Source organism: Microcebus murinus, chromosome 6 (assembly GCF_040939455.1).
Source record: "Microcebus murinus isolate Inina chromosome 6, M.murinus_Inina_mat1.0, whole genome shotgun sequence".
Classification (NCBI taxonomy): Eukaryota; Metazoa; Chordata; class Mammalia; order Primates; family Cheirogaleidae; genus Microcebus; species Microcebus murinus.
This window is the reverse complement of record NC_134109.1, coordinates 41,549,227-41,606,678: the sequence shown is the minus strand read 5'-3', so window position 1 is coordinate 41,606,678 and position 57,452 is coordinate 41,549,227. Positions and strand designations below refer to the sequence as shown.

At 39.3% G+C, this 57,452-nt stretch overlaps 1 protein-coding gene across 3 annotated transcripts; it reads right to left on the bottom strand.

Moving 5' to 3' along the window:
• Nucleotides 1-21,507: 21,507 nt before the first annotated feature.
• CCDC198 (coiled-coil domain containing 198) lies at nt 21,508-50,601 on the bottom strand. Of its 3 annotated transcripts, none has more exons than XM_012785618.3 (6): nt 50,202-50,601; nt 47,794-47,876; nt 39,006-39,092; nt 37,490-37,588; nt 36,555-36,714; nt 21,508-22,442 (listed from the first exon to the last, which is right to left on the bottom strand). In XM_012785618.3, the coding sequence occupies exons 1-6, from the start codon at nt 50,482-50,484 to the stop codon at nt 22,207-22,209; spliced, it is 948 nt and encodes a 315-aa protein (XP_012641072.1). In that variant the 5' UTR covers nt 50,485-50,601; the 3' UTR covers nt 21,508-22,206. The 3 variants fall into 3 exon arrangements, with proteins under 3 accessions (XP_012641072.1, XP_012641074.1, XP_012641075.1); XM_012785620.2 differs by lacking the exon at nt 50,202-50,601 and adding an exon at nt 47,975-48,032; XM_012785621.3 differs by lacking the exon at nt 50,202-50,601 and having other exon boundaries at nt 47,747-47,874.
• Nucleotides 50,602-57,452: the final 6,851 nt, after the last annotated feature.

The following is a 57,452-nucleotide window of genomic DNA, read 5'->3' as shown; positions in this document are numbered from 1 at the left end:
GCTGTGACATAATTAAGTATTCAGATTTATCTTCATTATCATTATTATTTGATGCAAGTGTGTTTAGAGCCTGTTTCACACAGGGCAGAGCTTGCAGAAGGCATCAACCTGTTCAGCTCTCTGGGATCTGAGAATACAAGGGTAGAACCCAAATATAAGAATATATGAGTAGTGGCTCCCATCCTGGGATCCTGTTAGACTTTGACTCCTATTCTGTCTCCTTGGAATTAAATGTGGCTACTAAAGCCAGATCACCATGGCCTGGATGAAAATGTCCTACAACTGGGAAGAGTCCTTTGTGTGGGAATGTGTCACTGGGAGGTAAGCCCAGGAGAATATGGGCCTGCAAACCTGCTTTCAAGTTGAAAAAGGTTTTTGTGTTTTTTTTTGTGAGTTTTTTTGGCATCATCATAACTTATTGCAATCTCCAGCTCCTGGGCTTCAGCTACCTCCTGCCTCAGCCTCCTATGTAGCTGGGACTATGGATGTATGCCACCACACCTGGCAAATTTTTGTATTTTTTGTAGAGAAGGGATCTTGCTATTGCTCAGGCTGGTCTTAAACTCCTGACCTCAAGCGCTCCTCCTGCCTCAGCCTCCCAAAGTGCTAGGATTATAGGAGTGAGCCACTGCACCTAGCCTTAAAGAACTATTTCTTCATTGTCATCGTAAGCAAGAGTGGAGACTTTGTGGGGTCTGAAAGGTTTCTAAAACAGGAGAGCTGAGCAGAGGATCCTAGAGACGGAGCTTCTGCTGTGCTTGACAGGTCTGGAGGGCAGGCTGAGGGAGTCCATGACCTTTGTATCAAAAATCAAGAAACCTTGTGGAAAAGAATGTCTCAGGAGATTAGAGAGTAGTCAGTTAAGAAATCTGGTCCAAGGACCAGTAATGGAAGGTCAGCTGATTTCAACAGAGCATTATCATGTGGTGCTTCTCAGACTTTTCCAAGGATAGGTTCATGATCTACGGAGGAGAGGAAATAGAAGGAAACCACATCAAGCATATAATTTCTTCTGTTTCCTTTATTAAACAGCCATCATCTATGTGATTTTTACATTCTTCTCTATATGTCTTAATCACTTACTGTTTAAATGGTTTACCTCTTTCAACTTGCCTTCAAATCTAGTAAAATTGAGGCCCCAGAAAGTTTTGCCATCTATACCTCCTGGTCTCTCCTCAACACATCATCTTGGATCCTTAGGGGAGCAAATGCCCCAGTTGGAAGTGCACAGACTTAGTTCATGCCCTTACTCCCTGTTCTAATTTTAGTTCCTGTGAACTTATGTTCAAGTTAGGGAAATGGGACTCATTAGTCATATAAAAGAGCTGTTTCATCAAAGTGTCCATTTCTTAAACTGAATTCATGAGAGCTGGAGGGCCAATAGCCCTGCCATATTGGTGCAAGTGAAGTGTCATATTGGCACGAGAAGTTCTACACCACAGGATAGAGAGACGGCAGAAAGTGGTGATGGCAATGCAGAATGTCTGGAAGCACATATAAGACACTCTGGGAAACTCCCCTTTTATAAGGAGTAATTCAGAAGGGATTTGGAGCTAGAATTTACATTATTCTATATATAATGAGGGTGAACCAGAGACAATGTTTTGTTAGCTATTATGGTGACGCTGATGTGCCTGTCTCCTCCCCAGGATATTATGGCTTAAGCACAAAGCATCCTCAAGTTCTTGGATGCCCCCAATTTGTTGCAGTGGAAACTGTTTAGGATTCTCTATTTGACATATTCACAAATTCAATTTAGGAAGAAAGTTTGCTGACCAGTCAAAAATCTCAATGTGAATGTCTTTAAAATCAATTTTTCCATTCTTAGGTAAGCCCACTATACATAGCAGCAACTAAATATTGAGATATTCAAGGGCAGTAACAGGCCAGTGTAATGGCATGGTTTCTACTTGCTGTTTTGGGGGATTCTGAGAGCAGGGAAGGGATCTTAAAGAGGGTGGCTTCCCAAGCCCTTCTCCCCACATCCTAGTTCTCACCATCCTTGTCTCACAGCTGACAGTGAGAGGGCCAGACTTTATAAGTGTAAATTCTTGGGCTTTTACAGACTTTTTTGCCTCTATCACCCTTCTCTCAGATCAGCTATGGTAGGGATCTAGTTACAATGAAATAATTGCAAAAGAAGAGGGGGAAAATGGCAATATTCCTAAAAGAATGCAACAGTCAAATTTGACCTAGAATATATACAAATAATATATACCATATCCAGAGCTACTTGTGACTTATTACTATTAATAATCGACACATGAAAATTTGCAAATGTTTCATAAATTAGAGTCAATGGCATCCCTATAATAATGTCACTTGAGCTCACGTGATTGTGATATTCTTTTCTATGCAAAAGAGAAATGAATAAGGTTCCAGCCCATCCTCCAGGAAATGAACAAAGGGTATGAGACACCATATCCATCATCCATTGATTATTGAGCAGAAAAATGTTTGAGAACTCCTAGGACTGAATGAGGAGGTGGGCATCATGATTTTCTTCTAGTTTGGTCCTGGGTCTTGGATGATCCAATTTTATTTTTGCAGATACTGTTCAGGAATTTGACATATTTAAAAAATCAATCGAGGAAGAAAGAATAAGAACCCCTAATTAAAAACATAAGGGAAAATTAATTAAAATCATTCACAAGAATTTTTCAGGGTCTTTCCTAAACAACCTCTCCCTTCTGCCTTTGACCAAACGGACTGAAGACAACTAAATGCCTAACCAGTTTGTGACAGCAGTGAAGCAATCAAGGGCCTTAAGCAGTATGATGTGAGTCAGAACCATGACCCAGGTATTTCTTATTTGGAAAGCAGTTCTCCTCTTTCTTGGGTTTGTATTTACATGGGTGCCTAAAATTGTTTTCCATTTGGGAACCTCAGAGATTTGTTTTAACTGAGATGGTGCATTTGTCACAGCAATTTGACTCTAAATTATTACTATAAGCTGGCATCTAGAGGTGACTACAGAATGTTGTTGAATAGCACAGCATCTTATATGGTGGTTAATTACACAGGCTTTGGCATTAGAAAGCCTGGGTCAAACTCTGATGGCAGCCACTTATCAGCTCCATGACCTTGGAGAGTTTAATCACTCAGAGCATCCAGTTTTCTTATCTATAAAATTATAATATAATAATTATTCTTACTTCATAGGAAACTGGAGATGATTAAATAAAACAATGCTGGTACCATACTTAGGCAAGGACCTGTCTGACCCAAAGTAAGTATTTAATACATGTGAGTTGCTTGTATTCTTATTATTATTAGTGGAAGATATCAGCACTTTTATTTTACAAAATAAAAAAAGGACCTATTGTTTTAACTTTAAGGTCTGAACATTATGTTAATTTCTAAGATCAGAATTTGGGCCGGAAAATTGATCTATGGATATAAGGTCACTCTGCAATGGGTTATAACTCAGAAAGCCATCAGCAGAGCTCCAGCTGACACTCAGCCTGAGATCTGTTGTTTGACAGGAAGCACTGCATTTCTTCTTGAAGAGCTCTAAGGATCCTGGATAAGACCCTTGCTCCACCTTGATGGAGTGACTAATTGTTCCTTACAAGGCTCTCTTCCACAAGTTTGATGCTTATTGCTCACTTATTTATGGAAATTAAATCTTTTCTTTTATATTTAATTCATGCTTCAGAGTTAGCAACTCTTGAATAAAGCAAATGGCTGGGGCAATATTTTTAAACTTAAATTTCCAATTTATGAAGGTGGAGTGTACATACTTTTTAAAACATTTTATTTTGAAATAATTTAAAATTTATGGAAAATTTACCAAAAATGGTATAAAGAAGTTTATATCTTTCACCAAGATTTCTCTATTGTTAATATTTTACCAGTTTTACTTTATCATTCTTTTTCTCTATTATATATTTATATTTTTCCTGAACCATTTGAGAGTTATAGACCTAATACCCCATTACCCCTAGTACTTCAATGTAAAAATAAACACTCTCTGCTACATAGCCACATGAAATTAATGTTGAACAATACTATCACCTTCCTAATCCATAGAAGCCATTAAAATTTTGCCAGTTGTCCTAATAATATCTTTGTAGTTCCAAAATCCAATCTAGGGTCATTTAGTTGTCATTTCTTTTTACCTTCAGTCTTACTATTATTACTTACTAGCCTCTTTGAGCTAGGTCCTATGTCCTTTTGATATGTCCTTATCATATTTTGAGTACTTACTTTCTGATATAACAAGATATTCTAGGCTTATCTGCCATTTTCCTGTCTCAGCCCTGGAATCAGTCATTTCTTTAAAGAGTTCTGGTTCCTGTTAGTGGAGAATGTTCTTTAGAAACCATGATCTCGGTGCTCATTGCTATTGGGGTGTCATTGCTTTCAGTCCCTCTCAGAAGACTAGGGAATATGTTGTATATGCACATACACACTCACATGTATATACACATACACATCTATCTATGTTAAAAACAATGAATTCACACTGATACCTTCAGTCCCAGTCTAACACCATAAGGTTTATCTTAGCCACTTTTACCTGTTTGTAACTTCCTTCTCCAACACTGAAAAATATGGCTACTATTAGCCTCAATGTTTGCTTAGGTAGTTAATACTCTTGTGTGTAAACAATGTCCTGACCACACAGGCTGTCTCTTTGGCCTTAGCCCCACTGACCATGCTAGCTATACCAGCCAAATTCTTGGCCCTGACTAAGGGAAATGGAAGGGGAAGAGATGGAATATGTGTTTTTCTTTAATTGAGCCTGAAATAGAAGTTCTGCTACTCAGTATAATATAAAGTGTTTTTTCTACTTAATTCTAATTCAAAGTTCAAAACAGACAAGTAAAACACCAAAGTGAGAGGTTCATACTCAATTGTTACAACTAGTGATTGACTTGGCAAGTGATTATCTACTGTGCTTATTCTTATTTTCAGAGACTGATATAATACCCTATGTAAGCCATGAAAGTCAATCATTTTATTGCATAATGGACAGATCTACTCATTTTAGTACAATCAATGTGCTTTATTAATGTGGGTGGAGATCCAAAGATCAGATTTTGAGATCTTTTGCCACCAGCTTACATTTCTCAGATTGCACTCACTTTTGATCAGAACTGATATTTGGGAATTCAGCATTTTAATATACTTAAACATTATCCTGGCTGGAAGTATATTGTATATAGTCCTTGAAGACTCAGTAGTTTGGATGATAACCTTGAGTTTGCTTAACTTGTCCTCAGACTTTTGTGATCATCAAAAATCCTATGGTGCTTGTTAACAGTGCTGATCTCTGGGCCCACCTCAGAGATTCTGTTTCAGTAGCTCTGGGGAATGTTTGTCTGCATTTTAATGAGATCTCCAGGAGATTCAGGAGCAGGTGGGCAAGGGACCACAGTGAGAAACACTGGATTAGTGTCTTTTATTCAAGCCCAGAAGAGTTCTAAAACTGCGGTCAATCATTCCTGGTCATACGCAAGGTTGAATTGGCCATTAGGACCAACAACACTTTCATAATTAAACAAATCAGTGTGTTGACACTTGGCTGCCAACACCAGCAATTATAGGATAAATCTGTCAGTTTGTTCATCAGCATTCATGTGTCAAAGTCATGCTAGTGTGTTCGGAAGGGGTGGCACCAAAGCCAGAACACTGGTAGACCAAGCAGAGCTGCAGCAAGCTGCCTGCCCATGGTGCCAGTCTGATGGACAAGGCTTTCAGGCAGATCAGTATTGGGGTTTGGCTGGCTAATGTTCTTATTAAGACTGGGAAATGACTAGGGGCAGACTGAGGACATGTGATCCATAATACTTGGTTAAAGTCTCTTTCCTTTCTTTAGTTTTCCTCATAGAACAAGGACAGATGACTGAATAAATTATACTCTTCAGCAGAAAGAAGTCAAATGATCAGCCAGCACTTATTTAATCAGTTACAGCGAGTGCTTTCCCAAAGAATATTGCATCATAAATCACCTGGTGGTTAGGTGACTTTATCATCACATTCCACAGATGAAGACAGGGAGACGACGTTTCACATAATCACACAGCTAGTAAGTGGTCAAGAAAAGTTATGACCCTTGGTCTTTTGTCTTTAAATTCAGTGCTTTGTGCAGAGAACACTCTATTAGGCAACATTTTGTATTTTGACTTTGTTTTTCCTTCTAGGAGGTTGCTATTCAGGAAAACAGAGACCCTGTCATATATGAAAGTGTAGAATCAGTCCTGGGAGGAGGTGGAGTAAGATGACCTAATGGAAACCTCCAGTGATTGTCCCTCCACATGAACACCAAATTCAACAACTATCTATGTAAGCAAGCACCTTCAGAAGAACCAAAAATTGGATGAGTGATTATACTACTTGGTTTTAACACTATATCAAGGAAAGAGGCACTGAAGACTCCAGAAAAGACAATCTTGCATTACTATACCACCCCTTCCCCATCCGCCAGCAATGCCATGCCATTACACCTAGGGGAGAAGGAATCTGTGTGCCTAGGGGAGGGAGAGGGACTGTGGGGTTTGCATTGAAATTAATGGCCACTTTGACACAGGTGAACATAGCATTAGGCAGAATTCTGCTGGTGCCTGTGGAGGGAGCATTTATACCAGCCCTGAAACTGGAGTTCCAGCTAGCCCACCAGTGGCTGCCAAAAAGTGGCCTGGGGCCTGGACTGAATTTGTAAGGCAGTCAGGCCACAAAGGCTGCAGTCCTTGGGCAATTCCTGCAGCTGTACTGGCTTGGAACCTGTTGACTGGGGGTGCATCTGACTCTAGGGGTGCATCAGACACCAGCTGTGGTGGCTAAGCCTGTGTCACCCTCCCTCTGCCTCCAGGCAGTGCAGCGCAGGGAGAGTCTTCTTCCACTTTGGAAAAGGAAAAGGAAGAGTTCAGAGGACTTTGGTTTGCAACTTGGGTACCAGCTCAGCCACAGTAAAATAAAGTACCAAGTAGACTTCTGAAACCCCTGAGTTCAGGGCTTAGTTCCTAGACAGCATTTCTGGACCCACCCTGGGACAGAAGGAAACATGCTGCCCTGAAGGAAAATATCCAGTCCTGGCAGAATTTACCACCTGCTGACTAAAGAGCCCTTAGGCTTTGACTAAACATCAGAGGTAGCCAGGCAACAATCACTGTGGACTTTGGGTGAGACTGGGTCAGCTTCAGGTGTGACCTGATGCTAGTGGCCATGAGTGAGTGCCCACATCACGCCTCTCCCAACTCCAGCAGCCCAGCACAGAGAGTGAGGAAAGGGAGTGAAAACCTTTGCCTGATAATCCAGGGAATTCTCCTGTATCTTACCCAAGTCCACCAAAGTGGCACCACCAGAAGTCTGCAAGAGTCACAGCATTACTGGTCTTGGGACACCCTCAGAGCTGATATGGCTGCAGTGACCAAAGACTTAGATCAAAACACTCGGTTCCCTTTGAATATCTGGAAAGCCTTCTCAAGAGGGATAGTTTCAAACAAGCCCAGACTGTGAAGATTAAAATAAATACCTAACTCTTCAATGCCCAGACATTGATAGACATCCCTAAGCGTTAGGAACATCCAGGAAAACATGACCTCACCAAACAAACTACATAAATTACCAGTGACCAAAGTGAGCGTGATGGAGATATGTGACCTTTCAGACAAAGGATTCAACAGAGCTGTCCTGAAGAAGCTCAGTGAACTTCAGGAAAACACAGAGAAGGAATTCGGAAGCATATCAGGGAGATTTAACAAAGAGATCAAAATAATAATTTAAAAAAAAGCAGAAATTCTGGAGGTAAAGAATTTGCAGAACTGAGAAATGCATCAGAGTCTCTCAACAGCAGAATTAACCAAGCCAAAGAAAGAATTTGTGGGATTGAAGACAGGATATTTGAAAATACACAGAAAAGAAAAAAGAATGAAGCGTGCCTACAGGATCTAGAAAATAGCTTCAAAAGGGCAAATCTAAGAGTCATTGGCCTTAAAGAGGAGGTAGAGAGAGAGGTTGGGGTAGAAAGTTTATTCAAAGAAATAACAATGGAGAACTTTCCAAACCTAAAGAAAGATGTCAATATTTAGGTAGGAGAAATTCATAGACCACCAACCACATTTAACCCAAACAAGACTACCTCAGGGCATTAATAATCAAGCTTCCAAAGGTCATGGGTAAAGAAAAAGTCCAAAGGGAAGCAAGAAAAAAGAAAAAAATAACATGTATAAAGGAGCTCTAATATGCCTGGCAGTAGACTTCTCAGTGGAAACCTTACAGGCCAGAAGAGAGTGGCATGACATATTCAAAGTGCTGAAGGAAAAAAAAACTTTAACACTAGAATATTTATATTCTGTAAAACTATGCTTCAAACATGAAGGAGAAATACTTTCCCAGACAAACAAAAGCTGAGAGATTTCATCAACACCAGACCTATCCTATAAGAAATGATAAAAGGAGTTCTTTAATAGGAAAGAAAAGGGTATTGATGAACAATAAGAAATCACTTACTGGTAACAGTAAGTACACAAATACAGAATGCTCTATTGCTGTAATTGCAATAAATAAACCACTTATATCTTGAGTAGGAAAAATAAAAGACAAACCTATCAAAAATAACCACAATGATTTTTGATGGGTAGATAGTATAAAAAGATATGGATGAAAACAAGTGAAAAAGCAGAGGGGAATGAAGTTAAAGTGTAGAATTTCTGTTAGATTTCTCTTTGCATGTTTGTTTATAAGCGGAGTTGTCATATGTTTAAAATAATTGGTTATACAATCTTTTTTGCAAGCCTCATGGTAACCTCAAATCAAGAAGCCCACAGCAGATACACAAAAAATAAAAAGCAAGAAATTAAAACACACTACAAGAAAAAAATCACTTTTAAATGAGGAAGACAGGAAGGAAGGATGGAAGGAAGAAAGAAATGACCACAACACAACCAGAAATCAAATAACAACATGGCAGTAATAAGTCTTTACCTATCAATAATAACATTGCATGTAAATGGACTAAATTCTCCAGTCGAAAGACAGAGGGGCTGAATGGATAAAAAAACGAGCCAAGCATATGTTGTCTGCAAGAAACTCATTTACCTATAAAAACACACATAGGCTGAAAATAAAGGGATGGAAAAAGATATTCTGTGCAAATGGAAACCAAAAAGAGCCTCTAAGCGGAGGCAGGAAGATCGCTTGAGGAAGATCAGGAGTTAGAGACCAGCCTCAGCAAGAGTGAGACCATGTCTCTACTAAAAAAAAAAAAAAAAAAAAAAATAGAAATTAGCTGGGCGACTAAAAATAGAAAAAATTAGCCGGGCATGGTGGCACATGCCTGTAGACCCAGCTACTTGGGAGGCTGAGGCAGGAGGACTGCTTGAGCCCAGGAGTTTGAGGTTGCTGTGAGCTAGGCTGATGCCATGGCACTCTAGCCCCAGCGACAGAGCGAGACTCTCTCTCTAAATAAATAAATAAATAAATAAATGTGAAAATAAATTTAAAAAAGATCCTCTTCTGAAATAAAAATTATTTCATAGAGGTTTCTTTACATTTGTACAATAACAAGGACCATTTGGTTGACTTCACAAGAAGGGACTAACTAGGCTGCCCCAGAGGATTGCTGTAGGGCTCATCACTTCCAGTCTAAACTGCTACTTTAATATATACCCTCCAAGCTCCTTCCAGCTTCTCCCCCCCCCCCCCCAGATTTCAGCCCCTTTAGAGTCAAGGGTCCTTTTTGTTCATGGACTTTGATAGCAGCACTTGTGTTCCCTGCCTCAGAAACTTGAAATGACCAATGTCTATCAGCTTGTAAGAACCAGAACCAGAAGGCAAACCAGATCTCCTGACTTCAGGTTTCCTCTTTCCTCAGAGCCTGGGCAGTGGGTTTGAATGCACATGTGAGTGTATCGATAGAAGTGGTGAGACGCTAGACAGCAGCTGCACTTCTCCTAACAGTCTTCCCAGGATCCGTGTGAAATACTTAACTCAGTCTATTGGGACCAGCTCATGGTCACCTTTCCTGGTGCCCTGCAACTCAATTCATCCAGTCGTACACTGGCACAGCAGCTCCCAAAAGTCAGCGCTTTAGGTGGATATTGCAGAACTAATACTAAGAGTACAATAGGAAACATGCATACTCATCATTATATCTAACCCATTGCCAAATCAGGTCAGTTTTACTCCCTGAATGTCTCCATCTCTCCATCTCCATTGCCATCATTCTAGTGTAAGGCATCTAGTGTATTGCCATCACTGTTTCTTCAGGCTACACGTCTCCTAAATAGTCTCCTTCCTTCGTGTGCTCTGGTGCCCCCTTCCGTGCATTTTCCTCTCTGCATGCTGAGCTCTAGGCCTTCATTCTCGACTGTCTTACAACTGCTCTCTCCAGCCCCTGTACTTTGTTAACATCCACTTACATTTTAGATCTAAGCCCCGATGGGGGTCATTTTCTTTGGGAAATTGTCTTTGCCTCCCCAGGTTGTGTTATTTGCTTTTATTGAGATTTCTTCTTTTACTACACAGCATTTATCTCAGTTGATAACCAAACACTCATCTGTGTGACTACTGGATTAATGGATGTCTCCTCCACTAGACTATGAAATCCACAGGAGAAGGGGATACAGCTGTTTTTGCTCATTGTTCTCTGTACCTTGCACAATGCCCGATGGGTAAGAATTTGTTGAAAGAATAGTGATAAGAGGAATCTAAAAGGACACAGGAAGAAAATTGGTAGTAAAATTTTGCTTCAAATAGATTGAGTTAGACCTTGCAGAAAATTCCAAGGCAAATGCTCTCTAATTATTGCTTTTTTTTTTTTAAACAGAAAAACTCAGCTTCTCTCTTTCTTTTTCTCTTCTCTTCCTTTCACAGTTCTCTCCTCCCATTTCTTCCTTCTATTTCTCCATAATTTCCTACCTCTCCTTTTTCATTTTCATAGAAACTTTATTATCTCAATGAACAAAGGCTATAAAAGAAAATAGAAGTTATTCTCTTTCGAAGGGCAGACTTCAGAAGATCTGAGATGCTCCACTAAAGTCTGAATTAAAGCAACTCCACCAGGGCCCCTAGGATCTCTATGTTTGTAATTACTCTCACTGTTCTTTGGTTCTTTAAAAAAATTCTTCCATAGGTTTATTTATTTATAAAACCTTTTAATAGAAATTTTCAAAATTACATAGAAGAAAATAGTGTTATAAACTTTTATGTACTCATCACACAGTTTCAATGATTAATAACATTTTTCAAATCTTGTTTCACCTTTTTCCTTCCAACTTTTGTTGTTGGTATTGAAGTAATTTAATGCAAATACCAATATATTTTACTCATAAATAGTTTGGTAACTAACTAACACATAAAGATTTTTAAAAATGTAACCTCAGTGTCATTATAACTCCTAACAATAATAATGCTTTCATATGATTTTTCATATAATATTTCCTAGCTCCTAGCCTATGCTGAAATCTTCTCTGTTGTCTAAAAATTGTCCTAAAATCTGTTTGTTTAGGCTAGGAGCAAACAAGGACTATGTATTGCATTGTTTCCCAAGTCTCTTTTAATTCATAACTATTCTTTCTCCTCCTACCTTTTAACTGTCATTTATTTTTTGGAGAAACTAAGTCATTTATCCCATACAATTTTCCATCTTCTATATTTGGCTGATTGCCTCCTTGCCCAACTTGTGCTTTATCCCCTGAATTTCCTACTAATGGTAGCTAGATGTCTAGACTTGATTAGATTTCTGATTCACCCTCATTGGCAAGAATAACTCCTAGTGGGCCTGTGGATTTCTTATTAATCATATCAGGAGTTGCCTCATTTTTAATGATTTTAAGATTGGTCAGCTGATTAGATTGTTAGGAGACAATTCTCCTTGGGGCTCTTATGTTTTCTAGATCTTGCAAGAAGAGGCTCTAATTTCCCTTTGCATTATCTTTTCAAGGATACTTGTTTAGTGAACAGTCTTGGAAGAAAGCAATAGTGTTTTCCTCTGGAGCAAGGGGCAGGCAAGCTTATATATAGTATAAAATATTAATATTATAATTCCCTAAGCTCAGGATCCCTTTCCTCAAATGCATAGTGTACTATGTGTACACAGTCATCCCTCTTTGTGTACACAGTCATCCCTCTGTGTTGCTCTGTTAGAATTGACCCTTCAGGAGCCAGTGCAAAAATGATGATCCCTCTTGCTATGTCTATTGCTATGAATAATAAGCTGTCCTTGGACTCTGTATTAGTCTGGGTTCTCCAGAAAAACAGAAAAAATACAATATATATCTATATCTGCCATATATCTATATCAATATCTATGTCTCTATCTACAGAGAGAGAATCAAATTCTACTTGTTCATTGCTGGTATATAGGAAAGTGATTGACTTTTATATATTAATCTTATATCTTGCAACCTTGCTATAATTGCTTATTAGTTCCAGGAGTTTTGTTTGTTTGTTTGTTTTGTTTTGTTTTTGAGGCAGGGTCTCTCTCTGTTGTCTGGGCTAGAGTACAGTGGCATCCTCATAGCTCATTGCAACCTCCAACTCCTGGGCTCCAGCAATCTTTCTGCCTTAGCCTTCTGCATAACTGGGACCATAGGCATGTGCCACCACACCTGGCTAATTTTTCTATTTTTTGTAGAGACAGAGTCTTGCTCTTGCTCAGGTTGGTCTTGAACTCTTAAATCCTCAAGCAATCTGTCTGCCTCAGCCTCCCAAAGTGCTAGGATTACAGGTGTGAGTCACCTTGACTAGACCAGGAGGTTTTTTTTTTTTTGTCAATTCTTTTAGATTTTTTACATTGATGATCATGTTAGTTGTGAACCAGGACAATTTTATTTCTCCTTTTTAATCTGTATACCTTTTCTTGTCTTATTTCACTAGCTAGGATTTCCAGTATGATGTTGAGGGGGAATGGTGAGATAGAACATGCTTGCCTAGTTCCTGATCTTGGTGGGAAAGCTTCAAGTTTCTCACTATTAAGTGTGATGTTAGTTATAGACTTTTTATAGATGTCCTTTATCAAGCTGAAGAAGTTCCCCTTTATTCCTATATTGCCCAGAGTTTTCATCATGAATGGGTGGCGGATTCTGTCAGATGCTTTTTCTGCATCTGTTGATATATTTTGTGAATATTTGTGGCCATAGAATTGTTCATGATATTTCTGTTATCCTTTTAATGTCCACGGGATCTGCAGTGTTGTCTCCTTTTTCATTTCTGATATTGGTTATTTGTGTCCTCTCTCTTTTTTCATGGACTGGCTAGGGGCTTATGAATTTTATTTATCTTTTCAAAGGACTGGCTTTTGGTTTCATTGATTTTTCCCTATTAATTTTCTGTTTTCAATTTCATTGACTTCTTCTCTAATTTTTATCACTTCTGTTCTTCTGCTTACTTTGGATTTAATTTGCTTTTCTTTTTCTAGTTTCCTGTAGTGGAAATTTAGAGCATTGATTTTAGACCTTTCTCTTTTTCTAAAGTTTGCATTCAATGCTAGAAATTTCTCTCTAAGCATTGCTTTCCCTGCATCCCCCAAATTTTAACCACTTCAGTATGAGTGTCGACTATAAGTGACAGCCACAGATGAACCGAGTGTCGACTTTAGCCAACAGCTGTGATATGACTTTTCTAATTTTTCATTTATCAAAATAAAATTGTGAACATTTAAAAATAACATAATGAAAACATATATGTATATGTTACCTATTCTGATTTACATCAAGTAAAGCTGCCTGTAAAGTAAAACAAGCTTTCAGTGCTTTAAAGCTTTCCTCATCACACAAGAGCAAAACGGATCCGTCGTCCATGCACAGCACAAACTATCGTGCGGACTGTGAGTGCCGGCTGTGGGCAAGGTTTCCCGGCCGGTGAGCGCCGTACCAAAGTGGTTTAATATGTTGTGTTTTCATTTTCAATTAGTTCCTAATATTTAAAAAAATTTTTGAGATTTCTTCTTTGACCCCTGTGTTATTTAGAAGTATTTTGAAATTTTCCAGCTATTTTTGTGTTACTGACTTCTAATTCAATTCCACTGTGGTCTGAGAGTAGATATTGTATAATTTCTATTTTTTAAATTTGTTAAATTGTGTCATATGGCCCAGAATATGGTCTATCGTAGTGAATGTTCCATGTGAGCTTGAGAAAAATGTGTATTCTGCTGTTATTAGATAGTCTATAGATGTCCATTATATCATTGCTGTCATTCATTTTATTTATACATAAGCATATCTATCTATCCAAATAATCAAATACATTGTTGCTATTATTATTTTGGGCAACTGTTTTCATTTAGAACAATTAAGAATAAGAAAAGTAAAAGGTTTTATTTTACCTTATCTTATTCTCCGATGCATTTTCTTTGTTTATGTAGATCCAAATTTCTGACCTATATCATTTTATTTCTCTCTGAAGAACTTTTAAACATTGCTTGCAAGGCAGGTCTACTGGCAAAAAAATTCCCACAAAGTTTGTTTGTCTGAGAAAGTTTTTATTTCTCCTTAACCTTTGAAGGATAATTTCACAGAATACAGAATAATAGATTAGAGGTGTTTTTCTCTCAACACTTTAAGTATTTCATTCTATTCCCTTCTAGCTTTCATGGCTTCTGAGAAGTCAGGTCTAATTCTTATCTTTGCTCCTTTATAAATAAGTTATTTTTTCTCTTGGCTTCTTTTAAAATAATTTCTTTATCTTTGCTTTTTTCTATAGTTAGAAAATGTGTAGGTGGAGGGTTTGGGATGGCATTTATCCTTCTTGGTGTTCTCCAAGCTTCCTAAAGCTGTGGTTTTGTGTCTGGTGTTAATTTGGGGAGATTGTCAGTCATTATTGCATCAAATATGGCTCTGTTTCTTTCTCTCCTCTCCTCCTGGTATTCCCATTATATATATTTATACATTTTGTAGTTGTCCCACAGTTTTTTTGATATTCTGCTGTTTTTTTTTTCAGTCTTTTTTCTCTTTACTTTTCAGTTTAATAAGTTTCTATTATCATATCCTCAATCTCATAAATTCTTTCCTTAGCTTTTCAGTTTATTAATTGACCTATCAGAATCATTATTCATTTTTTTCTTGTGTTTTTTTTTCTTAGAATTTCTGTATCTTTGCTTGCATTACCAATCTGTTTTTACATGTGTTTGCTTTTTCCATGAAATCCCTTAACATGGTAATCATAGTTTTTAAAAATTCCTGGTCTCATAATTCCAACTTTTTTGCCATTTCTAACTCTGATTCTGATACCTTTTGAATCTCTTCAAACTGTGTTCTTTGCCTTTTAGTATGCCTTAGTAATTTTTTTGTTAGAAAGAGGACATGATGTGCTGGGTAAAAGAACTACAGGTTATAAGCCTTTAGAGTGGTGAAGTGAGGAGGAGAGGGGAAGCATTCTGTAGTCCTATGATTAGGTCTCAGTCTCTGGTGAGCCTGTGTCCCTGGACTGGGAACGTCACCAGCACTTCACAGTCCCCTCTACCACTTAGGTAGGGCAGGATGGCTATAGGGGCTGCAGCTGGCTGGCCGTTTCCCTTACCGCACATGGAAGACTAGAGGGAGGTGGAGTTGGGCATTTCTCTTTCCCAAGGTAAGTTAGGCTTTGATAAAAACCCATTAGGTCAGGTTCCAGTAAAATAGTTTCTCCTCGGGGCAGGCTTTGTTAATAACTGAATGCGAGGGTGTATTGAAATGCGTCAGGAATACATTTTAAGAATGGTTACTTTTCCCCCTGCCCCCAGCTGGAAGCATGAGGGGATTTTTCTCTAATAGTCATTGTGAGGATCTTAGAGTGCTCCTGTAGGTAAAACTCACAAAAACATGATGTTTCCTTATGTTTGGGTCCCCTGGAGTTTTTAGATAATGGTAACTTTGCAAATAATAATACAAAAAAATGAAGCCATCTCAAAACTAGGCAGGTCAGGGCTAGATCTGCCCACTGGTTTTCTAGGAAAGGGTAATAAGGAATGCCTGGCAGCTGACTCAAACCCAAGGCAAGAAAGCAGGCAGGAAAGAAATGCTGGAGGTAGGTGAAAGAACTAGGAGCAGAAATGTTAGAAAAAAATGTCCTCACTGTTCCTAGATTTTTGTGATTAATGTTACTTTTTTGTTTTAAACCCAGGAGTGCATATAATGAGAATGGTCAGCAGAGGGCCTTCAAGTGAACATGAACGTTGTTTAATATTCATGTGGGATTTTGAGCTTTTAGTTCTCTTTCCTATATATGTTCTTTTTTAAGGAAAGAAAAAACCTTTCCCATCTTATTGGAAAATAATTGCAAAAGGCTACAGGCTTCAGTGTGTGTCACTGGCATTGAATTGTAATTGTTAGTAATATTTCCTGGAGAACAAAGCACTTCAGCAAAAGGTCAGTAGGTGGCAAACTTCTACAACCCTTAGGATGAAGAAAGCCTGTCACGAGTAGTTCCCGTTCTAGAGAAATACTGGAGGTTCTTGTTTCTTTTTGGGGGCGGGGGAGGGTGAGTGGTGTTTGGCTTATGTGTCTGCGTGTGCAGTATGTTGTAAAAGACAATAAAAAATAAGTCCATTTTTCAAATAGTTATGAAGACATTTAGCAGTTAAGCTAAACCATTAGGTATCAAAATTAGCTGATCTATCAGTCTCTCTTGAAGGTCAATATAAGTACTGTGGTTATCTCAGCCCCTGTGGGAGGGAGCATGGCATAGAAGCTTCCTAAATTCTCTGTCGATTCTAGTACTCTGTGATTTGAGGTGCTCTATTTTGATCCTAAGTCTTTCCTTCCCTCAATAAGCCTCCCAATGTGTTATGAACTGGAGGTAGATGTAGAGAGTTCTCAACTTTACATTGGTAGGATAAAGCTTGGATCACATTGTTGGAAGACATTTTTTTGGGAAAATGTTGAAGGATGACAGAAACATTTAAGTAAGATCATTGGGGTACAAAGAATATAATATTGTAAAATCACCTTCTGTTTCTTTATTGAAGACCTGGATTTGATGTTAACATCTTTTTGTTCATTCCTGGAATCCCCAAATTTAGAATTTATGCTGATAAATTCTGGGGCAAAATTATTTCTTCATCCATTCTCTTGATTAGTCAAATAAATTGTTTTCAGAACTAATCCACGCTGTAAACCTTCTCACCTCAGTCTCCTTTGTAAACCTTCTCCTCTCAATCTCCTCAAACATTGTTATGTTGTTCTTGGATAGGACCATGCTACTGCTATGCTTTACACATGCATGATGTGCTAGAGAGGGTAGCCAGTCCCTTAGCATTCATTTGGTAGTGGACATCTGCTACTTTTATTCAGTGTCCTTGAATTCCTTCTTTGAGAAACTGACCATGCCCAGCTCCATGAGATTCCAGCAAGACTCTTAATCACTTGGTCCTGCCTTCCCAAAGGGTTAGAGATGTGACTCATCGTAGCCATCACATTCTTTTTAGGGGATTTATTTTTGTGCTGGGAGGGGCATTAAATATGATCTTTTATTTCTGTTCTTGCTAAATTGGAAGGATATATAACTTTGGCTGCTAATGGCAAACATGCCTATTATATGCTCTAAAGTCTACTTTGACTAATACTACTGAGGCCACTCCAACTTTCTTTTTTTATGTATGTTTTATTTATTTTTTTAAGACAGAATCTCCCTCTGTTGCCTGGGCTAGAATGGCATGGCGCCAGCCTAGCTCACAGCAACCTCAAACTCCTGGGTTCAAGAAATCCTCCTGCCTCAGCCTCTGGAGTAGCTGGGGCTACAGGTGCGTACCACCATGCCCAGCTAATTTTTTCTATTTTTAGTTACCCAGCTAATTTTTTTCTATTTTTAGTAGACATGGGGCCTTGCTCTTGCCGAGCCTGGTCTTGAACTCCTGACCTCAAGTGATCCTCCTGCCTTGGCCTTCCAGAGTTTTAAGATTATAGATGTGAGCCACTGCACCTGGCCTCCAGCTTTCTTTTGATTAGTTTTGACATGGTATATCTTGTTCCGTTCTTATACTTGTGCGTGTGTGTGTGTGTGTGTGTGTGTGTGTGTGTCTCATTCTATTGCCCCGGGTAGAGTGCAGTGCTGTCATCATAGCTCATTGTACCATGGTCCTCTGGATTCCTCATGTCTGGCCTCTGACCACCTTTCTGACATCATCCTTTTTGGTCTCTCCTTTTCTTACTCTGCCATTCTGGTCTTCTTGTTGACCCTTGGACATTGCAAGCTGAGTCTCATCTCAGGGCCTTTGCACTTACTCTTTTAATGTATGGAAAGCCTGTTCCATGGGTCTTCTCATGGCTTACAACCTCCTTTCATTCAGGGCTCTTCCTCAGAGTGCCTCGCTGAGCAAGCTGCCTCAAACAGTCCACTCTATCCCTGCTTGTCCTCTTACCTGCTGTATTTTTCTTCATAATGCTATCTTCTCATGATCTCCTCACTAGAATGTAACCCATGGGTGCAGAGACTTTGTCTTGTTTATGGCTGTATTCTCAGCATCGGGAACAGTACTTGGCATGTAATAGGTACTCGAAAACCATTCATTGAATGCATGATTAAAGGAAGGAAGGAATTAATGAACTACAGGCTTATTATAAACTATATATCTAAAGATGAACCTTAACTATTGATTTGGTTTTGGTTTTCAATTACATTATTGTGCATTCTGTACATGAAGAAGTACCATTTCTTTTAAAATGAGATGTAAACCCTTAGCATACTTTTTCACAAACCCTCCCTACAGTATTCTAAATTAGTGAGGTTTTGCAGTAATATCTGGAAATAGGCTTTTGTTATTTATTCAAGGCAGGAAATAGTAGATTTTAATTATAATTTGATGACCAGTATGCTTCCTTGGTAAGAAAGAAAGTAGCACAAAGAGTTAGTGTTCTATTTTCTGTTTTTAAGCAGAAAACATTATCCATCTGTTTAGAGGCTATTTCATGGATGACTCCTGTGAAAGTCATCCTTCGTTAAGCCCCATTACAGTAACTCAGAATTATTATCAAAATAAGTAGATGAGGAACAACATCTTTCTGCCTGGAAAAAAAAAAAAAAAAGAAAAACTAAGAAAAGTATTTCCAAAAGTATGCAAGAAAAAAAGACATTTCTCTTTCTCATGAAAAATTCAGAGCAAGTAGGAAAATATTCTTTTTACAAGAGAAAGTATGTGTTTGGTCATAGAGAAGCCTTCTTTCCAAAGTTAGAGAGATTTTCAGTTGAAGAAAATTGACAACTTTGCCTCCAGGCTAAATTTTATAGTTTTCACAAGCAACAGCTGTGTTTATGATGACCGTACATTGCCCCGAACAAATTGAAGATTATCTATAGGATTGGTGTTCTCAGACAATTACTAACGACATGAACATTTCTCTTACTATTTTCTGGAGCTCCGGGCCTCATGTTCTTAACTTCAAAAAATTATCCCAGAAGTTGTCGTTTTTAAAAATGGAAGTTGATGTACTCTGCTAAGATAGAATGTTCATATTGCTAAAGCTGTGATTTTCAGCCTTAGGTGCACATTAGACTCACCAGGAAGCTTAAAACAACGTAAAAGCAAAAACAAAAAACCCTACTAACTCATGCTAGAGATCCACCTCAACCCACTGCCCCTGGGTCAAGTTGTGGAAACAGTTAGGTTTGTCTTTACTCTCTCATTTGCCTTTCTTGGTGCTTTTATCCCGTCTGTGCTCACAGTTCAACTGCTATTCTTCCTTGCTAAAACATAATTCCACAAAGCTCTCACCATTTCCAGTGTAAAAAGGACCACACCGTATAATAGAATTGTGGAATGCTGTGGAACACAGCTGGTGAGTTGGAAGTCAAATTGGGGAAAAGAGGGAAGAATCCTTGACTCCCATCAGGTCACTTCTGGTAAACAATGGTCTGCTCCAGAGGGAAGTTCTGCTGGGTGACTCTGGCAAGTTACTTAATGTCTCTGTGCCTCAGTTTCCTCATCTGTGGATGGAGATGATTTTAATACTGACCCGCAAAGTCATTGTGAGTATTAAATATGTGAAGCATTTGAAGAGTGCTTGGTGTACAATATGCAGCCCGTGCACATTGGCAGTTATTACTATCATTATTATCCCTTTAAAATCCTTGAATTTATAATCAGGCGAGGAAGAGTTCTACGTGGAGCCAGCAAATGAACTCGAACAGGGAAGGCATTGGGGCTGGTTCTCTATTGAAGCTAACACACTCTGATAGAATTTTGAAAAAATATGTTGAGCTATGGTATCCTCATTGGCATATGTGTATAGCTCCTATATCCCAAAGTGATGCTTAATTTATGCATTCTATTTAGATGTATAAATACCAAGAGCTTTTGACAAAAGTCCGTTTCTTCACTGTATAATCAACCTTGTATATCTAAGACTATTGGGAAATGATGGAAATGAGAGTGAGTAACTGCATAGCTGGAGAGAAACAAGTGTCTCTCTAATTGACTAGTTGATTTAACACATACATCAATTAATTCAGCAAAAATATAACGATCAACTCCATGCCAGATGTCATGCTAGAAAGTGGAGACACCACAGGGTGAAGACATGGTCCGTGCTTCATGTAACTCACAGTCCAGTGAGTTTATAGAAGGGGGTTTGTGAAGTTGGATTTTAAGTCACAGAGCAAAGTGATGAAGATGTGCTTTTGGCTCCACTATCTTCAGGGCTGGGAGTTGCACATCCCAGTTTATTTTAAGCCTCCTGGATGGATCATAAAATGTGAGGACACCATGAATAGGTTGGATTCGTTCATCCTCTCAAGGATCATAATTTTTCAAGAATGCTAGCTGGGCAGTTTATGTATTTCTTTGGTGGAAATATGCTTCTTACCTACCACAGAAAGAATAAGAAGAGTACTCACAAAGAACTGGGAGTAGATGTGCCCAAGGACAAGCTAATAGCCTTCTGTTCTTGGGAGAAACATGAGTGTTTATCCCCTTACATTTCAGGCTTTTTCTCTTCTTGGTGACTGATGTGAATGTGCTGAATGTCAAATTCAGGTGGTGTTTTCCTCTATTTTTTTTTTTCTTTTTGGAAGTTTCCCAGAGAAGGCTTAAAAAGTGTTTTTGCTTTGCTTTATTTTAAAATTTCACTAAATCCATAGAAGCTTCTGGAAGCTTAAAAATTGTTTTAAAAATCCAAAATTTTTTAGATTATGGTAAGTGTGGAGCTGAATTTTACACAAAAATAGTTCTTAAATATTGCCTGAAAAATCTGATGGTCGTAAATAAAATAATTTTTGGACTGAACATTTCTAAGATTCCTTTTAAGTGTAAAGAGCTCTAAAATCTACATGATAATTTAAGAAGTCTTAATTTGAACTTTAATTCATGAGAGTCTTCCATATTTGCCATCCCATCTCTATCCTGCAGCTCTCTTTTATGGCTAACTCACAAGAAAGTGACCTCAGTAATCTTAGTGTCTAATGTAACATTACTATGACTTTTCTTTAAAAACTCACTTTTATTTGTGTCAAATCTACCCTGTCATCTATTTGTTTTATATAATTTTTATATAATTTTATATTTTTATATAATTTTATATAATATTTTTATATAATTTTAATATATTTTATATAATTTTATATAATTTTTATAATTTTATATAATTTTTTAATCTAATTTGCTTTGTAAAAATGTGGTATGGTTGCAGCTCTCAAAGACATACCCCAATGGACCACACTTTGGCATTCATGCAGTCCCCTTTTGCACTGACTACAATCTGGCCTGTGACTTGCATTAACCAATAGAATGTAGTGGAGGTGATGCAGAGCCAGTTTTAAGAGTAGCCTTTAGAAAGACTGGAAGCTTCTGTTTCCTCCTCTAGGGACATTTGTTTTGGGGAGTGCTAGGCTGATATGAAAGAAAATTCACTCCTCTGCTGCAGAGATCATGTGCAGAGGCTCTGAGACGATATGGAGAGGGGGCAAGGTCCAGCTATCTCAGTGTCCTCGTCAAGCCCCCAAGCGACTCCAGTCCTACCTGCTATCTTATTTCAACTACATGAAAGATTTCAAAAGGGATCATGAGAAGACCACCTAGCTGACCCCAACAACCCAACAGAAAAGTGAGACAATAAAATGGCTGTTGTTTAAGCCCCTAATTTTGAGGCAAATTAGTTATGCAGCAATAGTTCAGAGCATATATGACAAACTTGTTAACCATAAGACTCCAGATGATGTCATTTGTTTTTGCCAAAGTGAATTGCTTTCCTCAAAATAATTCATATATTAGCTTGAAGGATTTTGACACAAAGCAAGCTTTCAATACACTCAGTGTCTAGGGTAGTGAATAGTATTCTTATAATAGCATTATTATTCTTGATCAAAAAACTCATCAAAAACTGGGATTCTTTCTGTTCTTGTCCTCACCAGTGCTCGTGGTTTCTTCTCATCTTTCCCCAACTCATCTGAGTCAGAGCTAGAACTGTCCCAAAGAAACTGTCCCTGGGCCTCTTGTGCACGGAGCCATGTTTCCATTTTGCCAATTTTCCGGGAACAGTAGTCATTCATTGCATGATGTTCTAAAACTTCTGCATTTTGTGAATTTCCTACAACAAAAGATAAAAGTTTGTTTAACTTTTTTTCCTAAAAATGATTTGCTAGTGTCTATGTTTTTTTTATAGTTCATCTTATTTATTTATTGTCACAATCTTGTTTTAAAACATTTACAGCATTTTATTTTATTTATTTATTTTTAATTTTAGCATAGTATGGGAGTACAAATGTTTAGTTACATATATTGCCTTTGCCCTGCCCAAGTCAGACCATGTGCACCGCACCCATTAGGTGTGAATATTCCCATCCCCTCTGCTCCCTTCCCACCTGCCTGACACCTGATGAATGTTACTACTATATGTACACATAAGTATCGATCAGTTAATACCAATCTGATGGTGAGTACATGTGGTGCTTGTTTTTCCATTCTTGTGATACTTCACTTAGTAGAATGGGCTCTAGCTCTATCCAGGTTAAGTGATATATCATTGTGATTTTGATTTGCCTTTCCTTGATGATTAAAGATGTTGAGCATTTTTTTTACATGTTTGTTGGCCATGAGTCTGTCTTCTTTTGAAAAATTTCTGTTCATGTCCTTTGCCCACTTTTTAATGGGGTTGTTTGATTTTTTTCTTGCTGATTTTCCTAGGTTCTACATAGATTCTAGTTATAAGCCCTTTATCAATTGTGTAGCATGTGAATATTTTCTCCCATTCTGTAGGTTGTATGTTTGTTCTTGTGATAGTTTCCTTGGCTGTGCAGAAGCTTTTTAATTTGATCAGGTCCCATGTATTTATTTTTTTTTTGTTGCTGTGATTGCGTTTGTGGTCTTTTTCATAAATTCTTTCCCCGGGCCAATGTCTAAAAGAGATTTTTCAACATTTTCTTCTAGAATTCGTATAGTTTTATGCCTTAAGTTTAAGTCTGTTATACATTGTGAGTTGATTTTTGTGAGAGGTGAAAGGTGTGGATCCTGTTTCAGTCTTCTACCTGTGGCTATCCAATTTTCCCAGCACCATTTATTGAATAAGGATTCTTTACCAGAGTGCATGTTTTTGTCTGATTTGTCAAAGATTAGATGGCTATATGAGGATGGTTTAATATCTGGGTTCTCAGTTTTGTTCCATTGGTCTATGTCTCTGTTCTTGTGCCAATTTTATGCTGTTTTGGTTACTATAGCCTTGTATTATAGCTTGAAGTCTGGTAAATTAATGCTTCCCAATTTGTTCTTTTTGGTTAAGATTGCTTTTGCTATACAGGGTCTTCCCTATTTCCATATGAAGTGTAGAATTATTTTTTCTAGATCTGTGAAAAATTATGGTATTTTAATATGGATTGCATTGAATCTGTAGATCACTTTGAGTAGTACAGACATTTTAACAATGTTGATTCTGCCAATCCATGAGCATGGTGTGGTTTTCCACATGTTTACATCCTCTGTAATTTCCTTTCTCAGTGTTTTATTGTTCTCCCTACAGAGCTCTTTCACTGTCTTAGTTAAATATATATCTAGGTATTTTATGTTTTTTGTTGCTATTGTGAAGGGTATTGAGTCTTTGATTTGGTTCAGTTTGAGTGGTGTTGGCATATGGGAATGCTACTGATTTCTGTACATTGGTTTTGTTACCTGAGAGTTTGCTAAATTTGTTTATCAATTCCAGTAGTCTCATGGAAGAATCTTTGGGGTTTTCTAGATATAAGATCATATTGTCATCAAAGAGCAATAGTTTGACCTCTTCTTTCCCTATTTGGATGTCCTTGATTTCCTTCTCTTGTGTGATTGCTCTGGCTAGGACTTCCAGCACTATGTTGAATAGAAACGGTGATAGAGGGCAACCTTGTCTGGTTCCAGTTCTAAATGGGAATGCTTTCAATTTTTCCCCATTCTGTATGGTGTTGGCTGTGGGTTTGTCATATATGGCTTTTATCATTTTTAGGTAAGTCCCGTCTATGCCTATTTTATTAAGCATTCTTATCATAAAAGGGTGCTGAATTTTGGTGAATGCTTTTTCTTTGTCTATTGAGAGGATCATATGGTCTTTGTTTTTACTTCCATTTATGTATTGAATTACATTTATAGATTTGCATATGTTGAACCATTCCTACATCTCTGGGATGAAGCCCACTTGGTCGTGATGGATTATTTTTTTGATAAGCAACTGAATTCGGTTCGCTAGAATTTTGTTGAGAATTTTTGCACCTATATTCATAAGGGATATTTGTCTGTAGTTGTCTTTTTTTGTTGTGTCCTTTTCTGGTTTTCATATCATGGTGATGTGTTGTTGAGGATTCCTTCCTTCTCAATGTTGTGGAATAATTTCTGCAGGATAGACAACAGTTCTTCTTTGTAGGTCTGGTAAAATTTGGGTGTGAAACCATCTGGTCCAAGACTTTTCTTTTTAGGAAGGTTTTTTTTTATTGCTGCTTCAATTTTGATGCTTGATATTGGTCTGTTCAAGAATTCCATTTCTTCCTGATTGAGCCTCGGTAAGCTGTATGTTTCTAAGAATTTGTCCATTTCTTCCACATTTTCAAGCTTATGTGCATAGAGGTTTTCATAGTATTCATAGATGATATTTTGTATGTCCATGGTATCAGTTATAATTTCTCCTTTTTCATTCCTGGTTGAGCTTATTAGAGTCCTTTCTTTTCTGCTTCTCATTAATTTAGCAAGAGATGTGTCCATTTTGTTTATTTTTTCAAAGAACCAACTTTTTGTTTTATTACTGTTATGTATAGAATTTTTATTATCAATTTCATTTAGTTCTGCTCTCACCTTTGTTGTTTCTTTTCTTCTGCTGGGTTTGGCGTTGGTTTGCTCATCCTTTTCTAGTTCTTAGAGATGATTCGTTAGTTTGTTGATTTGTGAACTTTCTGACTTTTGGATGTAGGCATTTATGGAAATAAATTTTCCTCTCAGGACTACTTTAGCTGTGTCCCACAGATTTTGATAACTGTGTCTCCTTTATCATTTAGTTTGAAGAATCTTTTGATTTCCATTTTGATTTCCTCCTTAACACAATAATCATTCAGCATTAGGTTGTTTAGTTTCCATGACTTTGTATAGAGATGAAAGTTTCCGTTGGAGTTGATTTCTAATTTTATTCCTCTGTGGTCTAAGAAGATGCATGGTGTAATTTCTATTTTTAAAAAAATGTATTGAGACATGCTTTGTGGTCTAGGATATGGTCAATCTTAGAGAATGTCCCATGAGCTGATGAGAATAGTGTATATTCAGTAGTTTTGGGGTAAAATGTTCTCATGAGGCCCATTTGTTCTAGAGTTCTGGTTAAGTCCATTGTTTCTTTGTTAATTTTCTGTTTGGAGAATCTGTTCTGTTCTGTTCTGTCAGAGGGGTGTTGAAGTTTTTGGCTATTACAGTGCTGCTGTTTATCATTTTGTTTAAATCAAGTAGGATTTGCTTTATGAATCTGGTTGCACTTGAATTAGGTACATAAATATTTTGAATTATTATGTCTTCTTGTTGAATTGTACCCTTCACCATTATATAGTGACCATCTTTGTCTTTCATTACTTTTGTTAATTTGAAGACTAAGTTGTCTGAAATCAGAACTGCTATGCCAGATTTCTTTTGGCTTCCATTTGCATGGAATATTGTTTTCCATCCCTTCACCTTGAGTCTTAATGTATCCTTGTAGGTTAGATGTGTTTCCTGAAGACAGAAAATACTTGGCTTGTGTATATTTATCAATTCGGCCAGCCTATGTCTCTTTAGTGGGCAGTTCAAACCATTCACATTTATTGAAAGAATAGATAAGTGGGGCAGATTTCTGTTCATCCTGTTGAGTTGAACTTTGTTGCCTTTTTTTCTTTCTTGAGCCATTGTAGTATTTGGCCTTTGACCTTTAGCTTTTGAATGATTTTACACTGGTGAGTGTTTATTGTGCTGATCCATGTGTAATGCTAATATGAGTACTTCCTGGAGGACAGGTCTTGTCTTGATGAATTTCCTCAGTCTTTGCTTGTCTAAGAAAGTCTTTATTTCTCCTTCATATAAGAAACTTAGTTTTTCAGGATACAAGATTCTAGGCTGGGAATTATTCTGTTTGATGATAATGTGGTCACAGTCTTTTCCAGCTTGTAAGGTCTCAGTTGAGAAGTCTGCACTTAGTCTGATGGGTTTTCTTTTGTATATTACCTGCTTCTTTCACCTTACAACTCATAGGAGGGCCTCTTTCATGTTTATTTTGTCCAGTCTGATGACTATGTGTCATGGTGTCTTCCTGTTTGCAATGAATCTGCCAGGAGTCATTTTAGCTTCTTATACTTGGATATCTAGATTTCTACCAAGGCCAGGGAAATTTTCCTCCATTATATACTCAAGTATTTTATTCAACCCTTGTGTATTTTCTTCTTCACCCTCATGGATGCCTATAATTTTCACGTTATGCCTTTTCACATAATCCCACATTTCTTGTAGGCTTTGCTCTTTTATTTCTCTGTCCTATCTCTGTGACTGACTTGTTTAATTGAAAGGTGTTAGCTTCAATCCCTGAGATTCTTTATTCTGTTTGATCTACCCTACTCTTGAGGCTTTTCACTGTGTCTTGTAATTCCTTGAATAAATTCTTCATTTCCAGAAGCTTTGTTTCATTTTCCTTTAATATTTCAATTTCTTCAGTGAATTTTTCTTCCAAGTCCTGATTTCTTTTTGTGTGGTTTCTTTGTGTTGGGTATCCATTTTCTCTTGCATATCATTGAGCTTTCTTACAATCCATGTTCAAAATTCTTCTGCAATTTTAGTGTTCTGAATTTGGTTGATATCCATTGCTAGAGAGCTGGTGTTCCCCTTTGGGGGTGTCCCTTTTGTTTGATTCTTTATACTTCCAGAGTTATTTTGCTGTTTCTTTCCCATCTAGAACAGCTGTTGCTTCTATTTGAATTTTTGTTTAGATAATGACACACCCTGTTTAGTCTCTGAGTCAGTAGGTGGTGCTTGTGGGTGAGATTTGACTGCACTTTGTGTGATGAGTCAGAAAATGCAGTAAAAGGGCATGAAAATTGACCTTCCTGCCAGTAGGTGGCACTTGCTAGGAGGAACAAGCTGCAATGTTGTTTTTGGTTCTTGTAACCAGCTCTAGTTCCTCTGGAGAGGTGCTATAGTGCCTCATGTGGTAGATGAGGCCTCGGGACTTCTAGGTGTGTCCTTATTCTCCACCTCAGTAGGGACAGGTGGGGGAGTGAGGCTGGATCAGGCTGGGTTGAGTGAGTCTGCCTTCAAGCTCCACAAATGCTGGTAACAGGAGTCAAAGGTCTATTCTCTGCTTCTGGGCAAAGCTACCATGGAGGGGCTGAAATGGCCCCACTCAGCCAGAAAGTCTGTGTGTTGGGGTGGGGCTGTCTGAGACCTATAGTCTAGCAGCCTGGAGCAGGCCTTGCACCTTTCCACCCTCCCCTATTCTGAGGTTTCTCCTGGGCCACTGCCAGCAGGCAGGACCTCACACCAGTGGAGCTCCCCTGACTGTGATGTGAGCCAGGAGGTTCCCTGCCCAGGAACATGGCCTGAGCTGGGAGTGCAGCCCTCCTGAGAGTGGAGGGTTGCCCCTCCAGCACACTGCAACTAGGAATCACTCTGATCTGCTCCTGAAGGCACATACATCTCAGTAGACTAGTTCACAAATATCCCTTCTGTGCCTTTGGGCAATGCCATGAAGTCCTGGGTGTATGTGAGGGATCTGGTCTCTGGCTTGTCCCCCAGCCCTGGAGATCAATCCCTGACCCTGCTTCTGAGTAGGGAGCTCATAGTCTGAGTACCTCTCAGTCTGCTGCAGGGCCCCAAAAGGAAAGATCCTGTTTCCTGTGGATGCCTTCGGGTGGTGGCTAAATTGTCTCTGTTGGCAGCAATGGGTAGGAGAGGGGAAGGGGAGAATGAAGCAATATGGTGCCTGTACATCGGCTCTGGTCTGTGGGGCAGACGTGCCCTGAGGGAGCTGGGAGCCCAGTGCCCTGTCTGCAAAAGACTCACCACTCACTAGCGCCAGCTGTCTCTGGGCTGGTGTCAGCAGGTGTTTCCATTAGCTTGGGAGCCCACCTATAGTCCAAGATTCAAGAGAGGGGAAATTTAACCACTCCACCTACCCTTGTCACTGATCTCCAAGCCTCTCAGGGTTTAGATCCTGCTGATGCCTTTCTCCTTACATTTCTGCTCTGCAACTTCTTCCTGTGGACTCTCCTGTAGGTTCAGGCACCCTTCCTTCTGACCCTTATCCGATCTATGTTTGTCTGCCTGTTTGGTTTTTTTCACTTTCATCTAAAATCTTTCCTTCTTGTAGAGAAACTCTGGCTGAAGGTTTTTCTCATCTGACATCTTCAGACCACTCTGTCTAAGTGTCTATGTTTTTATGAACACAGAATAATCTGCTTGGTTATTTTATATATAATATACACAACAAATTTTATATATATACACCAAATTATAATACATATGTAATTTTAAATTGTATAAATTGTATATACGTATAGTTTCAGCTGGTGTCTCTGTAAGCATTGAAATATTTTTAGTTGTCATTTAAAAAAGAATTTAAATCTTTAAAAAAAATTTTTTTTAAGAGATGGAGTCTTACTCTGTTTCCCAGGCTGAATTGCAGTGGTGTGATCATAGTTCACTGCAGCTTCAAATTCCTGGGCTGAAGCAATCCCCTGCTTCAGCCTCCCGAGTAGCTGGGACTATGGGTATGTATTAATACTACCATGCCCATCTAATCTGTTTTCTTTCTTTTTTTTTTTTTTTAGAAATGAGGCCTCATTATTTTGCCCAGGCTGGTGTCAAACTCCTAGCCTCAAGCAATCCTGCCTTAGCCTCCTGAGTTGCTATAACTCTTCTGAAAGTCACAATAGTACAATACACACCTATATACCCCAATCCATAGACAACATTTTGGCACAATATTGCTTTCTTCATATGTATATGATGAAGGATTTGGCTTCAGGTGAAGCATTTGTGAATTAGTTGCAGTTACGTCCCCCCTAAATACATCACCCCAAATCTCTTAAGAACAAGGGCATATTTCTCTCTATATAACTAAAATACAATCATTATACCTAAGAAATTTAACATTGATATGGTGCTATTTTGTAATATATTGTCCATATTCAAATACCCACAGTTGTCCCAATAATGCCATTTATAGCTGCTATTTGTTTTTGCTTCTTTGAGTTTTCATTTTAGGTCTAGGATTCAATCTAGGATCATACATTACATTTTATATTCTTTTTTCATCATCACCTTTAATTCAAGAAAGCTTCCCATCCTTTCCTCCTTTTACCTTCTCTCTGTCTCCCCCTTCCTCCTCCCCACACTGTCCCTTTCTCTTCCTCTTCCTTCTCCCTCCTTCATCTTAATTGTCTTCTTTGTTTTTTCCTTATGTTTACATTTTAAAGAAATCAGGTCAGTTATTTTGTGGAATGATCCTAAATTTGGGCTTATCTGATTGTTTCCCTGAGATTAAGGTTAAACATTGTGTGCAAGAATATTGCACAGGTGATGTCACCTATGCTCTTTATTGACCATCTTTGTGGTAGGCACGTGATAGACACTTCTCACCTTCATATCAACGCTGGCTTCATATCAGAGTCACCTGTGCAGCCTTTAGAAACAGATGCCTGGCCTGCACTCCAGACCACAGTACTGGGGAACTCAATGAGTCAGGTGTTATATTTTACTTTATAGGTATTTTTATTAGGAGAGACTTTAGTTTTGATGTGGAATTAGATTTACATGCATATGTATTTACACAAGCTTTTTATTTAGGTAGTACCCAGTGTCCTAAGCTATAACAGAATTTTTGTAAAACTGGACACCTTCACTTTGATGTCTAACTGGCATCACATTCTCTGTCTCTCTTCTCTTTCTATTGCTTCTGCTCCTGGCTTTCCTAATTGAGGAAACAGTACAACTTTTGCTCCATTGTCTACCTAATTCTTCACAAGAAACCCAGGAATTCACCTGGCCTTCTTACTGTCTCCCTGCACTCACATCCAGATCATTACCAGGTTCTGCCAGTTCTGCTTCATATCTGGCTCCTTCTCTCCATCCTCATCATCACCTGCTATCCTGGGCCAAACACCATCTCTCTCTCTCCTCTTTTGCCATGTCTTAATTTTTTTTTCTTTTTTTTTTTTTTTGAGACAGAGTCTCGCTTTGTTGTCCAGGCTAGAGTAAGTGCCATGGTGTCAGCCTAGCTCACAGCAACCTCAAACTCCTGGGCTTAAGCAATCCTGCTGCCTCAGCCTCCCGAGTAGCTGGGACTACAGGCATGCGCCACCATGCCGGGCTAGTTTTTTCTATATATATTACTTGGCCAATTAATTTCTTTTCTATTTATAGTAGAGATAGGGTCTCGCTCTTGCTCAGGCTGGTTTTGAACTCCTGACCTCGAGCAATCTGACCGCCTCGGCCTCCCAGAGTGCTAGGATTACAGGCATGAGCCACCGCGCCCAGCCTTCCATGTCTTATAACTGGTCTTTTTTCATACTTTTGCTTTCTCCTCCCAGCCATTCTCCACAGTGTAGAGTGATGTTGAAAAATATAAACCTGATTGTGCCAGTCCCTGCCTTATCAATGGCTTCTCATTGATCTTAAGATAGAGTTCAGAATCCTTATTGGACATGACCCTGCCTATATCTTCAGAACCATTTCCAATCTCTGGTCACTCTCCTCCACCCAGTATCTGAGGTCCATCATGTTCCTTCCTACTGTAGGGCTTTTGCACGTGCTGTTATTATTTCCTGCTATGAACGTTTCAGCACCCCTGGTCCTCATCCTCACATGCAACTCCTGCCCCCTTCTTCCAGCTATTTCATGTCTCAGCTTAAAAGTCACTTCCTCATGGAAACCTTCTCTGACTCCATAGATATTATTAATAGGTCTTCCAGTTATACTCTCATTTAACATTTCTTTGTTTAGTATCTGTATACTCTGTAAGCTTCACAAGCCAGGAACCACATGTACCTGGCTCATCACCATATGACGAATGCCTGGCATCTAGTGTATGTTTATTAAGTATTTGCCAAATGAGTAAATGAATACATGAACGAACAAATGAGCTATCAGAGAATTTGGGGAGGTGGGAAGTTGGGAAGTATTGGTAACTAGGACCTGGGAAAGGCTTCATTCATTGGGGCTCAGGGATGTCAATCCTCTCTGTAAATGAGCCAAAAATGACTAAAAACATCACTCAGACTGGGAAGAGGAATTTTCCAGAACATCCAGCTAGAGGCAGAAGCTTGAAACAGGAAGAGAATGTCTGTTAGTGGTGGGATCTAATGTAATATTAATGATAGCTTAAGTCCCACAACACTGTTGATGTTATGATAATTCAGGTCTAAAGTTAGTGTGTGAGACAAAATTCACACGTTCAGTTTTATCCTTGAAAATCAATCCCTTGTCACTCATAAGGTATTATACACATAGTTTTGTGCACACAGCATTAAAATTTGAGGATTTCTGAGCTATATGTCTTATTACTTGTTACATTTTTATAAAGCCCTGTGTATTCTCTATGGTTAATAGACTTAAAAAAATAAAAATAAAAACACAACCAAACCTAAATGGAGTTTGGATGAGCAGAGTAGAGGAAAGTGTATCCTAATTCAAAATTAATTTGGGGAAAGAAGAAAGCAACAGATGCCAGTGGGAGAAAAATAGGAAGTGATTTAGGTAGTACAAGGATCATATAAAGCATGAAAAATATTTGATGCTTGTGTTTTTTATGTGTTTTAGAAAAAATGTATCACTACTATATCAAACCCAATAATGTCACAGTTATTTCACAAAGGTATATTTTAAAAAACAGAACACAACAAGATATTTTATAGAAAACTAGTTCAGGTGGCCAGATAAGACCAGAATTGTGAAGGTGACATTTAAATGATGGATTTAGGGTGACCCTTCCCTGAAGCATACAGTTGTTTTCACTATATGACATCAATTCCATCTTCTTCAGTTTTGTCCATAGTCCTATACATTTCTCTGGCACTTTACATTTTATAATGTGCTTTTATACTTATTAGAATAATTTTCACAAAAACTCTATATGGTAGACAATACTTTACTCCCATTTTACCTATGTGGAAACTGAGGCTCACGGAGGTTAAATAACTGAAATTTAGCTATAATATAATCTCTATCTATATGGATTAAAGCTATATAGAAAAATATACAGTTTATATTTGTTGAGAGGATACTATGTGCTAGCAGGCACTATTCTAGGAATGAGAAAGGTCCCTGCTGTCAAGGAGAGACATATAGTAAATGCACTGTTGGGACTGAGGGAAGGACTCTGATTCCAGTGCTCTTTCTTCTCCATACATTCATGTCATGGCGTCTGGAAAGGGCAGGAGGAGCCACATAAATACATTAAAACTCATAGGATTGTACACCAAAAAGAGTGATCCTCATTTTGTGTATGTTATATATAGTTATATTAATTATATGATCATGCGTGTCATTTATTATATAAATGTATGTAAAATATATGTTAAGGTGTGAGTGATTTCATTTTAAAGAGGCAGCAGAAAACAAAGACTGACTTTTATCTCGTAAGAGAGCTAAAACTCTAACCCCACTTTTCAAAAGCGGAACAGGAATGGGCGAATAGATCATTAAGTAAGCGGAGACGGTGCAGAGGAACCTTAATTACCAGACTCTGACTAGCAGAATGCTCATGAAAGTATGTGATCTTGGCTATACTCCACTTTTAGGAGAAAGCAGAGCAAACGACTTCTAGAAGACAGGGAAAGAAATCAAAGATGCTCTCTGGGAATAAGTAAAAAGGAATCATTGCTAGAACATATGCCAAGCGGCAGGGGTGACGTCTCCTGGCTGTGGAGTCAGGTGCCCTGTGTGTGCAGCACTGATCAGTTTCACCTCTCACTGGCTGGCTGTGACCCTGCATGTGTGACTTGCCTTCTCTGGATCTAGATTCCTCATCTGTAAAAGAGAGGTGGTGATAATCCTCACCTCACAAAGTTGATACAGTGATTACATAATGCACTTTGATTCTCTTTTTTTTTTTTTTTTTTTGAGACAGACTCTCACTTTTGTTGCCCTGGCTAGAGTGAGTACCGTGGCGTCAGCCTAGCTCACAGCAACCTCAAACTCCTGGGCTCAAGTGATCCTCCTGCCTCAGCCTCCCAAGTAGCTGGGACTACAGGCATGCGCCACCATGCCCGGCTAATTTTTGTATATATATATATTTTTAGTTGGTCAATTAATTTCTTTCTATTTTTAGTAGAGACGGGGTCTCGCTCAGGATGGTTTCGAACTCCCAACCTCGAGCAATCCGCCCGCCTCGGCCTCCCAGAGTGCTAGGATTACAGGCGTGAGCCACCGCGCCCGGCCCATAATGCACTTTGAATGCTTAGAGCTACTTTATAAATACTAGCTCTGTCCATTATTATTCCAATATCTTACACTTTCACATGTACATGGCTGTACAATGAGAATTAAAAGCACAGGATGGAATGGTAAACTGCAGGCACTGCAATCTCTCCACCATCAAATAACTTTCACTTGCCTTACTTCCAACAACTTCAGCAATAGGCAAATGAGTTGAGGCAGATGTCTCATTCCATGAGATTCTAATTAATTGTGATTTCATTATAATGGAAAAAATTAGAATTTCTTGTCTATCTCACGCTAGAAAAATTTGCATTTTCTAGGCTCATTTTGTCATGTGTATTTATATGCACACACACACAGAATCATTACAAATAAAAGGATTCTCACAAAATTGAAGTGTTGAAAGAGCTCTCAAGGGTTATCTAGTCCATCAAAGTTTGGCTAATCTTCAAAATCACTTGGGGAACTTTTAAAAAGGAAAATTCTTTCACCCCTAACCTAGAGAGAGATTCTGATTCAGTAAGATGAAGTTGAGACCCCAGACTGGGTGTTTTTGAAAAGCCCCCGGGTGGTTCTGCTGGTGACCGGGATGGGCACCACTGATGCAGCCACTGCTCCCAGACTGGCACCTGAACTGGCTTCTGCCTGAGTTACTCCTTCTAATCTCCCTCTCCCCGCCCCTGTCACTTCCAGGAGAACATGAATACTGATGTCCACCAGCTGCTCTCACTTCCTTTCAGAAGTCACAGAGTGCAATCTGCTCCTGGAAGATAAGGTTGAGGAGATCAGGGCTGTCCTTGACCAGGCTCTGAGTCCTTGGTGTCCTGATGAGGGCATGCGAGAGGGCAGGTCAAAACGACCTGGCCTTGAATCCTGGCTCTGTCACACTGGGCAAATAGTAACTCCTACTTTCTATTAAATAGGTTGTGTGAGGATTAAATGAGATGATGCATGCTAAAGGTGGACCACAGGACCTGGCTTATAGTAAGTACTCAACAAACCTCAGCTTGAACAAAATGAAGCAGCTTTAGAAAGCTCCGGGAGAGCAGAGGAAAACCCCTTTCTCCATGTGCCAGTTTCTGCTGGTCCCCTCCAGCTCCGGGGTGTCTTTCAAAGACTTCGCAAATGCTGGTTTTTCTTGGCCTTCTCTCAAGAGATGACTCCAAGTGTCTACCTTTAGCTGAGGCTCTTTTCTTGGTTTCACATAAATATTTTAAAGGCATTTTTTTTTAAGTTGTAGAAGTTGTTTATGTGACTACAAAGCATATTTCATTCTGAGTCTTGGGAGTATAGGTTAAATAGATATCCCAAGTAGATTTTCAATTATTCAGCCCTTTCTTATTTAATTAACTTATTGATTAAGCATCTTGTTCCTCTGAGTGGGGAGTGTGTCTCTTTCAGCATGTGATTTTGCATCTTAGAAGCTCAAGAACCCCAGAGACTGGCCAGCTTTTCTGCAGCTCTCTTAGTGGTCAGCCCTGCTGACGTGGGGATTTGGCTCACAGCGCGGTGACCTCTGTGGGTGAACAATACTATATATCTGCAACTGTGGGCTTGCCTGGGCGAATGCAGACAGGGAAAACTTAATGGAGCTCTAATTGGTGGGGCACCATGGTGTAGAGGTTGTGGACATGGTTGGAAAGCACAGGGCAACCTGAGAGGGCAGAGCAATTTGGCCCAGCTGGAGTGTGGGGGCTGGAGCGGGAAGATGAAGCTAGGAGCATAGGTGACAGATCCTGAAAGTCTCTGAGTCCTGTGTTAAGGAGTTTAGACTTTGTCTTTAGGCAGATAGAGACCACTGAAGATTGTGTTTTTAGGCAGGGGAATGACAGTGGTCAGATTTGCATTTTATAAGATTACTGATATTAGTACAGTGCTTCTAGAACTTCATTGTACGTGAGAAGTGCCTGGGGATCTTGATAAAATGCAGGTCTTGATTCAGTAGGTCTGGGGTGGGACCTCAGATTCTGCCCTTCTAACGAGTTCCCGGGTGATGCTGATGCTAGGGGCCTGGGGACCATACTGAGAGCCACCCAGGTGGAGAGCTGGTGGACAGAGAGTCAGACCTAAGGAGAGGAGCCCAGTCAGGAGGCTATGGCTGGAGTCCTGGTGTCACAGGACAAGGGCTAGACCTAAGGCAATACCATTGGGAATGGAAGGGGAGCCAGTTTTCAGCACTAGGTGATATCAACAGAATTTGGTGACTGACCAGCTATAGGAAGAGAGAGAAGATGGGCTGAAAAGGCTCCAGGTCTCTGGCCTGAGTGACATGACGCACTGAGACAGTAAATACAGCAGCAGGGGCAAGCTTGGATGGGCAGTGATGCTGGATTCATTTTAGACCTTCTAAATGTGCCAAAGAGTGTTGACCTGCTGGAGAAAGGGTGCAGCAGGGGAGAGGTGCATCTGCATAAGGTACCGTCCTGGCTGATGCAAATTTGCCATGCGACCGCAGGCAGTTAAACATATCTCTGTGTGCTTTATTCTCTCCAATCACAAGATGGGGCTATTTTGTCTTTTCTCCTAGTTATGGGGCATGGATTGCAATAATGCATGCAAAGAGTATTAAACTCATAAAAAGAAAGAGACATTTTATTACCAAGCTTAAGTTTATGTTTTTTCCTCCCAGCCATCCGAAATTACATGACAACTTACCCACTATATTCTGGGAAATAAAATCTCAGCAGGAACCCAAGGCTGTTTGCTGTCTTCTCAACACATCCCCACCCACCCTGGGAGTTTATTTGGTAACATTTAAAAAAAAACACTCGAAATATTTTACTAAAAAATTTACATGACTCACCGGGACTTCTATTCAAGGTTTCATCAGGCAATATGGTTAGAAGGTCATGGTCATTATTCCTTGGGATGCTTTGAAGGATTTTCTTGGCTTTAGGGTCCCTCAGTTTTTGGTTATTCATTCTTGCTTCCCTGTGAAGACTTTTCTTCAACTCCATTTGGGCCTGAAAATAATCAGCTATAAATGATTAATGTTCTTCCCAAGCAACCTTTACCAGAATAGATTAGCAGATCAGCCACTTTGCAAGTCATAGGCTTATCTGTAGCTGTCTGCAGTCCCCTAACCAGAACATGGTTTTTGTTTTCCTATTAGAAGGTATGGAAACTTCCTTTATTCACAGGCTTGTTAGAGGAAAGGCAAGTACACCCACAGGCTCAAAAATGTATGGCTCAATTAGGATGAGCACCCTTATAAACATGTTTTTCTGTAGGCTAGCTGATATGTTCAGAATTGCAGAGGGCAGTATTTCCTTATTTCCTGGAGGGAGGAATTTGGAATATGACAGTTATAGAACATTATTGGTAAAGGGGCTTGTTACAAAAGGTCTTTCTTATAAGATAATTCTAAGGCGTGAGTTATGGAGAGAGGCCTAGGTATCAGAATAAAGACCAATTCACCCTCCCTTTTACTAAACCAGTGAAAATGAGCTAGCCCCGTTTCCCTATGTCCAGAATGTCATAGAAGCAACCCATTTTTAAAAAGGGAGACTTAAGACACACATCTTTGGGAGGACTGAAAACAGAGAAAAGGCTCAACAAGGCTGTTACAGAAGGGATCTTCCTGATTCTTACCAGCTTTAATTGCTGACCCTTCAGCTCTAGTGACCAAATTTAAAATGATAAGCAGAGACTGGATATGTATGTTTGACTGCATTCATGTGCCAGGGCAGTGGTTGTGTGGTATAAATTTGGTAGATGTGACACTCTTCTCATGTTTACCTCTTGTCTTTTACGGTTCATTTCCAGCATTTGCATCTTATGCAAATATTGCCTTTTCCCAGAAGTATACATTGGCATTTGCATTTTCTTTTCCAGTTCCTGATATGAAAGATGAAACAACCGTTAGTATGGGGTCCATTGGTTACTAACTCTGCAATCCACAACCTTACATCCTTTTCTGGCACAAAGTAAGATCTTCATCAATCAATCATAATACACAGAGATCTCTTGTGATAACAAAGATGGACTGTCCTGTGTCCCTGACAAGTCCTTTGTGTTATCAGTGAATGAAGTGGCCCTTTGCTGTGTAGATGATGTAGCTTTTAAGTTTCCTGTAGAGTTTTGCAAACCTTAAGTGGAAATCTCTTTCCACATCTCATTTTTGATAAGATATCACTTCCCCTGTCAACAGAGGCTTATTACCCTCTCCCCAGGAATGTGTTCTGGTTTGATGAAACCTTCCTATTTCTCTCTGCCTCTTTTGCCTGATGGGCTGGCTATGAAATGAGAAGGGAGCCACCAAAATGTTAAATTGTTAACCTACTTCTCCAGAGTGTGTTTCTCTGTGCCATTGTACGCCTTGGAGAACACTGCAGTTCAGGGAGGATTTGAAGTTGATTTTTTGTGACTCTGGTAATCCCTTCCCTCACCCCCCTGGTCAGTCACAAGCTCCAGTGGGACAGTGTAGACAGTTATTGAGGGCAGCCAGAGGTGAACATACCTTCATTTGTCATTTTCTGTCGCCAGGAAAGGGAAGGGATGTGTTCGGTGACACCTTTTGTGTTGCCCCGTGGACAGTGACAGTCAGTGATGTGAACCTCAGGGAGGGGCCCATCTCCACAGGTGCTGCCACACCAGGAACGTGGCCTTTAGAATCCCACAGTGCCTGGACTCCCTTTACCAGGCCAGCCAGCCGCACAGAAGCCCCTAGCTGGCTCCAGAATGAATTTAGGAGGGGAAGGTGTCTAAAATCCACTCCCACCTCACCGCTGTCATTTCGGCGTGAGGGGAGTCCTGCCCAGGAGAGCGCTCCAAGTGCACGGCAAGAAGACCTACGGAAGACCTTTGCTACCATCACTTTTCGGTGAGGCTGTGGCGAATGAGTCAGGGACAATTTGTATGATGGATAAGATTTCTCTTGCAAACTGAGAACGAAGAGAAAGTTTAAACTGAGGGGAGGAATGAAAGGGAAGAGTCATGCTGGATTTTTCACAGAATTGAAAATGTCTAGAATCACCAATTCCCAAGGAAAATTCTTCTCTCTCATCTGCATTGCCCTGTTTTCATCATGGCACAGAAAAGGGCCCAGATCGCTTCCAAAAAGGAAGAGCAGTTGCCCGCTGGAGGCAGGCACAGGAGAGAGGGAATAGCTTTAAAACGCTCTGACTCTGAATCGCTGAACAGTTTGATTTGTCCTTGAACTTTTCTGTGCAGGGAGTACATGAAAAGGCCAGCTCACCCTGGTCCCTGGCAGCCTGCCCCCAGTTAACCACCCTCCGGTCACTGCGCAGCCTACCTTGGCTTTGTGCTTTGTCCCAGCTCCTCGCTGGCTCAGAAGCCTTTCAGAAGTAATTACTTGTGGCAAGTCAATGGGTTCGAGCTTCTGCAAGTGCAACATTTAGAGCAGTCAGCATTCAGCATTCCTCACGCCATGAGATGGTAAAACACAATAAAGCAGACAGTAAACTTTGGAAAAGCAGCACTTATTGCTGAGAGCATGCAGGGAAGGTGATTCTAGCAGTTTTATAGTTGTATCTGTGCAAAAGGCTTTTCAATGTACCTGGATCCTTTATTGTTCTGTTGCACCATTGCCGGTGACTTATTGATCCAAATGTTAGTCAGAGAGTTAAAAGACTAAGAATCTTTTACTGTCTGCATTAAGGCACCACATCCAAAGTTATCAAACAACCAGGGTCTTAGAATATTACTGATAAAAGAGGCATCAGGAAGTTACTTTATTTTATTCATCCTTTAACCACCCAGTTGAACTATTCTAGTTTTTAGGGAAATGTCCTGATTTTGTTGTCTCCAAAGAAGCTTTCTCATCTCCTCAGTGTTAGTCAACAGTGATTATGAGACCCATTTAAAGTGAAAGTGCAATGTGCTAACAAATCTTAGTGGTGTCTTTTCCTAGCAGGGACTTGGCTTTATGGGTGAGATCATGCTGGATGGAGTTCCAAGGGCTCACTGAGACAGGGCAGAGATTCATGTCAATGGATCTGCTCCCAGCCCTTCTTACATGATCTGTTGAAGGAACTGAAAGAAGTTGGATGGCTTCAGTTCATAGTGAGGGAAAGAGTGTCCCATAATGAGACTGGGGAAGTTAGGCAGGAGTCAGGTCATGTAGGGCCTGATGGGCCATTCTAAAGGTGTTGGTCTCTCAAGAGCAATGGGAAGCCATTGACATGTGTTAAACAAAGGAGTGACATGAATACTTTTGCTTTAATCACTCTGGTTGCAGTATGGAAACTTAATTAGCAAGGAGCAATTATGGATGTGGGGAGATCAATGCGGAGGACAACGATGATGGACTGGTGTTGAGGGAAGGAAATTGATGAACTCTACAAATATCTAAACCGAACCAAACAAGATTCGTATGGTTGGTAGAGGGGAGTGGAGTCTCCAAATGCCCAAATGATATCCCCATCCAAGGGGCGGATGGTGTTATCATCGCCTGAGAAGGAGAATCCTAGGGGAAGATGTGGTTTGGCGTCATATAGAAAGAAGATACAAATGTGGTTTGGAGCAGGTTGAATTTTTGACACCTTCGGGACATGCCAGTGTAGATGTTGAGTGGATAGCTAGGCATGGGGCTCAGAGGAGAGATCTGTGCTGGAGATTTTTGGGAATCATCCCTGGGTAGAGTGTGAGTGAAGCCAAGGTGGTGGACAAGGTCAAGAGTGACAAGAGCAGAGCCAAGGATGGCTGACTCGAGGAGTTCCAGCATTGGGAGACTGGCAGCTGGGGATGTGCTGGCCAAGGAGACTGGGAGGTGATGGCTGGAGAAGTAGGAGGAAAATGAGGAGAACGTCATGCTGTGGCCATCAGCATGAGCACCACTCTCACCTTAGTCCAACGCTGAACGAAAAGTGCTAATTTATTTAAAAATTCTTTTTCATTTTGGTGTGATTTGTTGCATTATCAAGGAGCAGACTTGGATGCCAGCTTGGCTTTCAAGGTGACCAGGGTAAAAGAAAGAGCAGGACCACAGAAAATATGTACTGAGTATCCAGCACTTGTAATGGGGAGCACCTGCTGGCCCCCCACAGCTACTTCCCTGTAGATCCATTTCCTGGTCCCTGCGCCTGGCCCTGACCTGTTCTGGGAAGAGCAGCCAGCAGCCCTTTCTGTTGGAGCAGCCCAAGGAAGAAAAGGAGGGCAAAGGATACAGAGAGGGGGAAGAGACACCAAGGGGAAAGAACTCATCTTTACATTAGACGAGTGCCTGGTCATTTGCATTTGTGGTAGGAAGTGGTTCTCTGTCCCGTTCTCACCTCAGATGAGGAAGTGGGTCTTTTAACATAACTTAGCAAAGTTAGTATTAGTAAGAGATTAGTACTAGTAAGAGAAGTTTGTTTGTTTCCCTGGCTCTCAACTCTATAGGACATGAGGCAAATGGGACCTGCTGGCACAGGAGGCGGTAGCTGATCAAGTCAGCACACTGGAAAGACAGGGGGAGGAGAGGAAGGGAAGGGAGGCCAAGGGAGAGGGGACCCTCCAGACACCTATGGGAGGAAGAGTCTGCCAGGGCTAAAGGGGATTTCTGGAGGTGGGGGAGATCAAGGAAGTGTGTGTCCATCCTCTGAATTAGGAGAATGTTCAGGATTTGGTTCTGATTTTGCTTATACAACTTTGTAGCCATTGCTACATATCATGCCCAGAGTTTTAAATATGTCATTTCATTCAATCCCCGTGTGAGCCCTGTGGATAATTATGATGATTCCCTATTTCAGAGAGGCTAGTGCCTTGTCCAAAGTTGCACAGCTAGTGTCATCTCCAGTATTCAAGCATCAGGTCTGTCCAGTTCCAAATGCCATCCTCTTTTCTCTACTATTTGTTTCCCAAAATGTTTTATCATCAGAATTTCCTGGAATTAAAAAAAAAGAAATCCTTGGGTCATTCACTGGAGATTGAGATTCAACAGATCTGGGATATGTCCTGGGGGTGTGTGTTTTTCAAACCTCTCCCAGGGATTCTGAGGATTTCTTTTTAGGTTGGAGTCCATTACTTCCATAGTGTCTCAAGTGAATCAAGGAACGACATCAAAACAGGCCATCAAAACAGACCAAAGTATTTATTTGTGGAGCATTATTGAAGAAATGAGCCTGACAAAGCCAACATTTTTTAGCTATTTAAAATCATCTAGCCATAATTTCTTAGGCTAGGTTTTTGTTTTGATAGTATGAATATGTAATTAATCACAGACCCCTTTCTACTATTCTCAGTCTTGCTACTTAAATACACAGTTCTGATAAAGGTTAAGTGGTATCTGTTTTGAAGAACTCTCCAGGCCATTACTTTCTTCCTGTGCTTTGAAAAGCACCTGAAGAATCACACTATTCCTTCACAAAAGCCGCTAGATGGCAGCAAGTAACATTGCAAACAGACTCTGTTAAATCAGTTGCACTTGGCCTGAGAAGCACTGCAGGAAAAAACGTTGGGAAAATTGGCTTCGGCTAAACAAACCAATCGAATGAAGTTGCCTCAGAATGCTTGGGAAGCAAGATGCCTCACTTCATTTTCCGAGAGAACACAATGGAAGGAATTACTGGAGAATTGGTAGCATGAACCTATTTTTTCATTTCATAATATTAAAGAATGTATTATTTGTCTAAAGACTTCTGGATTATTTGGCTTCTCAAACAAAACAAATGGTCAGCATAGTCAGTTGACGTGTCTTCTAGGAGATTCCAGAATCGAGACTAAATCAACCATAGACCATAAGTCACTGAACTTGATGATAAACACTAATCTGAGACGGTTTTTCTGTTTACTAGCAAGAATAAGATGGGCCAGAACAACTCAATGGAAAAGTAAAATTTGTCTGGCACCGTGACTTAAGATCATGTCTATTAAGGCAGCTTTATGAATTTCTGAGAATTCATAAAGCCAAGGAATAGTTTGAAGTCAGGGGCTGAGTTGTTTTCCACCCCTCTACCCAGCAGAAAAGAGCTGCATTAAAATGTGAGCTGGAAGATGTATTGTTATAAGTATTATCAGAAAGCTGAATACAAAGAAAACAAGACTTCATAACAAAGAATTTTAAAACTTAGATAGATGGATAATTTCCTAGGAAAATATAGATTAGCAAGAAGAAATAAGATACCTAAATCAACTAATAACCATAAAAGAATTTTAGTTAGCAGGACAATTTTCACTCCCCTCAAGAGTCCAGATGTCCAAAAACGGTTTCAAAGACCTGTTTTTACCAAACTGCTGAGGAACAGGCAACACCTGAGTTATATCAAGTGTTTTAGAGAATAGGAAAGAGTGAAAGGTAATAAGACTCACACAGCCTTGGTGGCAAAGCTGGAAAAAACAGGATAAGAAAGTTACAGATCTACTTCCCTTGTTAAAATAGACACTTAAAGCCTTAGCAAATTAAATTCAGCCATGTATTTATATGTATCTCATGATCAAGTAGGATTTATGCCAGGAATGCAGGTATGGTTCAACATCATAAAATCTATTAGTGTAATACATTATCTCAACTGGTTAAAAAGAAAATCCATGATTATTTTAAGGGATGGAGGAAAAAAGCAATACAATGTAACACTCAACCCTGAGAAATCTCTTAGCACCCAAGGAATAAAGGAAATATCTATAATTTCAACAAAGGGCCTTGTGCCAGGTATCTTCCATTTGTTTCTGCAGATCTACTTGCCACATTTTTCTACCTTGTTCTCTGCCTGTGAGGACTAAGCAGTTTCTCTTGCCTTTTAGCTTCCCATTGAGTTTAGCCACTAAGGATGGCTGACAGGAGGAAAGATAATGAGACCAGGGTACTTGTTCCTCTGCCTACATGCCTGCAAGGTCATATCTGAATAGCTGTGTCCGTCATTTGAAGGTCGCTGCCTCTCTCAAAGCAGCTTCCTCCACCAAACTCTCTCCTTTTTAATCCCAGAAATTTCTCCCTCTCCTAGTCCCATGGCCTGGAGGTGGTTACCCCTCAGCTGCTACTAGCGGTTATTGCAATATCTTTTGTGGTTCCCCTAATCCAAACCTCTGTTGCACAGTTACTCATAAAGAAAACTTCCTTAAATTATCGTCATTTGAGTGTGCCATCTGTTTTTCCTTTTGGGACCCTCGGACCAATATTTGCAAAAATCCTATTGCAAACATTGTACTTAGTTTGAGAACCAGTTCCACTAATGTTATAGATAAGACAAGGATGTCCATTACAATTACTTGTATTCAACATTGCAAGGAAAGTTCTAGCTAATGCAAAAGTCAAGAAAACAAGTACAAGGAACAAGAATGGGGAAGAAAGAGAAACAAAAATTATTCTCACTTGTGGAAGATATTGTGTGCATAGAACGTCTATAAGAGTCTATAGAAAATTAGAATTGCCAGAGTATTTCAATAAAATTGTAGAATGCAAAAATCAATAGCTTTCTTATTCACCAGTAATAATCATTTGGAAAATTAAATGGAAGAAAAGACTTCATTCACAATAGGGAGGAAAAACCCTGTAAAATATTTTGGTGGTCAGTTTTACCTGTCAACTTGGTTAGGCTACAGTCTTGAGTTATTCAAACACTAATCTAGGTGTTGCTGTGAGATGATTTTGAAGATGAGATTAAAGCCCATAACTAGTTGAATTTAAGTAAGGAAGATTATTTTAGATAATCTAGGTGGGCCAGCTTCAATCATTGAAATGTCTTAAGAGCAAAGCTGAAGCTACCTTAAAGAAGAAATCCTGCCCATGGACAGCAGCTTCAGCTCAATCCCTGGAGTTCCAGCCTACCTTTTTCAAATGCCTGCCCTGTGGAGTTTGGATTTGCCTTGCCAGCATCCACAATCATGTAAGCCGATTCCTTGCATTGTCTTTTAATATATATCTTCTTTTAGTGGTTCTTTTTCTCTGGTTGAACTCTACCTGATACACGCGCCTAGAAACAAACCTAAAAATATTGCACAAGACTCCTCTCGAGAAATTATGAAACATTGAAAGATCAAAGAGAGGATCTGAGTAAATGGCAATCTGTGCCATCTGCGTGGTTTTGTAGACTCAAAAACAACATAATGAAACCGTTCAAGTCAGAACCACCCCCTTATCTCTCACCAGCAGATTTTATTTCTCTCTTCTCCAATTCGTTCATTCATTCAATATTCAACACATGCCTATTGATCACCTATTATGTACCAGGCACTGTTCTAGACACTCATATACATTAGTGAAGACAAAAAAAAATATGCCTGCCTCTGTGAAGATTATATCCTAGCATTGGAGGTATGGGAGTGGTGAAGAAAATACACAATGAAGGTAATAGATAAGTAAAGTGTTTGGTATGTTAGATGGAAGTTAGCTTTCTGGGGAAAAGAAAAGGCAGTGAAGGGCCAGGGAAATCAAGAGTGCTGGCATGAAGGTTGTGATTGTCAATAGGTTGGTCAGGGTAGGCCTTATAGGGACAGTAAGATATGAACAAATCTTTGGAGATACGGGAGTTATCCAAGGAAATCATCTGAAGACAGACTATATAGGGGCTAGACCTGAGATGGTTGGATGAGAAGTGACCAGGCCAGAGGGGACAGTGCTGATCGGCCCTTCAATATGGCACTAGGCACACTGGATTCAGAGTTCCTTGGCACAGACTCCCAGATCCTCTGAGCTCCAGGCTGGTGAACATTAGTTCACGACTTGCTCTTTACTTGAGGAGTACATGTTCAGGAAGTGGAGAGTGCCAAATATGCAACTCAAATCATTGAGGATGCAATTAGATTTGGTTTAATAATTAAAAATACTTTTAGAATTTTCTTTGGCAGAGATTAGGCTATTAATTAACATGTCATGAGGACCCAGCATGCATTATTCTCTCAAAAACCCATTTGTGGTGGAAAATGTGCTGAGCCTCATTTGTGAAGATAATTATAGTTGATATCTTTGGGAGTTTCTGCCAAGTTCCTAGTGATTTCCCTCTTCTCTGGGAGACAAATGCAGAATCTACAGGGGTGACTCCTCTGCCCACGTATTTACCGCATGAGCATAGCCTGTGGTCACAGAGCATTGGACCAGAGCTGGAGTCATAAGCAAAGCTGAGCCAATAAGATCTTTTCTCCCAGGAATTTGGGACTGGAGCCAAGAGAGTTAGGCCAATCTGCCCATTTGATTGGAACTATAAGATGCAAGGCCAGATTTTATGAAGTGCACCTGAGGAGCGGAGAAAGCTGATCTCCAGGGAGAGAGAGTAAAGCAAATGCACGGGGGAGAAGTTAGGGCAGACACCTAGTGAGTTCTTCTGCCTTTCAGGTTCCAAGGCACAATTCTTACCTGAAGTCAAGGTGTCTCCTAGATCCTGGCATAAGGCATTACTATATCCTTATAATTAATCACACTGGTTATTTGGCTAGTCAATCAGACTTTTAATGCAGTGATGTTACAGCTATGCAGTAGAAGGTAATGCCCTTTGAGTGCTTTATTTTTTCCTTCTGCAGGAGGATGGATCTCATTGGCATTCATTCATCTGTTCATTCATTAATTCACAAACTTTTGGGGATGCATATTAAGTGTTAGTGGCTGAAGATAATAAGACTGAATAAGACATAGTCTTTGCACTTTTAATTCACTTTTCTTGATTCTTCATTTTTAAGGTGGTTGGTTAGGTTAGGGGATGCACTGTTTGACTCTGAAATATGAAAGTTCTCTTTTTGAGTTTGATTAACTGACAGAATAAGCGTAACCTTATTTGTCTAGTACTGATAGATATAAAAAGTACTTTGTAGGGGCTGGGCGCGGTGGCTCACGCCTGTAATCCTAGTACTCTGGGAGGCCGAGGTGGAAGGATTGCTCCAGGTCAGGAGTTCAAAAAAGTATTTTGTGAACTATTGAGTACTATACAAATATTTCCACTGGTTGTAGTAATATCTTATATTTGAGTTAATAATCTTAGAGTTTTCAAAAGAACAAATATTAAACACTCCTTGGAAAGGAAGCATTCGATTTAGGAATAAAACAAGTTTTAAAATTGTCCATTTAGCTAGAGATATACTAAAACAATTTTAAAATTGGATATTTCTTATATTTATACTTTATTTTTCTTGAAACAATATTTTTGAAGTTTCTAATATTTTGGGAAAACATGTTCTTTAGGGACCAAAGGATATAATCACTTCAAATAATGATTGTGAGCTTCTGCAGAAGACAGGTAAATAAAAACCAACTGAAACAGAAATAATCCCCAACAAATGAACTTCAGTATCTCTGGGATTGGTCCAGGCATCTGGGTGAATTATGTAGCAGGTGAGATTTGGCTTCAATTCTCTCTTTCAAATGTCAGAGATAGATCCTGCTCGTAGGAGGGCCTAAAACTCTCCTTTAACTGATGCTCATTTTCAGGGACCCACTCCCATCTCTTTCCCGTCTAAACTGAGAGTTCTTAGAATTCGTAGCTCTCCAGAGGGAATTCATTAAATATTTATTGAAGTGAATGCATTTAAGGCTTTTGCTTTGCTGACTTGAAATCCAGTGTCCCAATTACAACAACCAGTTAACATCCAGAACGATAAAAGGTTAAGGATAGAAGAACTACAGAGATCACTTCTGCTGACAGGTAAGAGCACAGACTTTGGAGATTCGGTTGATATCTGGGCCCTGAGTATCTCTGGGCAAGTTACTTAACTCTCTGAACCACATGTATAAAACAGACATAATAATTCCTTTCTCATAGGGGGATAAGAGGATTGAATGAATGACATAGATCAAGTTGCCTCATGTAGTATCTGACTTGTAATAGGTGGCAATTAAATAGTTGTAGTAGTTGTTGTTATTATTGTTTATTACAAGTGATTTTTCCATGGTCACCCAGCAAATCAGTGCTAGATTCTTGTCCCTTGAGTCCCAACTTGCCTATGTCCTTGCTACTATACTCGCTTCTTTCGGTTGTGGGTCTTAAAAGTGAAATCATTACTAAAGGAAATCAATCCTAAAGTAGTATAGTCTTTGCAATTGACAACATTCTCTTTAACAACAGTCTCATGAACAGCTTGGTCATTATCAATATCCCTCTTTTACGATTATAGATGAAAAAGGGATGTTACCATTATATCCAAGAAATTCCTTATGAAGCCTTTTAAATTCATCTTACTTGAAGTCTTTGGGGTGGATGCCTTTTAATAATACTTGTTTCTCCCTGTTCCAGTGGGATGTCAAAATACATGGCCCTGGATGCTTTAAAGATTGGGGGAGAAATAGAAATAAGCCATTAAATACAATTTGCCATTACATTAGTCAATCATTAATTATTAGACTTTAACATAATTTTGTACCTTTTCAGTTATATATGTCTAGGTTGAATGTGGAGGTGAAACACAGAAAACAGGGTCCCTGTGTTAATGCAAATGATACTATTAATATTTTAGCCTAGCCCCAGGATGTAATTTCTGCTTTTCTTATTTCCTCCCCAGGTTCATAGTTAGAGGAAGATCTGCAAAATTAACTTTGTATTGACAAATAGCAAATGTTATTCAAACAGAATTTGGCCTAGAAAATAGAAACTTATGGATTTGTTTTAATTCCATGAAATCTCCTCCCCCAAAATATAGGAAATCAGAAAAATAAATAACTTTAAGAAACAAAAATAAATTATCATCTCAGATGAAATAGATCATAGATAGGTGGGTAGGTGATTAGACAGAGAGAAGTGATAAATGGAACAGGAGTGTGGAACAAGGGTATGCCTACCATTGTATGATGACAATTTAATAGTATCCCCTGCTAGGGAAAAAATTTCTACAAGTCACCACTATAATATAACAACATATCAATATTCTTTCCTATTGAAACAAGCCAGGGATGCAGAGTTAAGCCTCTGATAGGAAACAGAGAGGCTCTACAGATTAATTATGGTTTTTATTTTTTAGCTTGATTATCCTGGGCTCTTGGAATTGCTACCATGACCAACATCAATGAAGTTCTTGTCCTTCTCACTTAATCCAGATGCATTATGATTTCTAGATTGTTGGTTAGACTATGCTACAGTCCCATTTTGCATTTTTACATGGAAAAATCCCTGGGTAATTATGTGTCCTTAAGACATTTGAATGACCACTTTAAGGACTTTGCTCTCTCTAACTTTTAGTGGGATGGAAACTATGTCCTTATTTTCTTTCTAAAGATGCTGGCACACTGAACTGGACAGAAACAACAACAACACACATTGGATTTTAAAATGTAAATATTTTTTGAAATTTTTTTTCAGAAGTCTGACTACTCCTTATTTTTATGTGATTTGAATGATATTGCCCATTTATTTAATTAGATTCTCTTTAATTAGATGGCATAGGCTGTGTTAGACATTTATTTTTACCCCTGATTATGGGTGAAGAAAACTTACAAAGTAACTTGCCCAAGGTCATATGTTTTGGTATTGGTGGAGCTGGGCCTTTGAAAGTAGTGAACAGAATGCTCACCATCCACTTGTTATTTATTGTTAATGTGATTTTGCCATTTCAAACATTAACACATTTTCCAGTTGGGACTCTAAAACACTAGAATCAACTTTCACAGTTCATTTAGTTACCAAAATCTTAAAACTCTGGATAGGGCAGTTTGGACAAAAAAGGAATTCCTGTATGAAACTAAGAGGAAAATTCCCACTCATGTGCCTACGAACTTGGAGAACATAAAGAACATAGGAACGGTCCATATAGAAACAATCAAAGGCTGTCAATTCTACAGACAGTAGCCATGAAAATCATTCTGGGGCAAGATTTGCTGGAGAATGGAAAGCTTTTCAACCAAGTGGTCCAATAAGGAAAACTATTGATTCAGAATGTGAAGAAAAGAGAACATGACATTTACATACATTATTATAAACATATTTCTCTTTCTCATTCTAATAGAATGTCTGTTTAATTATCATTGTGGTTGTCATAACATATTTTACATGTCTTATAAAATATTCCAGGATAATTTATAGCCGCTTCAGGCTCAGAGCTCCCAATCATAATGGGAAAGAACTCTCTTAGTCCTGCGGATGACCGTGAAGAATGTGGGGCTGGGGGAAGGGTGACTCATCCCATTGTCTGTACTGCAAGAAATTAATTCTGTGTAGGGTGGCTTCCAAATTCATGTTAGAATAAATTCACTCCTAAAGTGCTGCTTTCAAACCCACAATGTCTGATGCATTAAACTGTACCGGAGAGAGTGATTTAAATTTAGAATCTAGCTGAAACATACGATTGTGATCATTTATCACATCAGTATCTATATAATTTTAATGGTCCGGCAAAATAAACATTGGCACTATAAGCTGAAACAAAAGAATTTTTCCTTCTCACACAGAATGGTGAAAAGCCCCTTTACACACAGTTTCCACACCCATTCTAATGTACCCAGAGTACTTTCAGTTGACAAACATTCAGTCCCCATTGAAAGATACTCCTTTACGTTTCAGTAATTTAGAAACTTTCTGAGATTATGGAGACAGTCAGGTAAATCAATAGCTCTCCTTAGATCCAGATACACAAATCTCATACTGAGTTTTACGTTTACCTGCAAAATATCTTCCATACTGGGTTTCTCGAAGAGGTGGCAGCTGCCCTTCCAAAGCTTTATTCTGGTCCTGCAGCCTTGCCAACGAATATGAAGTCTTTTCTTGCAGATTCTGATTGAATGTGACGTCCACAGGGCCAGCCAAGGGAGTCTCTTCCTCTTTGTTTTGCAAAGGTGCTACTTTGGTCACCCTAGGGTGAGCCTTAGAGTGGCTCAGGCCCATTTCACGTGAAAGACATTTAGAGGAAAACCATGAGGGAAAAGTGGTTTGTGGGCCTTTCATGTAGCTTGTTTTAATCAAGGTATTTCAGAAGTTTACCCCAGCTTTATAAAGCAGTCCTTTCCTTCATGACATCTTTCTAGTTCTGTTTCAGTACACACTAACCTCTCTGGCCACTTCCTGGGAGGCTGGTTTCTATGGAGATGTCCCTTCAACTCCTGGTTTGCCATTTCAGACCCAAAGAATCCAGTTAAACATTGACTTCGTTATGCTACTTTATGAAAAACACAGTGGTAGGACTGGAAACCACTATTGATCATTAAACAAATATCTAACACCAGGAAGGCCATTAACAGAGATGTAGAACATAGATTCAGAGAAGTCTTAAGCTTGATCCTTTCATTGCAAGTACCTTTGTACTAAGAACTAACACCTGAGAATACTAAGGCACCTTTGGAAATAAGAGGCTACATGCTAATCACTGAAGGTTTTCTTAATCTTTAATTTTTATTAAAGAATTTATCTTCCAAATAGGAAGGGAAACAGCAGAGTGGCTAAAGCTTCATTTGTTTTTTCTGTAAATGACTTGAGCCACCTTTGAAGGGGATGGATACATTGCAGGAGGACAGGAAGACAATAGGATTTTTTTTCTGGGGATGAGGGGACAAACTTTTTGAATAAATGGTCTAAATAAACTTAGAGTTTTCAAAGATAGCTTGAACCTATATACTGTGTTTTTAAAAAGTAGAAAAAAAGTCTGGAAGGAAATGTACTGACATGATGAGTAGTGATTTTTGAATGTTGAGGTTATGGGTGATTTTTATTTTATTCTTTATTCTTAGAAACAGGATTCACTTTCAAGTTCTAATTGTTCATGACTAGAGACTATGTTTTCATCACATATTCATAAAGAAATTCAAAGAAATATATTTTTCATGTTTGCAAAATCTATTTGTTAAGGGGCTAACTAAAATGGTGTTTGGAAAGTCTTATTTTTTAAATTTATTTTTTATTTTTTTTTGAGACAGAGTCTCACTTTGTTGCCCAGGCTAGAGTGAGTGCCATGGCATCAGCCTAGCTCACAGCAACCTCAAACTCCTGGGCTCAAGCAATCCTGCTGCCTCAGCCTCCCAAGTAGCGGGGACTACAGGCATGTACCACCATTCCCAGATAATTTTTTCTATATATTTTTAGTTGTCCAGCTAATTTCTTTCTATTTTTTTAGTAGAGACAGGTCTTGCTTTTGTTCAGACTGGTCTTGAACTCCTGAGCTCAAAGGACCGCTCGCCTTGGCCTCCTAGAGTGCTAGGATTACAGGTTTGAGCCACTGCTCCCGGCCTGGAAAGTCTTGATAGCTAATAGCATTCATCTAAAAAGATGTCTGATTTTGGCTTTTCCTACTTACTGCCTTTGCATATTACACATAATTTTCTCTGCAGCAGAGAGACTTGCAAGAAAGAATCATATGTTAACAGTATCTGCCACCGCATGTACTCACCAGCAAATTGGTATTAACGGGTCAACACCGAAGTGGACATATAGGAGTAACATTTATCAGGTGTCGGGAGGGTGGGAGGGGGGAGGAGGGGATGAGTATATACAACCACAATGAGTAAGATGTGCAACGTTTGGAGGATGGACATGCTTGAAGCTCTTACTCGAGGGGGGATGGGGGCATGGGCAATATAAGTAACCTTAACACTTGTACCCCCATAATACACTAAAATAAAAAATAAAAAAAATAAGAAAAAAAAAACAGTATCTGCAAGCCAAACCACCTCTGATAAATAGAGATTAGTTTAATTAAAAGGTGAAAATACTTGCACAATATCTAGTCAGATTTATTTTTGTTTTTTTCTCTATTTTCCTTTTCTTTCTTTTTTTTGATCTTTGCCCACCATTGCTGTCATCAGTCAAAGTCACATTTATTTTTGAATACAATCCATTTAAGTATTTCTAAAGTCAGGGGAATATATTGCAAACTAACAAATGAACTGGAAATTATAGTGAAAACTGTGGACTTTGTGGCTCTTGGACCAGTGGGAAGGATTCAGCTCTTATTTTTTGTTTTATTATTATTTGATTTTGTAAGATTATATCAGTGGAGAACATGAGCCTTTGTTGAGGAAATTGGTTAGTTATTGAAGAAATGATAAAGGAAATGAAGATACATCTCTGTGTGTGTTTCTCATTACTAGCCACTATCAAGCTTTGTGACTTAGATTACTCAATCTACTGATCTGTACAATGGGGCTAATAATACTTCATGAGGAATGAATCAATTGATTCCATTCATAGATCTTACAATAATACCTCACTGGTAGTAAGCTCACAGTCAACATTAGCCAGTCCCCTCCTCCTCCTGAGGAAGTATTGCTACATGTCTACGTGTACATAGGATAGTCCTTATTGCTCATTGGCCAGAATCCATTAAAAGAGACCTATTCCTGTCTAAAAGAGTTCACACCTAAGTATAGGAAAGACAAATGGGGAAAGGGCAAAGCAACTGGGTGTATCTAACAGGGAAAACAATAGTGCTTAAAGATTATCATTTCAAAAAATCATCATATGTTGAAAGGATTTTATTTACATGATGGTGAAAATGTCAATTTCATTAAAAGAGAAAAAGAAAAATTTAATCTCACCTATATCGTTAGGTGTAAGATATAATTTCTCAACCGCTAGAACTGTAGACACTGAAAAACCCTCACCCACCAAAACCTTGACCACTCCCCAAACTCTTTGTAAAGATCACTCCCCAGTTTAAGAATGACTATGAGTATATGTTACTGTGTGTAAAGACGGTAAAATATGCTGTTATTTGTAATAGTCAGAATTCGTGAATATGAAATGAGAATATTAACTTATAAATCTCTTAAGATGAAGCTCAGAAGGGATTAGTGAAACCTTTCTAAAGCTGAAGATATTGTCCAGAGAAAAATTTAAGACAAAGGACACAGAGAAAAGAAAGTTGTGAGGCGCCAGAGGAGACGGGAAGAGCAGGAACTAGTGGCCAAGTGAAGAATCAAAGGCCCCAACCTGGAGCAGCTCCACTGGCAGCCTGACCCTGAAGCTCCCAAGGGACAGCCTTGTACAAGCTCAGAGCTCAGAGCGCTGGGACCTTTCTTGCCCCATGTAGAGAGAATACCTTTCTTCAAGACCGTAGGGTGAGCCAAGCAGGAAGGAGGAGACAAACGCTACAATGATCTTTTTTGCCCTTTTTTTGTTGTTGTTGTTTTGAGACAGAGTCTCACTCTGTCGCCCAGGTTAGATGGCAGTGGTGTCATCATAGCTCACTGCAGCCTCAAACTCCTGGGCTCCAGCAATCCTCCCACCTCAGGCTGATAAGTGGCTGGTCACCACGACGCCAGGATAATGTTTTCTATTTTTAGTAGAGACGGGCTGGTGGTGGTGGTGGTCTTGCTCTTGCTCAGGCTGGTCTTTAACTCCTGGAACTTCTGAGCTCAAGCAATACTCCTGCCTTGGCCTCCCAGAGTGCTAGGATTACCTGCAAGAGCCTCCGCCCCCGCCTCAAGGCTGCTTTTCAAAGTCAGAAGTCTCAGCTTTTGTTCTTGTTTAGTTTAGGAGTGAAACTTAGCTTTGGGGCTAAACTGTTAAGCAATGTGTTTAGTGGATTTGAATTGTGATAGAGATTCAATATGCATTCATACTGCTCTCTAATAAGAGAAAGTTTTACATATGAATGACAAAAGGCAAGATTCAAGGCTCTAAGTTTGAGTTGTATCAGAGTGAATGAGAGGCCCTCTAAGTTTCCTTACAAGCCTCTATGACCAGATTTACACTACAATATCTAATCAGAGCCTTTCTTCCTGTGTGAAACATTACCTATCTTTGTCTATAGCATTGTGATGTGATAGCTCTTGCCTTAGTTTTTTTGTTCTTTCTTTTTCTGTTTCTTTTTTGGGACAAGGTGTTGCTCTGTCATCCGGGCTGGAGTACAGTGGCATCATCAAAGTTCACTGCAACCTCCAATGCCTGGCTTCAAGCGATTCTCCTTCCTCGGCCTCCCAAAGTGCTAGGATTACAGCAAGCGTGAGCCACCACTGCTGGCCACTTGCCTTGGTTTTGGTGGATTTTCCAATCTCTTTGCCTACGCCTTGGTAAAATCAGGCCTGGAGATAAGGAATATGCCTGGGGTGAAGAAAGACAGAACTGTTTTTTCCAGGTAGTTAGCTCACCACTATTATGGGAATCAAACAGGAAATGTGACTGCAGTAGCCCTATGTCTAAGCAGCTACATATAGAAAATCACACAAACACTCGATGGCTATGTATGCTAATGTATAGTAAATCTTAAATGATCTAATAGTGGACAAATCTTTTTTTTAAATGGGCATTTCACTTAATTTCACTTAATGGGTAATCGCTTTGGGACGTTTCACATTCAGCAGTGACGAATGCTAAGGGGCTATCCTCAGGATTGAGTGGTGGTGGTGGTGGTGGTCTGGAGTCAGGTTGGTTAAATTGCCTTTTGATTCTTTGGCATATACTTTTCTTGGACAGGCTTCAGAAGGAATTTAAAACAACATGTGTATAAATATTCCATAAAGTGAGATTTAATTTCTCATGGGTTAATTACTGTACATTTTGTTAGTGGGGCTTGAATCCCAAATGTTCACACGCTTCCTAAATTATGCTTCTAATGAAGCTACAGACTTTTCTACAATTGATCTGTAACGGTGAAGCAATCACTGGAGGCTTTCCAGCAGCAATGTGAATTATGTGTTTGGATGCCAGCTAAGCAGAGTTGATGTACGACCCACGCCTTAATTTTCCTCCCAGTGATCATTTCCCTTTCTATCTATCTATACGTTGGATGTGAGGGTGGCAGTGCCATCAGACCTATGCGGTTTGGAAGTGCTCAAGCAAAACAAGTGGAGAAATGTGAACTAAAGCTTCTCGCATGAACCGTTAAATGAGATCAGTTGGACCAAATTTGATCTTTACCCTTTAAACTCAGTCTGCAAGTGCATGATCGAATGAAACGCTAAAACTAAACCTTCACATACCTATACTACTCTGAAGACAGCAGTGGATGATTCCTTAAATGTACAGCTAACAGATTTAACTTGGATAAAATAATTTTTATAGATTGTAGCTTTCATTGAGAACATCAACCTTTAATTATAATAATCCTTTTTATTTTAAAAGCTTTTAGAGTTTTATTTTATTTCCAGTTGATAAGTTATGTGTATTTATGGGGTACAATGTGATGTTTTTGATATATGTATACATTGTGAAATGATTAAACCGGGATAAGCATATCTATCATCTCAAGTATTTGTCATTTCTTTGTGGCGAGAACATTTAAAATTCTCTTTTAGCTATTTCAAAATATATATTATTATTAACTATAGTAACCTTGCTGTGCAATAGAATACCAGAATATATTCCACCTGTCTGAGATTGTAGCCATTGATCAATGTCGCCTCTCCTTTCCCTGTCCACCTCGTCCCCCCAACCTCAACCTCTGGCAACCACCATTCTACTCTCTACTTCTATGAGTTCAACTTTTTTACATCCCACATATGATGAAATCGTGCGGTATTTACTCTCTGTGCCTATCTTATTTCACTTAACATAATGTCACCATGTTGTTGCAAGTGACAGAATTTCCTGGGGTTTTTTTTTTGTTGTTGTTGTTGGTTTGCTTTTAAGACTCAATAGTATTTCCTTGTGTATATATACCACACTTTAAAAATTCATTCATGATAATCCATTTTAAGACATCTTTATAAAATCATTTTTCTTCTTCTCCTTACTTCCTTCTCAAAACAAGATTACCTTTTTAACTGTTAATCTATAGATGTTTTACTCAAGAATTCACACTGAAATTTAACATTTAATGTTCTCTTTCTGGCCTAAACAGTCGCTCAGGATATAGACCTAAATCAAATAATGTGCATTTTTCTCCTAAGGCAAAAAGCCTACTCTCACTGATGCCTACTAAGAACAAATCTTCGAGTTTCCCTTTCTTTGAGAAATTTAAATTGCGGACCCAGAAGTGGCGATATGAGCTACTATCTTCCAGGCAGTATAAAACCAGGGTGGAGTGGGGCATGGTGAATCTGAGTGAAGCTTCAGCTAGTTTCACTGAACTAAACATTAGCCTGGCCAGTGCTCATGCCTGAGCTCCAGAAATACCAATTTTCAACTATGTGTTTTAAAATATATCAGCTCTGAGTCCACTCAAAATTAGATATTTAGAGGGCACCAAATGAGGAGACCAGTCCAAAAGATTTCCCTATCCCTTTATTCCTTCTTCCTCTTTTTTCCCCCATGAAATGCAATGCCAAGCAATGCCAAGATTCCACCCTCCCTGCTCTGGCCCTTTGCCTGGCAGTGGGATTATTCATTTGCCCAGGTGGCCCAGAGCCTGGACCTGGCTCAGGTCACTCGGCAGTGCAGGGAGGACAAAGGGCTTCCCATTACCTGTGGCTGGGCTTCTGCAGGTGCAGTCAGATGACCACTCCGACGCCATTTATTACTTTCCTTGGGACAGCAGTTATGTGTCCATGATGATGTCCAATCCTAACTTTGTGTCTCTTTTCGAACTCCTTAGCGCAAGTTTCTGCTTGTTTTTGTTTTCATTTTTTAAATAGAATCAGAAAGCAAATTGATGTGATTGCCAAACAAACAGATCAGAGGCAAAAGCTCTTAAAGACCTTAAGCTTGCTTCCTTGCTACCAATTTGCAGCCTGTTAAAGGACACAGATCTTGGAACATCTTAGCTTTAGAACAATGGAATGATAGAACAATGGGCTCAGTCTGATTATCTCATCTCCTGAGAAGGGAGGAAAATGCTACAGAGAAGTGTCCAGGTATTTTAGGTTCTACTGGGGCGATTTTCCCCAAAGACCTTCCATCATAATACCGGCTTGGACCTGTACCCTCTCTGAAGTTGTTCCAAGCGAGAGCGCAAAGCCTTGGCCAGCTGCCTGCCTTCCGCTTACTGCCTTGTTCTGGGTCTCAGCACGCTCCCAGGTACAGCTGCAGAAGCAAGACCAAAG

What these genes read in the sequence shown, in the direction of transcription:
- CCDC198 (XM_012785618.3), bottom strand. Translation starts at nt 50,484, where the DNA reads ATGAAAGGCCCACAAACCACTTTTCCCTCATGGTTTTCCTCTAAATGT. An exon ending in ATCCACCCCAAAGACTTCAA is followed by an intron (nt 39,093 to 47,793) that starts GTAAGATGAATT and finishes TTGCACTTGCAG; the next exon opens with AAGCTCGAACCCATTGACTT. An exon ending in AACCTTGAATAGAAGTCCCG is followed by an intron (nt 22,443 to 36,554) that starts GTGAGTCATGTA and finishes CTTTTGTTGTAG; the next exon opens with GAAATTCACAAAATGCAGAA.